Below are 72,089 nucleotides of genomic sequence, written 5' to 3'. Positions count from 1 at the left end.
ACGTCAGCTGTGGAACAGCTTGGGTGGTCTGAGGACATTAGCAGCTGTGTGAGAAGTGGACAGTGCAAGCAGGAACACTGCACCCAGGTAAATAGGTGACTCGGTGAAACACTGGCACGTATAGCATAATTAAAGGAGTTCAAGAAGCACTGGAATGTGAAGACACAGAAAATAGGAAAATAACAGCTATTTGTACTGTATCAGAAGGATGGAGATTGGGAAGGAGATTTTCTTCTAATTTCAGTACTCCACATAGAGATGTGCAATCTAGTGGCTGTCTGGTGAATATTGCTACACCTAAAACCACTCATCTCATATAGTTCCTGTACAATTTGAAAAAAAGTATCTCCTCAGTGAGTACAATAACAAAATATGTACTGGATCCCTCTACTTCCAGCTGGAACATAAGACACCTTGGTCCCCTCCTTCCTAAATACCCCTTCCTGAGCATCAGGCTCTTTAGGAGTGTGAAAAGAAAGCTGGCCTCCTCTGATGGTGCTGTGCCACCTCCCTTAGTGAATATTAGGAGAAGTGTATTAACAACATTTGGGCTCCAGCTCTTCGCAGCCTGAAAGAGTTATTAATGGCTGTCTCTGCTCACACGTTGCATATAGCAGTGCAAGCTTGGTGCACTTAATCACACACTTTGTTGTCTTCTTAGCCCTCTTTTTCATGCTATTAATAGGGCATTGCAAGTATATTTGTAACCGGGAAAGCTTTCCTTCTTTTCTCTCCACTTTCTAAGTCGCATCTTGTATTGCATGTGTGATACTCTTGGTGTTCCTTAGATAAGGAACAAAAAGCATGATTTTAAGGAAGATCCTCCCTTTAATTATTTTGCCAGTGACATAATTCCTGACTGAAAAATTCAGAGAAGTACTTACAGTATGAGAAACATTGGATTTCCTTTCTTTGACTTCCCAGGGACTTTAATAACTGCTTCTCCTTCACTCCTTTCTCCCCTTCCACCTAGAATTGTCCCCAACCAAGGGCTCTATCTATCTCCTTCATGAATTCTTCAGTGCAAGAGTACCACACAGGGCTACGGTAAGGGTAAGGTAAAATGCTGTCAAGTAACTGAACAAGTACTTAAGCCCTCTGGCTCAAGAGGCTGAAGGTTGTTCCAGCAATAAGTTACTGGCGGATCAAAGAGGAGGGAGGGGGGTGGCTGGAAGAGAAGGAGAAAACAAGCAACCAAAGTGCCCAAAATGTCTCACTACGGTTCTGGCTGTAGATTCAAGCTTTCTATTTTTTCTAACTGCTATTTCCCAGACATCAAATGAGCGAAGTGTATATGTATTATCACAAAATATTTAAATATATGCATATGAAATATATATACAGATATGCAGTTACGTAACTATGTATATGTATAGTTATTTGTTCTCTTGAATTATTCTTACCAGTTTCCTTTTTTTTTTTTCCCCTTGTGCTTTTCCCTCAACTGAGGTGGAGGCAGAAGAACGAGGGAAGATAATTATTTTAAATAAATAAATAAAGCAGAACTCCATGCTCCCTTATGTCTATTAGAATGAGTTATTCCAAATCTTCTAGGAGTTTACGAGTTACTTAATACATATAAACAGTAGCTGGTAAAAGTTTTTGTTCAGTTTAGAGCAGAAAATCTAGATTTGGGCTGATGAGGAAATGGATTTCCTTTCCCAGGAAAACTTGGCAGGAGTAGAAGTGTGTTTGTTTGTTTTCTGTTCAATGTTTTGATGAACTTAAGACCTATCAATTTGAATTTTTTTAAGGTTATTTGTTATATATGAAAATAATTAAAAGAAAACATCCTAATCCCCAAAGACCCCAGTGTTTGTATTACTTGGAGTCAAATCTTAACTCTTTAAATTAGAAAACAGAATGAGCCTGGATTGTCTATTTCAAAAAAAAAAAAAAGAAAAAGGCACCTTAAATTCTGCTCTACTTAAAGGGGATAAGGGTGTCACCTCCAAAATGTAACTTGACAGAGTATGCTACCACTACTACCTTGCCAAAAGATCTAACATCAGTTTTTGCTTGCTTGCTTGTTTGTTTGCTTGTTTTTAACAAAGCTGCTATGTTTCCATGAAAAGTTATGTCTCTAATAAATTGTCATTTCTGGAAGGAAAGGAAAAATAAAAAAAAAGAAGCTTCCAATTGGTTCAGGTCTGGATGAAAGAAAATGGAATAAAATTTCAAATATAAATCTGAATTTTCGGGTGTTTAACTGCACCTCTGAGCCTTTTGAGACATACTTATCAGTAAGTAAAAGACTGTCACTAATAAAAAGCAAAATAAATCAATAAATTGTTAAAAAAAACACAGCTGATTTCCTTTCTGGTTTCTCATAGGATATTTTTTCCCTAAACTAATAGTTATTTTATTTCTGCATTGCATTAATTTTGATAGCAAATTAGAACACCTTCCAGAAATGTAAATTAAAACCAGCAACATCATAAGAAATCACCCAGAGATTTACACTTAAAGCACAGTTTGACATAGGCAATATCGAAAATAAAGCTCATGCTAACACTTACATTTTATATTTCAGTTTCTAACCACACCGTCTTTTCTTATTTACGCTTTTGAGCTCTCTTTCTTTGTTACACATAAATATATATGAGTGGAATGAAGGCTAACATAATGAAAAAACAGCTTCTATTGGCACGTGCAGAGCTTACAAAGACTTGGTAGAAGTTAGGCTTCTAAATTCAATAGCAGTTTCTTGAAGTATTAAGCACCTGCAATTCCCCGCTGGCCTCATTTTTAGAGTTTGGATCACTTCTAGTGACATGATTAAACATGGGTTTATGAGAACCATTTCAAAGAAAATACTACTGGTTTGCCCTCCTTCCTGCCTTCTTCTTTTCCTCCATTTCTCCCTTTTTCCCTTCCTTCTATTCCTGCACACAGACACACAGACACACACATATTCACATGTATATACAAGGTTTCAAAAGCTCAATACAGTTCCAGTATGACTCAGCACTTTGTCCAATACTGTGAATTACATCTGGGATAGGTAGACCTAGATATCATTAGAATGAAATTCAAATTGGCCAAAGATAGAATAACTATTACAACAGAATAAAATTTAATGAATACTAATATTAATTTCTAACACTCTGGTTCTTTTCCTATCTATCTACCCTACCTAATGAATGATCAAGTTTTTAACAATGCCAGCCTGCTCGCTCTCTGAATGAGATGAACGAAGTCACAGATAATCAGCAAGAGATAATTTCTTGATAAGATAGTGCAGCCTTTCTGCCACAGTTTGCAAGACAGAGTCTGTGGGCTGACATTTTATGCCTGCTGTCTGCACAACAATTAGCAACACTGTAGAATAAAAACCAGTATTAAAGTCTAGTTTCTTTCCAGGACTGGGAGTTTAAAGAACATTACTCATAGATGGTAGATAAGAATAGTTATCTAGATAAGAAAAGTAAAAGAGTGAAGCCTGGTTTATAGATTAAAGCCTCAAGAAAAAAATGTGCTTTGGACATAATATGAAACCAAAGCTTGCTTACGTTCACCTTCCCTTCACTGAAAGGAAGCCATTCAGGAAAGTTTAAGCATTTTCTGCTGAACACTTACTTAATTTAATTCAGTAGAAAAACTCCAATTAACCTCAGGGCAACCTGATCTGACCTCTTGGCTGGCCACTATGCTGAGCTTGTTTGTTTATTAATCTGGCAGATTTAAGTTATTTCTGAATCCATTATATTAAGATAATTGTAATAGTCACTTATATTAGAGAAAAACAATTCTACTTTATTTGACGGATGTCACCATCCTTTCAGGCATTAGTAAGGAAGATTAAGCTTCTTCCTATACAGCTATTTGCATGGCTACCTGAGCATGGTACTTCCATTGTGTTCATATCGCACTTCTTAAGCTATTCATCTCTTTTTCCTGACTACAAATTCATTTAAAATGCACCTATCAGTATCAATAAATGAAAGGAAGCAGATGTTTGATGTGTCTCTCATTGCACTGACAGGCGCGACACTCAGTGCTAAGACCCCTACTGCTTTCTCCAGGAGCCCAGCTTTTGGGTGTCCGTAAACATAGTTTGATGGAAGGCCATACAAAAGAGCGGCGTGACCTTTGGCCTTTTTATGACGTGGCAGTTCTGGAAGGCTTTGTCTGAGATAAGCCATTGTACGACAGTCTCTTGAGTTAACTGGCACAAGCCTAATTTCCCTGACATCAATACAGGCTTCAGATAAATCTCTTCCAGTTAGGTTAAATTAAATAGAATATTATTAAGAAGAGGGTTTGGGGTTTTTTTTTTTGTTTTTGTATAGTCATCAAAACAAGGCATGTCAAACAGATTGTACCATTAGTTAGAGACTGACTAGAAATGGATTTGGAAGTTCTTGACACAGGGAGATGTACTTAGCAAGACTTGCTTTAAAAAAATAATTCCTAAGCATATATTTCTTAAATATACGTTCCTAAAAAAGATATTTCCTAAACACTGCCTCCATAATACTTTCTGAATTGTAGCAGCACACTCCTTTTATCTCTTTCTCTCCCCTACTTAGAAAATAAATGCAGTCATGCTGTGTCAGGCCAAGGATCATCTAACTCAGTATGCTTCCTCTAGTGATGGCCGTAAGCGAATACCTAAGCAGAAATATGAACAAACTAAGCATACTTGATACTTCCAGAATTTCCTCAGTCTGCAAACATTTTCAGTTCAGTGGATTTGCTGAACTGCCTCTGATTTCTATATAATTAGTAATTTTAAATGGCATTATCTTCCGCAGACTTGTTTCATCTCAAGTCTGTATAAGCCTTTCCTTTCAAGGACTCCATCAGACAACAAATTTCACAAGTCTCCTATTTTTTCTTCTTTTTGAGTCCAGATACTAATAACTTAATCAAAATTTAATTCTTCTCTTTTGGAAGAAGGAAAGATTTAACTTAATCTACCTTCTCCTTAACATTCATGATTTTGTAGATTTCTTTCATATTTCCCGTAAGTAATTTCTTTTCTGGGCTTGATAACTACTAGTTTATTCACTCATTTCTCATATGAAAACTAGTCCATATGCTAGCTAACTTTTCATTCTCTTTTAAAATTTCCCTCCAACTCTTTTCTTTTAGTCTTCCTGTTCAACTCCTGTCTTCCTACAATGACTCATGTCTCCATAATACCTCTTATTACACTTTTACTCCATATCTTTTCAGCTACCATTCTAAATTAAGCATACATTTCTTGCTCTAGTTTTTGTTACCTCTTTCTTTTCACAAGGACTCCCACTTTTCAGATTTTTCTCCCATTACACTGCTGGCACACCCCTTCATCACATACTCATCTCGCACTCCTACAAGCTGCCAGTACATTTCTTTCTACCTGCTGCTTCTAGAATTTCTCCACTGTCCAGGGAAGGAGAGATAGGAAATAGAAAACTCCATGAAATTCAGAAACTTCTTGACTGGAGCCATAGAAGCTGCAGCAACTGATACGTCTTCTCCCTGCCATAAACTTGAAAAGAATGCTGTGAGGATGAAAGCATAGGTGGGCTTAATTTCATCAGGCATTGAACATCTATGCAGACATCTACTACACTGAAGTAGTTATCTGGACTGATCATTTATAATCACTGGAGAGAAAATGTAGAAGGTCTACTTGAATATCTCTCATATGGACCATTGTTAAGATACACCCTACAGCATGTAAAATGAAGGAAACCCTAATTTTCCCCATTTTCTCTTTCACATCAGCAAAATTTACAAGCACTGCAACAGAAAAAATTATAACTTTTTCTTATCTTGCTCTGGTAGATTTCTGCATGTAGAAAATAACTTGTCGTTCAAGTGTCTATGACTCCTTGCTTGTCAGCCTTTACTGCACATATGCTACATCGAGAGTCCAGTCTATGACAAGAGATTCCATCTTCTAGCATGCTTGCCTTGGTAGCTATTAGTTATTATTATTAGAAACAAGAGAAGCAACAAAAAAAGATACAAAGTTTTCTAGTTGAGGAAGTATGAAACTTGCACAGAAATTATCACAACTGTTTATCTCAAGAGCAAAATCTGCTTTGTTTTCCACTGACCCCTTTTCTCTTTGCTTCCATGCTCTCTAATCACTAATTAATCACCACAGAAATTTTCAAAGTTATTTATTTCCCGAATGATGCAAAGGAAAATATTAAGGAGTTTCCAAAGAATTATACTGAAATTATGTTTTACTTTTTTTGTGTACTATACTATTAGCTGAGTGATTTGGGGCTTTGAGAGTTCAGAATCTTTTAGATAGGTAGTAGAAGTAGCCAGAATAAGATAGGTAATTCTCTAGGCTGGCTGAAATTACACTTTCCCTCCTATAATATTAACATAATTAGTAGGTAATTGTAATATTTCTTTCTAGTGGAGTGAACAAAGCAATGGTTCAAGTAGGACAGAGAAAGTGATTCTGCAGTTCAAATTATGCTGCTGTGTATTTCTGTACTAAAAATTCATTACCCATTCTTGCTAAAATGTTATTGCTTCATTAGCAGAAAAATCTTGAAATGTACGAGTAATGTTTGCTTTTTGAAATATGCATGCTCAAAAACAATTGCAATTAACTGGAACATGCAATCTGTCCAGTTATGTGATTACTGCTGAATATCTAGCTAATATTATGCACACTGTTACAAATAATTCAATAGATTTATTAATTTTAAGAATTTAAATTCATACTTTTGAAGGAGTGTGACTGTGTTGTAATGGTGTTAAGGCAGCCATGGGGGTCTTACTAATGAAGGGTTTTGTGTGCCCGAAGCTTTTCTGTGTTTTCCAATGTTATCAATTGATCTATTAAAAGATATTATTTTCCTCTAAAATCATAGAATCATAGAATCCTAGAATGGTTAGGGCTGGAAGGGACCTTCAAAGGTCATCTAGTCCAACCCCCCTGCAAGGAACAGGGATATCTCCAACTAGATCAGGTTGCTCAGGGCCTCGTCCAACCTGGCCTTGAACGTCTCCAGGGATGGAGCATCCACCACTTCTCTGGGCAACCTGTTCCAGTGTTCTACCACTCTCATGGTAAAATATTTTTTCCTAATATCCAACCTGAACCTACCTCCCTCTATTTTAAAACCGTTACCCCTTGTCCTATCACAACTGGCCCTCCTGAACAGCCTCTCCCCATCTTTCTTGTAGGCCCCCTTGAGGTACTGGAAGACCGCTATAAGGTCACCCCGGAGCCTCCTCTTCTCCAGGCTGAACAGCCCCAACTCTTTCAGCCTGTCCTCATAGGAAAGGTGCTCCAGCCCTCTTATCATCTTCGTGGCCCTCCTCTGGACCCTCTCCAACTGGTCCATGTCCTTCTTATGTTGGGGACTCCAGAACTGGACACAATACTCCAAGTGAGGTCTCACAAGGGCAGAGTAGAGGGGGAGAATCACCTCCCTCGACCTGCTGGCCACGCTCCTCTTGCTGCAGCCCAGGACGTGGTTGGCCTTCTGGGCCGCAAGAGCACATTGCCGGCTCATATTGAGCTTCTCGTCCACCAGTACTCCCAAGTCCTTCTCCTCAGGGCTGCTCTCGATCCATTCTCCGCCCAGTCTGTATTTCTGCTCTCTTTACGACTGTCCATAATATGCTGATTTCAGAAAAAGCATTTAGCTCACGCTAGTTACTCTCACAGTAATGTAATATCAAGGGGGTACATGATCCATCTGAGAGAAGGGTAGATTGCTGAGATATAAAACTAGGATCTTTCCCTTCAATTATAGATGTTAAAACTTCTGCAGTAGATCTTTTCCAGAGCTAAAAGGCGGTCCTGGTAGCTGTCATACTGAACATATTCTGCCACTCCAAAACACAACTTCTTAAAAAGTGGTGGCTATATTTTGGAAGCCTCTGCAGCTATAAATTGCTTCTACTCAGTAGTCACTGACAGCTCTGCTGAGATTCTGGGAGGAAAGCTGTATCTTTTTTCTGTGCTTACATCAAGATACAACTGAGATACTACTGTCTGTGTGGGAATGAAGGTGGAGAGAAAGAAAACAAAAATGCCAGTGAAGAGATAAGGTGGAAAACCCCTGCTGAGAAGCATGCCATGACAAACAAATGGAGTCAGACTGTGGAAAAAAGTAACAGAAAAGCATACACCCTGCATTGTTTGGTAGAACTGCATTTCAGAAAGTGCCAACGCTATAATTGCTTTCTCATCTAACAGAAGCTATTTCTGAAAGGCTAAGTAACTTATGTTATCTGGCCTCTCCTCTCTGTCCAGTGGAAGTAGGAGCAACCAGAACAACTTAAGAGCAGACTTTGAAAGTTATGGGATTCCTGATGTTCTTCCATGGAGGCGGTAGCAACCACATCAAAATTAGCAATTTTTTAACCTTGCAACTATGCATCACGTTGGTGCTGCTTTCCTGGAATAAACACCATGATAAGCAGACCCTGACACAGTTTTTCTCACTCTTTGCTCTTCTCATCTGAATTCCGAACTGTCATTCAAACATAAAACTACAAAAAGACTACCATAAGGCAATAGTTATTAATCTGAAGTTAAGTCAGGTAACAAAAAATTCAGCCCACAATCAATTAAAATGAATGCATAAATCCAAGTTAATCACATTACTACTGTAAGTTATATATTCATCTCATTCTCCATACTTCTTTCTCCTTGGATTCACCTGTTGTACTATGAGTTTATGTGGATCTATGTTCCTCGTCTGGGAACTGTGCTTTTTAAAAATCTAAATCACGTAATACATTTTGGCTATGTCCACAGTTGTTTGTAAATGTATGATCCTGAACCTATCAGTAATGCAATGTGTATAATGCAAAAGTCTTGGGGGCTTATAGTATTCAAACCACACGGATCTACAGTGAAGATTCATGCATTTAAGTGAATTGTCTTGCTAAGTTTCATAGTCAGTGGAGAGAAAAAGAAGCCTCTAATATACTGATCATTTGACCTGTTTAGAGTTATATGAATGGATAAAATGATTTGTGCTGTAGAAGGACCTGTTACTCTGCATTTAATTAAAGGAAGCCTAGATGATTAGCCCTGAATGTAGACATCTATAGACACCTAAAATTAGGTGGTCTGAACCCTACATCTTATGCTTTGCTGTTTGAGATTAATATAAATGTGCTGCAGCCTCATATGACAGAGAGCAGGCAACAGCATTAGGAGGCAGCCAGGAGTATCCCTTTGGTTCGGGCTGCTTCGAAGGCAGTGACACACCTCCTGGCCACAGATAATAAAGTCTGTGTTAAAGCACATGTTGTAGCTCGTAAGTCACACGCAGGAGACCTACCTGCCCCCAGCAATCTAGAAACTTAATTTTAACCATCAGTATGAACTAAACTCTTTGGGTGGCACAGAAACTTGAAATGAAATTTATGAAACCTCTTGCCATTTAAGTCAATCAGTGTATTTCTCTTAAATTCAGTCTCGACAGATTTTCATTCCATTCTCTTCTTTTTCTTACACTTCTTTCATACTTTTCGCTGATTGATGTTTCACTACTTTCACTATAGCAATATTCCGAAGTTGCCAACAATAAGAATAACCTCTCAGTATCACAATGAGAAGTATATGTCAGTAAAGTATGGCAGTTAATTGCTGTTTGAAATCTCAGACATCTGTTTTCTTACAATTGTTTTACAATACCATATGGGAACAAAAACCACAGGATGGAAATTATTTATTCAAAATGGCAGGTAAAGCTGCAGAATAGGGAGGCATGTCAAATACCTTTATTTTAAATGGAGGTAGGTCACATTCATGAAATTAAATGGAAAAAAAAAGCCTTTAGGTTCAAATCCCACAGCTGGCTGTACATTCATAGCCCATGAACCCCCATAGGTTGCAGTGCGGGAGCAGGGTCTGAGGTCATGTCATGCTGCCCTACATCAGTTTTACACCAAAAAAACCCCAATTTGCAACATTATATGTCTTTGAAACATTTCTAAGACAAAAGAGCTTGAAAGATAAGACGTCAGGGATGTGCAAATATCCACAATAAATTGCTGAAATAGCTACCATTAGGTTGAACATGGATTAAGAATATTTTCCATTCTGTTAACAGCATCCAAATCGTTTGATGCTGGGTAGATTCAAACAGCTTCCAATTTACATGATGCCTTTTCAAGGTATGTCAAAGCTTCTTACTGCCCTTAGAATTCTTCCTAAACAAATAACTGTAAACATAATCTGCCAGTACCTCTTATAAGCTTTATTTATGCCATCTAACCGTAGAGGAAAATATAGTCAGCAGGAATCCAGAATGAAGTATCTCTTAAACATACCCAGTGGAACCATTTTTCAAAAAAAAGGAAGAATATTTACTTCTAAATATACCTTTAAGTAAGGCAATTAATTTGATGACTCCTATTTTTTCTTAAATCAAGCAACCCTAGAAGCATAATTCTGATTTTAAGTATCCTTTATCTTGTTCCTGAGTAATAGATGTGTGTTAAAGCATATATAAGTGCATACTTCTCTTTAAAACTTGTCTATGCAAAATTTACAAGCATTGATTTTCAAGCATGTGTAATAATTATCTAAATTTTTTTCTACTCTTGCTGCACACCCAAGGCAGACCCAGTAAGAATTTTCATAGTTGGGAAAGCATCCGGCCTCAAATCACAAAATCTGCTTAGAATAATGGTCTCATAATACCATATGTCAGTACAAACTCACTCCTTTTGAGAACTTGGGGTAAGGGTAAATTGAGGAAGAATACTTGGGGAAAAAAAGTGATTGGTTTATAAAAGTGGTTTGGTTTGGATGCTGGATGCTGTTCTCATATATCTCGAGTGACACTAAGTCACTGCATACTCTTGACTTTGTAAGGTGGCAAGCACACTGCCAGGGCAGTAACAATTAATATTCTCACTCTGAAGGACTGTGTGACAATCTTTTATTAAAAATAATAAGAAAAAAATATCAGCTGAACAGACTTACTACACTATCTGTGTCTCAACTGTAAAAGTGAGGAAGAAGGTAAATGAACTTAAATTGAACTTTGACTTAAGAAACAACATAATCTTATCTAATAGTAATCACCTAATCCTGTCTGTTTTCAGACTCCCTAAATTGTTTGAAGGTTTATTACATACTGAATGAAGTTGGTATATTTGGGGCTAAATGAGCCTTGAATGAACCTCCGCAGGTTAGAATTTAGCCCTGTACATCCAGATGATCCTGCTATTTCTGCCAGAACCACAGAAGGGGAAAAACACATCTGAAAGCATTAGCTGTGTTCAGTCCAGCAGTCAGCCTAATTGAACTGAAGGGGCGGAAGGAGTTTGTTAGGAGCAATATGCCAATAATTCCAATTAACAGAACCACACAGTAAATTTTAGCTTTTCTTTAAAGAAATAAAAATAAAAAGAAACAATCATCACTTTTTAGTTGCATAAAAGAGAATATTCAAAACGTCGCAATCTTAAAGTACCTCTAAAAAAACCCCAGGCTTAGCCCCACAGCAGTTACTCTTTACTCTTGTGCTTACTGAAGTGACCAGTTATCTGAAAGGGAAGGAGAAAGCAGACAACCATTTCTTGCACAGATGGAAGGAACCATTGCACACAGAATGATATTACGTTTCTGGTTTGTCTTATATCTAATCCAACATAGGCTTTTTGGCTTCCTCAGTAGAAGGCAAATCACTCTGTGGAAAGATCTGTATCTTCCCATTTATTGTATAAGATACCTCTTCAGTTAGCCCAGATTTTACACCTAAACATCTCAGATGCTCAGTGTTACAAGGTTTGGTTGATCGTGAGGTTGACTTGTTGGTCTCTGCTTTCCGCAGTCATTCAGCTGGCTATCTGAGTTGTTAAAATATAAATTGCCATCATATACCTGAGCCTCAGAGAAAAGGGTGTGATAATGGGAGCAGCAGACAGTGAGAAAGTTATACGGGAACTGGCAGGCACAAGTAGATTTTTTTTAAAAATAAACAGCAGGACTAAAGCAAAAGGAAACCTTTTAGAAAACCAGATATTTTAATGTGTTCGAAATAAATACAGCTGCAACAAGGAGGCAAAGCTGTTTATGAAGTCTTCTCAGCACATTAAGTGTATGCTGAGAAATGTTAATATGCTAAATTTACACTCCTCTGGCTTCCTAGTAAAAAGTTCCATGTGATAATCTTTGATTATTTTGACCACTTCCTAGGTCTTTTGGTTAGATTTTAAATACAAGTTCCACAGGAGCTAGAGAGTTTCCTCCGTAAAGCCTCTGTAGCTGCTGAGTAAAGATCTCAGAATTTGCCTTGCAACACCATAGATATAATACTACTTGTAACGAAACAGGTTCTTGTTCAATAAAGAAGTGATACTATTTCCTTGTGGATTTTCAACAACCCTTTTCAAATACTTCTTGTTTTAATTTGTAAAGTTACTTTCATGCAAGGAGCTCGGTGGATAAGAAATATTTTATATGAATGCTCCAAGTAAGAAGGATGGGGCAAACATGGGATAAATTACTTTTCTCGACTCATTTGTGACAGAGAAGCAAGCCTTTAGGCTTTATCCTCCTCTGTCAGAAATAATCCTGCTTTGACTTCAGAGAGAGTCCTCGCTCCTCAGAGAGAGGATTTCTAGAAAAGCCAGAATCAGCTATACCAATCATGATAGGATATAGTATGCATACAACAGGAGATGATGAACTGTAGTTCAGCTATAGCATTATAACATCAGCCAAAACCACATAAAATTTAAATCAAATCCAGGGCAGAATTAAATTGTGCCCCATCCTTTTCCCATTTCTCTCGCAATTACTTTTTTTACACTGTAGAAACACAAAGATGACTGAATTCTCCAAAGAACCTCTGAAGTCTGAGGCAGAAATCCACAAGCGTCTTCTTCCTCCACTTTGTACTTTCTTAATATTCTGGTAGGATGCCTTGACCAGAGCTACTCTTGAGTAAATATATGAAACTGGAATACCAGCTGTAGTGAGTTTGCCTGGCAAGGTTTCAGTGGTGAGGGGGGCTACAGGAGTGGCTTCTGTGACAAGTTGCTAGAAGTTTCCTCTATGTCCAACAGAGCCAATGCCAGCCATCTCCAAGATGGACGCACCGCTGGCCAAAGCCAAGCCCATCAGCAGCAGTGGTGTGACTCTGTGATAACATATTAAGGGGGAGAAAAAAACTGTGCAAGAGTAAAATGTGGCCTGAGAGAAGAGTGAGAATATGTGACACTACACTATAACTATGTAGACACCAAGGTCAGTGAAAAAAAAAAGGGGGAGGAGATGCTTCAGGCACCAGAGCAGATATTCCACTGCACCCCATGGTGAAGACTATGGCGAGGAAGGTTGACCCCCTGCAGCCCATGGAGGTTAACAGTGGAGGACATATCCACCTGCAGCCCATGGAGGACCTCATGTCAGAGCTGATGGATGCCTGAAGGAGGCTGTGAACCTGTGGGAAACCCACACTGAAGCACGCTCCTGACAGGACCTGTGGACCTGTGGAGAGAGGAGCCCACTCTGGAGCAGGTTTGCTGGCAGGGCTTGTGCCCCTGTCGGGGACTCATGCTGGAGCAGCCTGTTCCTGAAGGACTGCACCTCATGAAAGGGATCCACAGTGGAGCAATTTGTGAAGAACTGTAGCCCATGGAAAGGACACACATTGAGGAAGTTCATCTCCTGTGGGAGGGACCCTATGCTAGAGCAGGGAAGGAGTATGAGGAGTCCTCCTCGTGAGGAGAAAGCTGCAGCAGAGACAACGTGTGATGAATTGACCACAACCCCCATTCCCGGTCCCCCTGCGCCACTGAGGTGGGAGGAAGTAGAGAAAAACAGGAGTGAAGTTGAGCCCAGGAAGATGGAGGGATGGGGGAAAGGTGTTTTAAGATTTAGTTTTATTTTCTCATTACTCTACTGTGATTTGATTGGTAATAATTTAAATTAATTTTCCCCAAGTCAAGTCTGTTTTGCCCATGACAGTAATTGGTGAGTGATCTATCCCTGTCTTTATCTCGACCCAGGAGCCTTTCACTATATTTTCTCTCCCCTGTTCAGCTGAGGAGAGGAGTGATAGAGCAGCTTTAGTGGCTATCTGGTGTCCAGCCAGGGTCAACCTTTCACACTAGCATGTGATAAATCAGATCTTCTGAAGTGAAATTTCTTGACATCAGCAAAGGATTAGTGACAGAAGTTGAGTTCTGTTCCAAAAGAAAAGAATAAAAAAAAAAAAAAGTGTCATGGACACAATCCACAGCAATGCTAATGACTATGGTGGCAGTGTTGGCAGCAATGTTTTAGGCAGATGGAGGATTAGCACTGCTGGAAAGTGAAAGTGACCTTGGCAAATAGAGATTTGGTAAAACCAAGTACCTTGGATAAGTAAGGTGATGACTGTGGCCAGTCAATCTGTGACAAATGGATCATTAGCTATCATATTGGCACCTCCAAATACACTGTGGACACAACCTGTTGAATCAAGGCACTGAGCATATATGCCAAATAAGCTACATGGTCATTTAGGAATGCCTATGGTTTTTTCCCATTGCCTCTTGCTGTATATTTTATATCTACCATTACGTCAAGACACACTTCATCTACAGACTATTATCTTGAGATTTTGAAAGGAAGAAGACTACAGCAAACTAATAAAATGTAGTAAAAAGAAGAAAACAATAAATTTCCGTGACACCAATCCACAGACTGAGGTTTCCCACACATGTTATTAGCACTAGTATTTACTCATTGCAACTGTGGTATGTGTGCGTTTATGCCAATTACAGAGTTACTAGCAAAAAACTAACTTGCTCTTAATTCCTCCAGAGTGAGTACAGGCTACATTTTTAACTATTATTAGGCCTAAAACAAAATAAGATTACTTAGGCCTAAAATACAGATGGAGTGTGCATGAAGAGGAGCCCAGTTCTATGGAACATCAAGGCACTACTTGTGAGGAACAATCTGGACTTCTGGAGCTTTCCCCAGTAACTGTTTACACATTTTATACCTCTTAAGTTAAAACAGATTGTCAAGATCAGAATTTTGAAATGGTCCTGTGTTCTACCTAAGTACTGTCTACCCTGCTAAGTAATGTTGCTGCTTTTAATCTAGTATACACAATCACTACAGTATGTACATAATCTTTCTTAACTTGTTGGAATAACACACAAAACATTTGATTTTTATTCTACTGGTATTTGATACCTCTTTGGCAGCTGCTACAGCTCAGAAAAAAAAGTTTGCTTTTTCTTATTTAGTCAGGCTTTTAAGACCTTCAAGATATGGATCCAGCTTTAGAATCAAGTGCTGTTCTGACCTGGATTTGAGAAACAGGTCAAACTTCCTCCATCTTTTCTACCATACTGGAAAAGATGACTGCCTCTATCTTGCATTCCTTCATTACTTCAAAAACAGGCTTTAACAATACGAACATATTTAGGGGTTGTTTTGTGGTTGGACACTTGTGCCAACAATATATTATAGTATTTTTAAGTATCAGTTATAGAGAAGTGACTTTTCAGGAGTCTCAGACTTAATATGTTGATTTAAATATTGCTAAATTAAGGTCTAAATTCTTTAAAAGAGTTTTTTTCATATTACATTTGCCCACTTCATAAATATAGCATAACACAAAAAATCTTTAGAGAGAAAAAATGTGAATGACATAAAAAGGAGTAATTTAATATCATGTTAACTCATTCTATATGATACCAGTTAATACTGCATCATGACAAAGACACGGTGTAAAGTATTCCCATATGATTTTATAACCATTAATACAAGAATTCCGTATTTTATAACATCAACAAACCAGATGAACCTCATCCACTCAAACTATGGAACAGTGAAAAGAACAAATGTCTTGTGAGGAGTGGAAATAAGAACAATGTGTCTGAGTTTAAACAGTGGAAATAAGTTGCGGACATCGTGCATGAAGTAATTATTTCTGCAGTGGGGTTCTGCTGTTTCTGCATTTAGTTTATAAGCATGTCAGGGCACACAATCCAGGCATTTCAGAAAAAATACCCAATTTATTTGACTTGTAGAGAAAGTCAGATTTGGACACAAAGAATCCTTTTAAAAAAGCCTTTTGAAAATAGAGGATTTATTAGGAGAATAAAAGAGAGAAATATATTTCATTTAAAATATATAGTGTTTCTAGTCTGAATATATTTTGCCTGTGAGCCTCAGATGGCTTTCTCAAAACAGTGTGATATCTGAAACATAATCAAGGGCATACCAAACCTTTTGAGAACAAATAATTGTGCCAATACCCCAAATATTCTCCATATGTCACTAATGGTTTTTTTTCCACATAAATATCTATCTAAAATTGGCATTTGAACAGAAAGGCAAAAAGCTACTCAGAGTATGCTGGGATGGAAATGAAAATAAATAAACCCATGCTAAATAAGAACACAAGTAGAGTGCAAACATGCCTGTATCAAAGACAGAAATCAGGACCCTGATAAAAACACCAGGAATATTGCAGAGCTAGGGGCTCACACTCTGTTCCAGACTCTGGTCTTTTTTTAAGTCTCAGTCAAGATTTTACTAAAGTTCAGAGAAAAATGAGTTAAGGACTGTATATTTAGAAGCTGAATGTAAACCACAAAAAGACAAAAGATATTTCTCTTCAATTAGTTAAAATTTTTAACTAATGATTTCTTGTATTTGATAAGATCTAAAATTTTGACATCTCTAAGCTTTATTCTGCCATTCTCTTTAGCACACCTTATTTTGTGTCTTGGCCTGAGTTTTCAGGTAGATGTCTCAAGCTTTATCAGAACAAATGTATTCAGGTACCTAAGACAGGACACTGGCAAACTGTTATTAGTTTCCCACCCTCATTCCTTTCTAGACTAACTCTTGTGAGTTAAGGTGTCTTCAGAGACATGCTGCAAAGCACTGCATGTTTGATTTTAGATTTTTCCAGTTATCTTCAGCCCTGTTTCTATCCTTTTGAGTCAACCTATAGCTCTTGTCACAGGCTGATGAAGATCCAGATAATAGGTGTTCCTCTTCCTAAATTTCCTGTAAGCTGTCAATCTAAATGAGAAATTCCCAGACCAAATCCAACACAGATCTGTAGGAACCATCTTAGCAAAATGAATCTGCTTTCTGAGTTCATTTTGTTTATAAAGCAAGGCCTGAGGAGGTTTTTACCTCGTGCTTGGAGCCGCTACCAAGAAAGCCTGCAATTTAAGACTCTTTGTATTGCATGTCCGCTTTATATCGAACAGCCTTTGGACGAAAGAGGGAAATAGAGCGGTCACCAGAATCTGTTATGCTGCAGACTGGTATTACTTTTTTCTTGTTCTCCTTCTTTCACTATAATAGCATGCTGTTGGCCCTGAACAGAACAGATCCAACAAGATAGGTTGAGAGTGTGCCCTTCTTGCTGGCTGACCAGGCATGTATTTAAACCTACACTGGTGATGAGGGCACTCAGCTAAGGTTGGGAGGACAGCTACAGATTTCTGGATGGCCACACCGCTAATACATAATGATCAGCCTCTTTGATTGTGTGAGGATTAAATGGAAATTTCCTTGAAGCTCAGAGCTACAAAATATTGAAGGTTACTAAATGTATAAGAATTGCCTCTGGATCAGTAAGTCCCTGAGCCACAAATGATTGGATGCTTGAACAGAATAGGCAGAAAATATCACTATTTCATTTATTCTTACACTTTCTGCTATGTATTCACTTCTGGTCAGCATCAGATGCAGAATATAATGTGAACTGGATGATTTGTTTGATCTTTCTTGTAGTATGATATAACACAGGCAAAAAAGGCATTACAGTTCTCCCACAAAATAATTCACAGGTGTGAGACAACAAATCCTGCTCATTCTGCTGCTCTCCCAGTGGGGCTGCAATTGTCATAAAACTGTCATAAAAGTTGTGTTGTGTTCGCCTTGTTACCTCTTGTAACTGTTTTATCAGTTAACTGGAGATGTACCCAAGTTCAGCATGGAACTGCTCTTGAGCATCTTGCAAACACGTAGTCACCCCTGCACTGGTTGAAATATACAGTTGGTGGCAGCACTACCACCGAACATGCTTTAAGAGAAGAGATAGCCCTCAGAAGCATGACTGGAGTTGTGTATTATGGAACAGAGGTGTGTAGGTCCTGAAATGCCCAAGCTCTACAGGGCATAAAGGTTCAGACATGTAATGCCAGGTACAGCTCAAAGCATGTGAAACCCCACCGAGACTGCTGAGATCCTCTTACGGGTGGTGGGAGTGTTGGCATTGAGCAGCGCTTCACCTGAGTGCCTAACAAGCAGGTATTTTGGCAACTTAAATTGTAGGTGGTGATGTTCTTTGTGATAACAAATCTCTTTGCAAAACCGGGACCTTTAAGTCACGATTTCAGTAACACTTAACTCCTTGACATCATCAGGCATACTGCAAAATTAAAGGTCTTAAAGGACAGCAACCCAGGATAAGTAGACAGTCTCATAATGAAGGCTTTTGTGAGCAGGACCATCCTAGAGAGTGCAGAATTAGTGGTGAAATAATGCTGGATTCACATTGGTTTGATGTGCACACAGCTAACTGTCCTTAATGAGGGGCTCTGCTACACTGAACCTGGATTTTAGCTGGATTTCTCCACACTGTGTTCTCCTGTTCCCTGGGAATATATCAATTGTGGTTTGGTGACTTGCATGGCAGGGACATACTTCTAGAAAACCATTCATATTATAAAGTGGAAAAGTAATCTCATTCTGAAACTCATCTCTCAAATAGGCACACAGAAGGATGAAACGCGCATACATGTACTTCAGAGATATTTAGATACAGAAAACTGAGTTTTGACCCAGTTCAAATTAAAATGAGATTAATATTTGCAGAAGCATTACTGTCCAAATAACTGCCTGGAGCTAATGAGCTCATTGACCAGAACTGACTCCCTTATGAGAAACAAGTGTTCTTTTTGCAAGAGCAGCTAGTACAAATGCATGTGAAAGAGATATACAGAGTACCAAAGTTCTAGTTCTGGAAACACTTCGAACAGGTTCCAGAGCCTGAATGTCTCTTTATTTCGTGAGGGAGGGTGATATTTTTTTTTTTCCCAGCTGAGTAGAAGTAATTTATTTGTCTCTACATCGCAACTTTTATATAATTATATTTATATAATTATTTACTGGCTGTAACAGTCACCCAGAAAAAGGAAGCACTTAGTTCACTCCTCTTTACCATTTCAGATGCTTCAAACTCAAGCATATATCTCTTTCTGCTCTACCTTCCAGATTATACTCCCCAAGAGAATATCACTATCCCTATATTTCTTCTGAAATTGTACTACTGCAAAGCCAAACTGAGTAAAATTAATGAGATTAACAAAAGAACAGGTATCTGGAGGTCAGTACATTGTTAGGAGAGTTGTTCCCTCACCCAGCTGTAAAGGAGCAAAGAAAACCAAAGATCTCTTCGTCAGGGTCACAGACCAGTATAGATGTCTTCTACTAAGTAGTATTAAATTAAATACAAAAATAAAAATAAGAAGTCTCCAAAACAGGGACTTCTAAATGATAGGAAGCTCTTAAGCAGCTATGATAGAGTTCAGATGGGTGCGCTATTTGACAGCAGCTCATTTATTTATTTTTTTTTAATCACTGTTTCAGCTTAAAGCATGTACATTCCTCCCAAGCCCTTCGTTTTAGAAGGCCAGCTCTTTATTCCTTCAACACTACTTTTGCTATGTCTTTATTACAGTTAACTAAACATGCTTGGGACCTTTTTTCTGGCATAGAAGCCACTGATAATGACTAGTGTTCATACTGTTAAATTCTCCTTGTTTTTCTTCTTTTATTATTTTTCTCTTTTTTTTTTTTTTTCAACTTTAATACAGTTATTCCAAAAATGTGCAGGAATTATGTGGGAGCATGCACATTCAGAAGCGTGTTGGGAACTCTAACAATCTAACAATTGAACAACGCTGGTGCTTGACTGTTGAAGCCTATGGAAAGTCCTCAGAAGTGTTTAAATCGCTAATGTAGCTTCCATAACCAGAAATATGTTACAGTTGAGAAAATAGCTTTCATATATTGGCAGCAACAACACAAATTATCTCACTCTGCTGCATTAAGAAGCTTTAAATGAGATGGAGTATAACCTGAAACATGTTAGTGCATTTCCATTTGAGAGGCACTGTGTATAGCATCGGTCGTCTTGAAGATGTCACCTTTCTTTGGATGTGAAGGTATCCCAGTGGAGATCCCAACTTTAACGAAGAGGTATGACTTTTTCTCTCTGCTTACTTTGGGACATATTGCTAAGTTCCTATCTAAATATTGGCAAATTTTTTCAACTGTTTAGAGGTTCATCCAGTTCTGATTTACCTCCAGTTCCCACAGCAATGTAGGAATTATCCCTCAGAAGCTTTACACTTCTTTTTTCTCAAAAACCTTCATTCCCCTTACTTCTTTTCCTAGCCTCAAAGCCTGGCAGCCTGCCCTCATTGTCTTACCTGAGTAGAAGTGTATTGCCTGCTTCCCATTACACTATGACTGGGCTTTACACTATCATTGGTTGCATACATCTGGATTTTTGATTAGGCTTTCCCACAGTGAAGAAAATTCTCACCAGTCAGGTCAAGCTAGTTGATGACTAAACATCTCAAGTTACTGACCTGACCTGATGCTAACCTTCAGAAAAAACAGTTTTCCTCTCATTCTCAAAAACCTCAATAAGGGTGTAGATTGTTTATTTAAAGAGATAAGTAAATGTATGAGTTAACATCATTCAACTTGTATTCATTTAATACATTCTTCTGGTACATTATGAAGAAAGTAGTAATGAAACAATTTTCACACTGGAAATAAATAATAATTTAATGTGTCTTCTACACAAATAAATACTAGGACCTTCTTGTAAAAACTGACACTTGATCCTTTAGCTGCAATGCTTAGTAAAGAAAAAAAATAATATAACTAAGTTCAGGGTACGGTGCCAAGCTTAATCGGGAATGCTTTAACTTTTGTTGTTTAATGTGTTACTTTTTTAACATGTCTGTGAATTGCTTGGGACAAACCTATAGTCCCAGTAGGCTTCAGAGCTATATGTATTTCACAACAAATATGAAAGTAAATGAATATATATAGTTTGACTATTAAAAAAGAGAATTCCCTTTATAAGAGAGGGAAAGGATTTTTCCAACTGAGTCTAGGAATAAAACTAACTATATGGTAATATCCATATTTTTCCCATAGACAACATTAGATCCATCAGCCAAACCAATTTCTTTTTTAAAGGGAAAGACAAAACTATATTCTGCAATTTGTTGTATGCTGCATTTAAGCTGTTTTTTTATTGCTGATAATGTGAAAACTTGGAATAATATATATAAATTGGATACTTATGAACATAATGGTTGTGGGTAAAAAAAAATATTTTATATTTGTGACTAATCAGTATCCTCTTTTCAGCATTTCACCATTGCACTGGGGAATGAGGGATTGCTTTCCAAGACAACCATTACACAAGCACTCTGTTTTTTCAACTTGAAGTACAATATACTGTTTTGTTTTCATAAGACAAGTTAACACACTCCTAAAAAGAAAATAAAGCACACAAAATAACAAGTCTCAATCTTTCCTCTTTGGAAATAAAATCTTCCATTGTACCATTTTATGGTGATTAGAATAACAAGCAGGCAGTAGTTTGATGATACAAACATACCATTTTCCATTGTTCATACCAGAGTTCTCATTTAGTGTGAGTTTTAGTGTCATTTAAATATTAAAGTGCTACTGAATCCAAGGCCAGAGAGTCTATTAAGTGAACTGCTCTAACCTCCTCTGCAAACCATTAAACAAAACCCAAAGCCTTCTGTATTGACACCTGAAAATGAAAACATTACAGTCCTGAGAAAACTAAGCTTTTGTCTTACTCTGAATTTAATTCCACTAACCACTTTTGTGCTAATTGCTGGTATGTTCTACAGTCTGAAAAACACCAAAAGTTATACAATGTCCCATCAGTGAATAATAATACAGAAAAGTCTCTTTTCAATTATTGTTTTAGTATTTCAATCATAGGATTTCCCTCTAAACAACCTGTATGTGCTTTTGAAACAGCATACACAGACATGACCCAGCTTCTTGTAAAACACAAAGGCAAACTGCCACTGCATGGCCAGCCATGAGAGCACCCTTTCTATAATGGCCTGCTGTTCAGATATCTCTCTAGGTTTTGGTTTGAAAATGTTCAGCTCCATATTTCTAGTTCCCCGAGCTACTAGGTTATAGGCTACTCTGGACACAGATGTTCCCCTAAATCACTATGCTGTAACGCACTCAAAACTCATGGATCTACTGAGAAGGACCACAAAAGAGTAAGCATAGCTGTATGGACAAGGATAGTTAGGAAATGTGGTTTGAATCTACAAACCCAGAGGAAGGTTTCCCACTTCATATATAACTGCTTTGATCAGTAGTAAATCTTTCCTTTTAAAGGGAACTCATTATACATTCAATTTCTGAAGCAAGTTTGCAAATGTCTGCCTTAAGGAAGGATTTTAGTCCATACAATCAGACTGAACAGAGGTATGGAAGATGACCTGGAAGTGGCTGTGTATTCTCAAGTCCTTTGTATATAAAGCTTAACTCTTCTTGGAGTCTTCTTTCGAAGCTAATCTAATAAAGCAATGAATTGCAAAGTGTAACTGAAACTTGAATGTGCTTCAGATTGGAAAAAAAACACTTCACTGTCGAACACAAACAGTCCTTACCTGAAAATCCCTGAACATTTTATAAATCATAATTCTAATTTGTTGAGCTTTTTTCTGCAATACTCCTCCCCACACAAAAATTGTAAAAAACTTAAATAATATTTTATCAGGGCAATGTGTCTATATTACTAGATCAGAAGTGTGCCTGAGTTCTTAGGTCAGGTTGTACATCATGTCCTGAGACATAGCTTGGACAATGTGAAATCAGTTCCTTTATGAATTCTTCATCCTCTGACCTGCTTTCACTACTTCTATTTTTCCATCCCTACATCCAGCAGAGGGAACATAAGTATCTACATGAGCTAGCTACATGATATATCTACTTGATAATCACGTACATATCTACATGAGCACATATGACCACAATCTCAAACTAGACAGCTGAGGCGCAAGAGGAAACTCTGAGGACTGCCCTCACAAGGACGATGATTGTCTTTTGACAGACCATCAAAAGGAACATTATGTTTGAGAAAACTATATTTTGGACATATTCCCCTCAAGTATTCACATTTTAAGTTAATTTCTACTGTTAATAGCAAAATGTAAAGTTCTTGTTGTATGGTTGTTTTATGCTGCTGATGCATGCATCAGTGATGCTACTCACTAAGGTAGAATTATTCTCCATTTTCGCAGCTCCAGGCACTAAATTTTAGAGTTTTGCAAGCTGTTCCTGGACAATTCATTAGTAGGAACAATGGTAATATGTGTGTTGAATAAATTGTTTGCTGTGACTTATTTGTCCAGTCCTCATTTTAAGCCTAACTACAGTATATTGTCAGCACTCTAGTAATAAATAGCTTCCCCGAATAAAAGGCTTTTGTTGGAGTTTCACCTGCTCTTGTTGCATATGCACACCTGGTAAGCTTCTAGACAAATACCCTGAATATTAAAAAAGAGAATATGAAGTTCAGGTCAGCTGAATGAAAAAGCTGTAAAAAGTCACTTCTTAACAAAACTATGTGTTAAAATATGAAATACTCTGCAACCCAAATATGAATTAGCGTTCAGATAAACTTAACTGGAATCTCTCCTTTCAATAGTCAGAATTAACACATACGTTTTAACTTAAGAGTGAATGTGCTTTCTCTCTCTTATTTTTGGGTCTAGAATTGCAGACCTGAAGTTTTGTTTCTGAATTTGTTCTCATAACAAAACATCTGCCACTAAAGGTTTTCATCTTGCCAGTGCAGGAAGCAACTGTCTGGGCTGTGATCCTGAATTTCATTTTGTCCATTTTCTTACTTTAAAGCAAAATATTTTGACTTCCCATGCCACATGCAGAGTTTTTAGTGCGTATCTAACTGTCTCCAAATATCTTTCCCACACACAGAACAAGCTGCATCCTTTCTTCTCCAGGTTGGGTGTATCTCAGTGCGAACTGGTTCCACTGCTTTACCTTTTCTGCAGGTAAGGGGAATACCCAGAATGGGGAAAATTTGGTTAACAAGCTCTTACCACTCCCCTCCACCAAAACAAACACTAGCTAAACTAAAACTCCCTGGCATAAAAGTGAATTTGTATCTTTATCAACATATATATGGTCTGGTATATAAGAATAGATGTTTTACACCATTTATAATAACTTCATTTGATCAGTCTTGCTGTAGCCTATTTGCTCTTTATTGATGTTGTCTCATATATAATAACCAGTGCTCAAATGATATCTGATTTTTGTTTCTTTTCCTAAGATATATTAGCAATTTATCCACATTGAGAAGTAATTTATAAAATTTAATTTTAACAAAAGTATGCTTTTAAAAGTGTTACTAAATGAAATACTAAGGATGGGTTTTATGTATATCAGGAATACTTAAATAAAAGACTTTGTACTTTTTTTTTCCCTATGCCTTCTATATCTGCAGAATATAGGTAATTACAGAGCTGAGATTTTGTAATATCAAACAGTGGTCAGAACTCATTGTGCAGCATTATGCATAAATGTCTTGAAAAATATTTTCTGTGAGAGAAAAGATGATTATTTGGCAGAAAGAAATTTCTCAAAGAAAAATAGTGCAGGCAAAATGTTAGAACAAAGGAACTTTGCTGAAGATCTAAATGGAAATTCTGGTCAAAATTAACAAGAGAATCAGGGAAGTAAGAAGTTTTACTCTCCTATTTCTCAGATGAGGATTGTCTGAAGAGACCAGACAAAAATAGTGTTGAAACCTTGAGAATGTCAGTAAGACCAAGGGGTTTCTCAATCATGATTAGTTAACGACTGTAGTTATCAGGTCAATAAACTTATATGATTGAGGCTATTTCTGTTGGGAATCTTTCAGATAACATTCTTATTCCGTTGAGATTCAATAATAACAATATTTGACAATGACTCTCACTACTCTAAGTGGTGCATTGGAAATAATTCTTCTAACAGTAAATTAAACTTGCCAAATGTAGAGCTTTACCTCCTTATCCGAATCACACACCCTATCATATGCGTTTTGTGTCAAGAAATTAAAAAGCAATAATGACAAAGAGCTGTGGTTTGCTTATTTTCTTTGGGAGGATTATCATGAAAGCGAGCACTGTTTTATGAAATTCTCAGTCAGGCAGGAATTAAATTTTACATCAACCGGAGACTTGCCAGCATAAGACTTGTAGGATACGGTCCAAAGAGTTTTTTCCAGAGCAATATGCAATACATTAGATTAATCTGGCTTCAGCCTTGCCAACAGTTACTCCTGTGACTACCTTCACGCACTTGATTTCAGTAGGACTCTTCACAGGTGTTAAGTTAAGCATGTGTAACACAGTTTGCAGGGTCAGTGACCACATAGCTCTGGAAAATACATAGCAATGTAGCTATATATAGGTTGAGGAAAATTTAAAGATGTATTTAAAAATGAAATTATACTTAAAAATACACTAAAATATGTTTCGTGTCTTGTTTTATTTCCTGTTATTACTTTAAAAAGTATTAGTTTTTATCTCTATTGACTACTTAAGACTTGTTCTAAAGCTAATATTACCATTTAAGATATGAATGCAAATTAAATGTATATACATTCATAACATCTATATTTTCCTTAATTTGATTAAGATCAAAATAAAAATTTTTTACTTCTGTGTTGCTAGTCTACAGCTTCTTCTCTGACTTTCAATCTGTCAACTCGGTAATGCATGCGTCTTAAAAAGAAATACACATATGTTTTTCATACACTTTACAGTCTCCACACTTACTTAAAATAAATAGCTTATGAAATAAATGCAGATAACCTTTTTCTTTCCTCAGTATTTATTGTTATTTTGCCAGCTTCAAAGCAGGAACTGCAGATACTTTAGTAAATGTAGCAAGAACAAATGTCTGAACTCACTATGTTTTCTATATGTTTTGGTTTCTTTTGCTGAACTGCCTGTTTTGTAACTGCTCACTGTGTGCTCTCCAAATGAATAACAGTCCAGCATCTCTTACAGCAACTGAGTACTCTGTCTCTTTGTTTTTTAAGCAAAAACATCCTCCAAATATCAAAGCCACATTCACTGAAGGTACTAGGTTTTTTCTACAACTATACGCATAACATATGGGAAAATACTGAGTGTAATATACTCCTTGGCAGGACACTATGTGAAGGAGGCTGTATCTTTGCTCCTGCACTGAGAACCTTTATAGGTTGCCCCAAATTCCTTCTCCCCTGATTGTACAGATCAAGGACTTATTTGGATGATATGGCAGATCCTCCCTTGATCCATATATCTAGATTTCCTTACCATGAAATCCACAAAGGGCTGGTAATCACCCAAGATTTGTCCCAGTATGAAAGTGGGATGCAGCCAGAAGGTGCATCTGGACCCAGCCCTCCTGTGTTCTGTCATCAAGACGTGACTAAGTCATTTAGTGTGGTCTGTGCCGGATAGACTACCATATGCTTCAGTTCCCTTGAACACATCTTTTTTTTTTAAAGCCTGGAACATATATCCAGAGGGAATGCAAAGATTTTTGACATTTGTTCAGGATTTCTGGATGTCTGGCAACCTAATCAGAGCAGTAGTGGAGAAAATCTGGACATATCCACTCCACATGCGCGTATCAACTTTACAGTGCATTTGCAATGAGGCCAACCGATCCACTATGCATGTGCTGCACAGATGGCCTGTGTGTACACAGTAAATATGATGTAAAAATTACTGAGAAACACATGCATAGTTAGTCTGTAGCTTCCTGGAAGCCTCAGGCTCATTGCATTTACCCTCAATATGTAAATGCATAACAAACTTGTTTGGGAAACCCTCCTCAGCATGATAGACAGATATCCAGGAGTGGCTGGAAGATGGAAGTGAGCAGCAGGGTTACATCTTTACATTGGATCCTGGAAATGGCGCAGAACTTTGTGCGAGTAAGGGATACCTGCACGTACAGGTGCCTCCCTGATTACCACATGGCACCACAATGTCTCTCAGCTTTTGAAGGAGCTCAAAAGAAGCCGCTGGCCCATATGTCTTGCTATGCTAAAACAGGCTACTCAAGCAGTGTGCAAGCATGACCAAGCCCAGACTACCCTACGGGCAATTTAACTCAGAGTGTTCTGCAAGTCGCACCGAAACCAGCTTCCTCGTCAGCGAGCTTGCGCCATCGTGCATGAGAGCAAAAATAAATGTCGACAAATGTTAAAAATACTTAACAACCAGGAATGGGGAAACTGCCATCTGGAAGAGATCAGAGGCAAAATCATCACTCTCTTTTCACACGCAGCAGATAAACAAGCACCCACAGTGAACAGTTTGGGGAAAACAGGTAACGTCAAAAAGAGGAGCTCTTAGGGAATGGGCTGCAGCTCAAGGCTGCGAGTCAGAGGTACCGGAAAGAGGAAGTTGGGGAGGAAGGAAGGAGGAGTTAAACCAAAAGCTCAAGAGTGCCCTGTTCTGTAAATAGGCTGAAAACTGCTTCAAAGAGATCAGAAATATTCTATGACGCAGTAGTACTATGTAATCGTTAAATGGTCAATTGGGAGTAATGTTATAGCCTCACAGGAGGACAAGCTGTGTTAATCACAGGCTATTAGCTAGACTGTAATCAGGTCTAAAATAAGCTCAAAAGTCAAGAAAGCCCAACTCACAAGATATTATTTAGCACTTCAAGTGCATCAGGAAAAAAATGTTCACCTTTCCCATAGTCAAGCTCAGGTTTACTAGTGTCCAATTTTTCACTGAAAATCCTGAGAAAATGGATTTTTTTGTTTCTTCGTTTTCCTTACCGCCAAGAATCAGATTCTTGTGTGAAGATTTCAACTTTCTTCTTTTTTTTTTTCTCCCTCGACTTTTGAATTTCTAACCAATATCATCATACAGAAAAGTATGAACCAGTCCTAAATCCTAAAACTTTAAAAACAAAAAAGCAAAGGAGGATTCTTTTTTCTTTAAAAAAAAAAACAAACAAACAAACAAACAAAAACCAACTGATTTTCTTGACTTTATTTTAGTTATATTCTGAGGTTGTTTAAAGTCATTTAAATTATCAGGACTGGCAATACTGCAAACCATGTCATCTTATATGATCTAGGGAAGATAAAATAAAGAAGATTCATGTTTAAAAAAGGCACAGAAGAACAAAACGCTTCCTAAAGTCTACAATGAAATACAACTGCAGGTCAAGAAAAGGCAGCAATTTCTCAAATTTGAGTGTTTTCAGCTGTAATGTCCTTTGAGGTTTTGTCATGTTGTGTAAAGGATATAAAAATCTAGACGTTAACAGAGAACAATCAGCTTTTATATGATTTTCCCTTCTTAAACTCAGGATGACTTGCACAGTATAGAAGGAAACGCAATGGGCACATACCTTACTCTAATGAAAGGCTCTCAGCTGAAAAAACTGTTGGTACAATGGCAATATTCTGTTGGACCCTTCTAGGAATTAGAATAATTTTCATGTAATCAAAACCAAAATACACTTAGCAAGAGATGTAACAACAAAAGATGTCATTCTTCATTACAGAAATCAAATACATTGTTCTAAATACACTCTGCATTAGTGTATATATATACATGTACATGTATATTCAGAAGTCTCTATGTCCAAATTATTTGTTGTTTAAATACATTACTTGAAAAAGAAATTGAATCACATGGGATTATTTTGTCACTACTTATATTTAATGTTGTCTTTCTTATTTCTCTTCTGGCTAAAAACCCAGTACACAGATTGTGACAATTGGATGATTTTATTTTGTTTTACTTCTTTTTTTTTTTTTTTAATGCAGCAGAGAATTTGGGACTAATTTTCTGATATTTTTGCCAAAACTGTATCTGGAAAGAAGATGCATGCCAGGATTGTGATCCTATATTGGCAAAATAACACTGGAACTCATAGAGCAGGTAAGTGCCAATGCAAACTTATAATTATCTGTTTAATTAATCTCCACATTTTCACAGAGATATAACCATGAAGCAATATTCCATTATTTTTAGGAGCTGTGGATTATATTACAAAATCTCTTGTTTTAAGACCCACATGAATTAAAGATTCTCTGCTAGCTGCTAAGACCTAGTTTTTCCTCTTCTTTCCTTTTCCACCACTGTCCTGAGCCAGAATACCCTCAGATCCACATAAAATATCTCAAAACATAGTGGGAGATGGCTAAACATCAAAAGGTTTGCCAGTTGTGTTTAATTATGATTCTAATAGTTCAGTTGCTTTTCCAAACATGATGAGGACATAGCCAAAGATCTTTTATATTGGTAAGCCTACAGTAACAAGCCTTTTGCAAGATTTCCAACAGTTACTTTAGAAACAGGGCTAAATCCAAGTCAGTGAAATCTGGTGCCTGTATTGCACAGATTGGATTAAATTCTTATGCTCTTGCTCTGTCCAGGGTAAAAAAAAAAAGAAAATAAAACAAAAAAGGAAAGAAAGTCAATTATCATAGCTTTACATTTTTATATCTCTCCTCCTGGTGCTGGTCAATATAATCAAAACTAAAGGCATGCAACACTTTTTTTATTAGTCTAGCTTGGACACAAGCAAAGTACATTTTAGGCTAGATTTTTTAAAAAAAATAAATGAAATCACTTGCACTATCTCCAGTAAAGAAATAAGTACTGGAACCTAAAAAATGTGATGTGATCAATTCAGAATTTCTGTGCAGTTTTGTGGAAATTAATTAACCTCTCTGTAGCCTGGTTTCTCCTCAATTTAAATAAGAGTACTATCTTATCTACCTTTAAAGAAGACAGAGAAACAATTCATATTGTAAAACAATGATGAAAGATGACAGCCATTTAAATATTAAAATTCTTGTTAAATATCTATGTTCTATTGATCTAAGTAGAGGGGACTTAAAACCAGCATACATTTACAGTATCATGATCTACAGTGTAATAAAATGTAGAATTACTGATTATGAAACTTACTTTTATTCTTCTTGATGAGGGAGAGAACAGAATCTTGTTTTTAAGTTTTTGTTAAAACCAAAGGAAATTCACTAAGAAAAAAAAAAAAAAGAAAGCAAAACAAAACAACAACTTTCAAAGAATAGTTCCATTTCAACTTGAGCTAATACAAACAAGGAAATTTGCAATTGCAGTTGACTTCCAATATCTGTGCCCAACAGGGTGCCTCCTGAACCACTTCCTTAATGTGCCCCTATTGTGTCTTGGAGGGCAGCTGGCCTGTGAATTTCCTTATTATTAGTTTATGTCCCACTGTTAATTCTCTTATTCTATTATGACAATTTTAGCTATTGCATTTAATTTCCTCTTTTCATGGTGCAGATATGACCCCAGAAGGATAAACTACCCCCCACCACGTAGACACACTGAGACTCAGCTATCTTCTGAGGAGCTAATGTGGCATTGGTCTATTGACAGTTAACATGGAAAAGACAGATTCATTACAGCTCAGCTTTTATTTACTGACCCTTTCAAACCTTTTGAAGAAAAAGAATCTGAAAGATCTGAAGTTTCTCACCCTCAGCAAGACTCTTGAAAAAAAGAATCACTTGGTCTTTTTTTGGCATACTCCAAGTATTTACTGTCAAATACAAAAATGTTCAGTCATGTACCTTTTATAAAAATATTCCACTTGTTTTGCATTAAAATCCTGAGCTTACTACCTTTGCTTTAAAAATTTCTTCACAGTTAAGTCTTTAGTCTATATTTACTAAACACTTTAACAGTGACCCATGTTTTAGATGAATTGACTGGATGACTGAGTGGCCAGAGCCTCAGTGGCCTCCTTGACTCTGCTTCTATGCACCTTGCAGTGAACCAAAGATTAGGGTGCTCATTTAGTCCTCTGTCATTACCATATCCAAGCTTCTCAAGGGATTATCCCAGATACTGGGTCAACTTGTCATTAACAAAAGTGAATTGCATCAGTAGTTAGACCTACATGGTGGAGCAAAGTCCATGCCTTGAGGCAAAGGGACACACAAACCTGAGCTAGAACACAATGTGGTCTCCCTGCACACCTTCCTGTGAAGGACAACGTTGTTTCTGCTCAGATAGGCCTGACTCTTTTCTCGATACGATGCTTCCTTGCTCTTTATTGAAGTTCAGTGCTCAATAGGAAAAGTCTGGTAAGTAACACAAGATCGAGAGTGCCTTTGAATGATTTTGAAGCTTTCCTAAGCAGTCAGTTCTTTCAACACTCCAGTTGCTTGAAGAGAACTACGTACATGTGTACCTGAAGTTGGGAAACCCATAGATCAAAAAGAGTGTTCAGGTAATATAGCTGAGACGATGCAGGATTTGGCTTAGACTTGACTGGCTTGGACTGGGTAGTGACAGAAGAATAGATAAAGCATTCGGAAGTGCTTGAAACTGAACTAAGAAATTATCTTTGCCCATGCTGTGGCATTGCCATCCATAATAATCATGGATTCATAATAGTAATGATGCGAGCTTATCTTCCAGCCTAAAAGAGCTTGCCCAGCTTGCCCAGCTTGCACTACCACCTGAAATACCATAAGCATTTGAGCCTAGTAATCCCACCTCACAGACAAAGTGGATTGGTTTTGCTTTGCCTTGCTGTTTTATTTCAATAAGTTATTTAAATATACAGTGCAAAGAAGCAATGTGGGAGAGTGAGTTTTTGTAGTTAGTTTTTTCAGACAGGGTCTGGGCATTGGTCCAATTAATATTTGATTTATTTTCTGCAAAGCATAAGCTTTTAGCAGAAGAGTGTGAAAGAGACCTTCTCTATATAGCCATTAGCTTAAGGGGGTTAAAGCATCTTACTGTCAAATGAGATACTGAGATAGAAATCCTAATTCAGCCAGAGGAATAGAAATTTCAACATGAATATCTTTCATCCTGGATCTCATAATTACTGAAGGACTAGCAGAGTTCGAGAGACTCCATTAATGTCTCCATTTTTCTTTCACAAAAAAAGAAGGCCGCACCGAATTATGCAAAGACACTTCTATGCGTATGTTAAATGGCACCCAGCTGTAGATCAAGTTTTCTGAATTTCCCATCAGCTACTCTAGGTCACTTCATATTTCACTATGGATTTTATGATTCAGGTTCTCAGGAACTTGATTTGTAACATATCCTGTGTATGGAGCAAGATATAATTCCAGTAGGTAGCAGAATATCTAAGAATTAGGAATTTTAATATCAAAATCCTTTCATGAGTGTAGCCCAAAGGATTATTCTTATATTTAAGAGTTATAGACTCATGAAAGACAGATCCAGCTGAATATCTTAAAGGATTTAAATAACTACTGTTTATAAAAGTGGGCAAAATGAATCCAAATTTCGTCGATTTCTGCTAACTTCTCAATGTGCCAAGGAAGTGTATTTTTGTGTTATGCAAATGTCAAAGCCAAGATCTTTTTCTGGAATCTGTATTTGCTTACAGCTTTATATAGCATACATAAGAAGCAATGCTGTGATGAGGTACTTTATGGCAGGGGAAGGGGAAGACACACATTTTTAGCAGAATACTTACAGAGAGCATGATATGTCTAGTAGGGGAAAGATCCATATGAAATAAGTTAGCTGTGATGAATTTTAATCTCAATGAGATTAAATTAGTAATCTTTTCTACAATATTCAATAACATTTTGCTCACTTGAGACCTACATGTGGCCTAAACTCTTCTTTCCCAACTCTAGTATAGTATTGCTAACTAACATTCTCTTTCAGTCTTTGTCTGACTAACCTAACATACTTTATAAGGATTCCTTCATATTGGCTTCCTTTCAGATTGAAAGCTGCCATTTCTCCTTTATAAAACTATTTTAATGTACATACAGTATCTTTCATCCAGTAATACCAATGACTTTGGAAGGAAACTTTACACATGGCTACAACTGTAGTTTAACATTACATTGATGCATCTTCTAGCCCTATAGAAAATTAATCTACTCTGTGTTTACAATGTTGTTAGAGAATCATAGAATCATAGAATGGTTTGGGTTGGAAGGAACCTGAAAGACCATCTAGTTCCAATCCAACTGTCATGGACAGGGACACCTTCCCCTAGATCACGTTGCTCAAAGCCCCATCCAACCTGGCTTTGAACACTTCCAGGGATGGGGCATCCACAACTTCTCTGGGTAATCTGTTCCACTGCCTCACCACTCTCAAAGTGAAGCATTTCTTTCTTAGCTCAAATCAAAATCTATATTTCAGTTTAAAACCATTACTCCTCTGCCTATCACTACACACCCTTGTAAAAAGTCTCTCTCCTGCTTCCTTGTAGGCCCCCTTTAGGTACTGGAGGCTGCTAGAAGGTCTCCCCCCGAGCCTTCTCTTCTCCAGACTGAACAGCCCCAACTCTCTCAGCTTCTCTTCATAGCAGAAGTGCTCCAGCCCTCAGACCATTTTCATGGTGCTCCTCTGGACTCATTCCAGCAGGTCCATGTCCTTCTTATGTTGGGATCCCCAGAGCTGAATGCAGTATTCCAGGTGAGGTCTCATGAGGGCAGAGGGGCAAAATCACCTCCCTCGACCTGCTAGCCACGCTGCTTTGGATGCAGCCCAGTTAAAGTACAACGTGAAATACAGGGACAGGATTCACTGCAGAGGCATCAATAGAGAGTTAATCTGTTCTACAAACTATCTGCCTGCACAGAGGATCAGAATTCACTGATATAGTCTCTTTTCCTCATATTCTCCTGTCCAAACTCCTTGATCTTAGCATTTCCTATCTTTCTTTTCTCAAAAAACAACCTTCCAAAAAAGCATCAAACAGCAATAACAAAAAGGAAACCAAACTCCCACCTAAAATAAGTGATGTGTGAAAAGGACTGTCCGTTCCAGTGTTGTGCATGAATAAACATTTTTGAAGATCTATTTTCTGTTTACAGGCCCCACTATACAATATTCTTTTGTGGTGTGATCATGAAAAGCTTGTGAAACAGCATCTCTGTAACACTTCAAAGAGCCAGAATCTGTGTGGCCCATTTCTACCTTTCGTCACATTACTGGCTGTGGATTTGCTGGTATGTACTACCAGCCAGAATTTGGCCTCAAGTCTAAAGCATCGCTTTAGTATGTAACCTATATAGTTACATGGGACTCTGAGTGTTAATGTGCCAGCCACAGGGGAGAACACTTAGAGATCCTCAGGAGCACTTATTCAGAGACCTCTTACTTCTGTGGATTTAAGCATGAATTAATACATTTTCAAAATGAAAAGGAAAAAAAACAAAAAAGCAACAAAAAATTCTCCAAATCCTTCATCATATGAACATGATAGGAAGCAAGATATGAAGAAGGGCTTGAACAAAAGTATTATCATGGAATTGTATATTTACACATGAAAAAATCATAGCACAGCAAGCCAGAAATTTTACTTGTTAATTCAGATGAAACCTGACAGCTCAGTGAAAACCTGAAGATGAATAAATACTCCAAGATCAATACCTAAATCCATTACAGAGACTTCACAGAACTGACACTCAGCAGAGAGCTTTCTGCGTTCCCACTTCTGCACAGCTTCTCATCTCATGGATCATGCCAGCTTCGAGATTGACTGCCTGTTCCTCTTCAGGAAACACCCTCCCTTTCACTAAAATGCACCATAGGAACACCACAAAGTCTAGCCTCCACTTGCTGCAAAAAGAAGGGATCTGTCCTCTTACTGTGTCTGCTCCCTTCATCACAAATTGAAAAAAGTAGTCTGAAAAGACTTTGCTCATGTGCATGTTTTAGCAACTTTCCAGAGCAGAGCAAGTTTACTAAATGGAGTAAGTTTATACAAGGAATGCCTTGGCAAAAGGACATCCTGAGGAGACATCTATGGAGTGGTGCAGAGAAATGCATCTGCTCTACTTGTACCGAGACCTGGTCACACACACAGCTATGCTATGTGGCACTGGAGAGTGCATTGCTCTGGCTTTTGGGAATGGAAGGAGAAAAGCCATGTGAAAGTCCCGGAGACTCCATGGTAAATCTGTATCTCTGCGTGGTGCTTGAGGTACCTGGAGTCTGCTAGACCTTGTCAGCTCACACTCAGTGTCGTCCTAATGCTCTTACGAGGACCTCTGTGCATCACAGAGAGTGGGGAGGCTCAGGGTGTGCAACAAATCTGTGTGTGAAATTTCCAATCTGTGGAGGTGTGCCCTGAACTTTTCTCCCAGTTGTTTCATCTTAACTGCACTTTGATGCAGAAGTAACAATGAATCCGTTAAAAAAAAAAATATATATATTCCTGCACTTTGGGAATGTTTTGATTTACATCCAGAATTTATACCCTGAAGCAGATCATTTGTGCTATTCTTCAACAGCCTCAGGTGATCAGATCAGTGTTTCTTCTGATCCAGACTTGCAAACATAAATGTTTATGGTTCAAATTTACTGGGTGTGGAACTTGCATGCAAACAAATCCTATCTACATATTGATTCATCAAAAACTCAAACTTTTTCCTTTGGAAATAATCCAGCTTCATGTAAGGCATAATGCAAGGGATAAACAGCACCAAAAAACCAACCAAACCAAAAAACAAAACACCACCACCACCAAAAAAAAAAAAAAAGAAAAAAAAGCAGGCTATTCTAATACTTTGCTGTCCTAAAAGAAAACAGCTTAGACATTTTCGAAATGGGTTACCAGACCTTCAGCACAACAGTGCAGTGGGCAAATACCAGACCCACGCTAAAAAATCCTAAATGAAACCAGTCTGTGAGTAACCTGACAAAGTCCATAATACACTTCTCACAAGTAGAATTCACTTTTTTTCACACCTGGGGAAAAAAAAAAATCCATAGTTATGTTCAGAAAAGCTAAACTGTAAATTGTTATTATGCTTCCTTTTCTTTTTCTTTGTTTTTAGTTCCTCAATTACATTCATAACCACAGAAGATCATAGAATCACAGAATGGCATAGGCTGGAAGGGACCTCAGAGATCATCTAATCCAACCTCCCTGTCATGGGCAGGGACGCCTCTCAACTAGATCATAGAATCATAGAATCATAGAATGGTTAGGGCTGGAAGGGACCTTCAAAGGTCATCTAGTCCAACCCCCCTGCAAGGAACAGGGATATCTCCAACTAGATCAGGTTGCTCAGGGCCTTGTCCAACCTGGCCTTGAACGTCTCCAGGGATGGAGCATCCACCACCTCTCTGGGCAACCTGTTCCAGTGTTCGACCACTCTCATAGTAAAAAATTTTTTCCTAATATCCAACCTGAACCTACCTCCCTCTATTTTAAAACCATTACCCCTTGTCCTATCATAACTGGCCCTCCTGAACAGCCTCTCCCCATCTTTCCTGTAGGCCCCCTTGAGGTACTGGAAGACCGCTATAAGGTCACCCCGGAGCCTCCTCTTCTCCAGGCTGAACAGCCCCAACTCTTTCAGCCTGTCCTCATAGGAAAGGTGCTCCAGCCCTCTTATCATCTTCGTGGCCCTCCTCTGGACCCTCTCCAACTGGTCCATGTCCTTCTTATGTTGCGGACTCCAGAACTGGACGCAGTACTCCAAGTGAGGTCTCACGAGGGCAGAGTAGAGGGGGAGAATCACCTCCCTCGACCTGCTGGCCACGCTCCTCTTGATGCAGCCCAGGACGCGGTTGGCCTTCTGGGCCGCAAGAGCACATTGCCGGCTCATATTGAGCTTCTCGTCCACCATCAGGCTACTCAAGGCTCCGTCTAACCTGGCCTTGAACACCTCCAGGGAGGGGGCATCCACAATCTCTCTGGGCAATCTATTCCAAAGTCTCACCACCCTCATACTGAAGAATTTCTTCCTAATGATGATACAATGTAATAAACTGATGGTTTGAAACTCAGGATTCCCCTTCGGAAGGGACTTTGCTTTGCAGATAGAAACTACACCCAGTTATTTGTAGTTCACATTACATTCCAGTGACCAGAATCAGTGTCCTAGAAATATATAAACTCAGTAATCACCATGGACTTTCTTCTTAGGGATCTTGAGTGGATGCAGAGCTTTTTATGTTCTCTGCAGTGTTGCACTGGGCCTACTGTAGCCTCAAAATAGACCTGGAACATACCAGCAGACAAAAGGTAGACAAGGATAACACTATATGCCATGATGTGTGTACATATACTTTATAGAACTCTTAACCACCTGTCGTGGGTTAGGCCGATCTGGCAACTAAACCCCGCGCAGCTCTCCCACCCCAGTAAAATGGAGAGGAGAAAAATGTAATAAAAGAGGTGAGGATCGAGACAGGAACAGAGGAGCACCCACCAACCACGGTCCCGGGCAAAAGAGGCTGTTTTCTTAAAGCAAAACTATTTATTAACAGCTACCTAGAAAGAGAAAAGCACACAAAAGAACGGTTACTTGAGGGGATTACAGGAAAACAAGGCCAGGTCTTAAAAACACCACCACTCCCCCCCCCGCCTCTTCTTCCCGGCTCTACCTCCTCCCCCCAGCGGCACAGGGGGGCAGGGAATGGGGGAGTGCAGGTCAGTTCGTTCCATGTTGTTACTGCCGCTTCTCTTAAAGGAAAAGGAGTCCTTACACCATTGTTCCTTGATCCAGTGGATCCCCTACTCATGGCGAAAGCGTGAATCCTACCCGCTGGGGGGCAAATCCTTACCCCATTGGATTTGCCCCAAGTGCGGGCTTTACCAGTCCTGGGCTTTTAAGGAGCCGTAGCCACTCGCTCTGGTGTGGGTCATCATACAGACTTTAAATGCGCTCTGGCGTGGGTTGTCATGTCGACCTTAAATGCGCCTCCGTACAGACTTAGATTCGTAAATGCAAAATGCGTAAATGCGCCTCGACCTGTGCCTATGATTCACAATAGTCTCAGGCTCAGGCATCTCCTGTAACGCAACACCTCCCCATCGGCGAGGGGCATCCCACGGACTCTAGATGCGTACCGTACTCAGGCTCTGGCATCTCTTCTCGACGTGGGTCCTCCACGGGCTGCTAGTGGGTCTCTGCTTGCTCCACCGAGGACTAGTTACAAGGGGCCGCTGGCAAGGAGGACTCAGCCGCGGCACACGTTGTTCCGTTCCATCTTCACTGACCTCTTATCTGTGTGGCCGTTTCTCAGATCTCAGTCCTTTCTGGGTGAACTCGGCCCGGTGGGCGCCCCGGGAGCGGGGCTCTCCCCGAGTTCCCCAAGCGGCTCCGCCGCCACCATACTCGACGGGGCGGGCACCAGCACGGAGCGGGCACCACCCCGGCACGGAGCGGGCACCGGCCCGGCCCGGCCCAGGCCGCCGGCCCGGCCGGGAGCCGGGAGCGGGGGCCGTGCCCCTCTCCCGTCTCCTTGCTCCTGGGCAAAGGCACATCTTTCCGGTTCCTTTGTCCAACGTAAATAGGGCAATTCGCAGAGGCGCCGATTGGCTCAAGCCCCGAGGGGGATGGGAGTCCGGTGTGATGGGCAGCTTCTGCCACCCGGACACCCCCCCCCCACTTCAAACCATAACACCACCAAATAGATATTCAAACAAAAAGGGTAGAGATCAACATAAGGACTTAACTGTGTGGTGAATGTCTGAACTAATGGAAGGTATGATCTCAAGTCCTAACATTTACCATCAGAAGTCTGTTCAGCTTGCCAAGAGTTCAGAAGCTTCCGAGACTTTTCCCCTTCAGAGACGTTATTATGTCCTATGGCATCGGTGGAAGCAGCCAGTAAACCTTGGCACATATATAAACTTTAAGAGGGCTGGGTCCTGGGACCACAGCTCTAAGCCTTGTCATACTATGCTGTGGCAGTATTGTCATCTGGCTGGTGTCCAACTGGACCGGCTGCCTTTGCTATGAATGCGCCAGTTGGCAATGCACGGGTGCAAGTTAATCTAAGCACACTTAGCAGCTGTATGTCTTAAGGTGCCTGGTTCTTTTGGACATCAAAGGTAGTAGTGCTAATTGGGCCTAGGAATAAAACATACATGAAAGAGTTCAGTAATATTCTTTGCACATTTACATTTTGTGGGGGAATTTGGTGTTCTCTAATTGCACTCTGAATTCAGTCTCCTGGAGAAAGGCAAGAATGTTAAAACTGAGGTCTGCCTAACTCACCAGTCACGCTATTTTTTTGTGCTCTTGGAACACAAAGATCCAGTTCCGATCTTTCTGTGCTGACTTCAACAAGAATAGAAGTAAGGTCTAGGGTCACGATTTCCTTGTTGACTTTTTCCTCATTTTTTACATTTGAATTCAATTTAAGATAAACTTTGCCCTCTGGGGAAGCAATTACAGATAATACTAAAATCAACATAAATTAAAACCTGATCATATTTACAATGCCATCAGTTTGTGAATTACACTCCCTGTGTGAAATGGTTTTTTCTGCTTAGTTTCGGAAGGGTCACTGCTATGTATATGCTTATATGTATAAACAGAAATACTGATACATCAAACAGAATCATTCTTCTTTGTAGAGTGATTTTTTATCTATACAGTTCTGGTAATGAATAACCTCAATCAGGAAATAAGTTTTCTTGGCACCCAATTTCCCTCAATCTTTGGATCCATTAGTGAAAAGTTATTATGTGCATCCCAGCTTTTTTTCTTTAGGAAAGCACAAAATCATTTTTATATCCTTAGTAATGTTTATGCTTTGGAATAAATCTGCAAAGCAAGACAAAAAGAAAAACCACACATTCAGGAACTACCATTTCAAGATCTGAAGAAATTAATACATGAAGCAAATAAACAGATCTTATTTACATGGATGAAATTACTTTTCTTTTACAGTGAACAAAAGAGATGAAGAAAAAAAGAAGAAAAAAGAAAAAGAAAAATGTATGGCAGAAATGCTTCATTTGACTTCACTTTTAAAAGAAATGTTTGCCTGTACTTGACAAACTGGGACAGTGACCATGGGAAATCGAAGAATAGTGGAAAGCAGATATACGAAAGACCTGGAGGTCATTCTTAGCCATCTCAAACGCAAGATAGTTCCCTACAGTATGCTCCTGAGAGTTTGGTCCAGTCTGAATCAGCTGATACCATTTTTACAACCTCTCTAAGGAGACTATTCCTCTGTCAGATAAATAATGCTTGTGGGTCTCAGAAACAGAAGTTATTCAGGGATTAAAATCAAAATTAGAGTCAAAGAGAAAATAAACCAAATAAAATGTTATGTATAGTTTTCGTTTGTCATCCAGATTCGATTAGAGTTAACAAAACATAATGAATGTGCATGCAAGATCTCATCAGGATGCCTGGCAAGACCTAATAGAGGATTTGGGGCTGAGGCAAAATAGTCTTGTCAAGGACAGTAGGTTTTGAAAAGAAGTGGATTTGTATGTAGAAATTTCTGAAAACAATTTCGTATACTCAGACATCTCTTGTCCCAAAAGACGAAGAGCAAGCATGACTGTAGTTCCTCTCTCCTACAGAAGTCCGGAGACTTTTTAATTTTTCCTCTACTAGAAAAATAAAGATGTGCCTTTCCTTTGGGTTAAGTAACATGTAATGTCTAATCTCTATCATATGAAATCAAATCCTAATTAAGGTTAATTGTTTGGTAGCTTTAAGACAAATTTATTGTGTACAGTAAATTCTAGCTTCCATACTAGCTCTGAGCCATAGCTTGTTGCCCTAATGAATGAAAGCCCTAGACTTTTCCAGTGTTTTATTCAAGCTCGTCCAAGAGAATACACCTTTTTTCTAAAGGAGTGAATACAAAATCTGTAGCTCCAGGGATATAAACAGCAATAGCTGAATGCCCACTACATCTCTTACACCAGCCTGGGTAGGGACTGTGCCTCAGGGTGTTCCCACTTGCCATGACTGTGGGTTTGTGGTGGCAAAGGAATAACCTGATCACAGCAGGCGTGACACTCACCTAACTGGAGGGGCTGAGGTGATCAGGAAATCATGGGCAAATTTGTGGGTAAGCACCACACATCTGACTCCTCAGGGGCAGGGGGTTGGGCAGAAGGCCATTGTGAGGTCTAGACTTACTGGGCTGCGTGCCTCACCTGCCTGTGTGGAGCACATGTGGGACAGCAGAAGCTTTCCAGATGCTTTAGATGGGTTAGGCATCCCAAATACTTGCCAGCTGGCAGTCTCAGACTAAAATTCTGCAAAGAAAAGACCAAAAAGAGGGAGAGGAGAGGCCACAGACAGTTCCTCCTGTCAGGGAGCTACCAGGATGATGTTGTCCCATGGGCAGGGTCAAGCGTGAACCCCTCAGCTTAGAGCTTCCAAAAAGAAGAGTGGGAAATCACTGCTAGGACTCTCTCAGCTTTCACTCCCATGCTGGCCGAGGCTTCTGACACTGCTTTCTCCTATCTTAAGCTGGCCCTGAGCAGCCAGCTAAAATCCCACCCCTCTGACTGTGGGTCACCCCCTCAGAACAGCCTCCTCCTACACCCATACCTAACAAAAAGGCTACAGAGAAAAATTCAGCATCTTGAAGCTGTTTTCTCCTGTTCTGGAGGAATCCTCCATCAGCTTCTTTGGACAATATAATAATTGTCTGCAGCATAGTTGTAAGGCTAAAAATCTGGCCCGAAATATCAGTTTATTTTGTCTTTAGCACGTTTCTAATTTGTCAGTGCTGACTGGTCTTACTCACAAGAGGGGAAAGCTATTTTTGTGCTGTTGCCAAGATACTACTGGCACTAGCAGACTGATCAGATAGCAGCTGTCAATAGCTGTGACAAACTAACACGATGATTCAAAGAAGAGAATTTAAATGATGTGTAACTAACAGTGGTAGGGAGCCTGCCTGACATATCTCCCACATGCAAATCTTCTGCTCCTGCCTGGAAGGTTGGGTAAGTCAGTCTCTTTTCTTTGCAAAGCTCTCTGTGACACTGAACATCATGAGAGGAACAACCTAGAGTTATCATTCATACGATGTACCAGTACAAGTTGGGGACTGAACTGTTGGGGAACAGCACAGAGGAAAGAGACCTGGGGGTCCTGGTGGACAGCAGGATGACCATGAGCCAGCAATGTGCCCTTGTGGCCAAGAAGGCCAACGGCACCCTGGGCTGTATTAGAAGGGGTGTGGTTAGTAGGTCGAGAGAGGTTCTCCTCCCCCTCTACTCTGCCCTGGTGAGGGCGCATCTGGAATATTGTGTCCAGTTCTGGGCCCCTCAGTTCAAGAAGGACAAGGAACTGCTTGAGAGAGTCCAGCGCAGGGCCACAAAGATGGTTAAGGGTGTGGAGCATCTCCCTTATGAGGAAAGGCTGAGGGAGCTGGATCTCTTTAGCTTGGAGAAGAGGAGACTGAGGGGGGACCTCATTAATGTTTATAAATATGTAAAGAGGGACTGTCAGGAGCCAGGCTCTTCTCAGTGGCATCCAATGATAGGACAAGGGGAAATGGATATAAGCTGGAACATAGGAGGTTCCGCTTAAACATGAGGAAGAATTTCTTCCCAGTAAGGGTAACAGAACACTGGAACAGGCTGCCCGGAGAGGTTGTGGAGTCTCCTTCTCTGGAGATGTTCAAAACCCGCCTGGACGTGTTCTTGTGTGATCTAATCTAGGTGGTCCTGCTCTGGCAGGGGGATTGGACTAGATGATTCTTTGAGGTCCCTTCCAATCCCTAACATTCTGTCATTCTGTGATTCTGTGATCATTCACAAACCCCATTGTGGAACCTGTACATCATACATAACATAGATTCCCTTAGAAGTGTACAATATAGCTTGAAGGTTACTATGAACATGGCTCTGAGGAGCACTGTACTACCAGAAAGAATGATGGTACAAAAAGCTACGACTGAAAGGCTTTCAGAGCATAAGTGAATGCAGAAGCACAGAAGGGGTAGTCATACCTAATGCCAACTAGATACTTTTAGGAAAGCTTAACAAACACAAGCCAGAAGCATTTCACAAAAGTGAGATTCTTTACCTTTAGTGCCATCTCTTCAATAGTAAAATCTAATAATGCCTTATGCTTTCTTCGAATTTCTTCCAGAATAGCAATTTTCAGTATAAAAAGCTGCACTTAAGAATATGTCCAATTTAACAAAGACATAGTGGGAAAAGGAGTCTGGATTTGCTTGATCTTTGGACATAAACTGAAGAATAAGCATTGACAAAAATAATGCCATTTACATTCAGTAATGAAAATGTTTTTAACAGAATGTGTACACACTTTGCATTTATATGTCTGTAGCTTGGCATATACAATGTAAAGAAATAATTTAACAATGATACTAGCTGTTACATTAGGGATTTTGTGCCTACATAAAAATGTAAAATGTATATTCTGATTGCAGGCTGTACGCGCTTAAAATGGAAAATCTCTGTCCAATAAAAATGCTTCAAAGTCACCTTGCAAAATGAAATGTACAAAATAATACTAAATGCTACATGAATAGATTTTTAAACAGAAACTTTCTATCTAGGTATAATTAGTTTAATATTTTTAAAATATAAGTTAAAGAAAGGAATTCTGTTTTTCCATGTGCATGTATACGAGCCTGTGTGTATACAAATATATGTATGTATGCATACATATACAGACACACAAATCTATAGAATCATATAATAGACAACATTAGGATCCGTATGACACTATTTCTGAAATTTGTATCTTTTGCCTTCCTGCAAGGCTATAGATAACAGTAAACCAGATATGATTCCTGTACTTTGTATCTTTTTAATGTCAAGGGAATGGTTAAAGTATAAGAGAACACAGAGTTTTGCTGACAAAGCAGCACTATAAAATGCCGTCAAATGAGATAAAGAAGAATCCTGAACGTCTCTGGGATCACAGTGAAATTTTACTCAAGTACTACAGTTGAGAAACTCCTTTCCACCAAATGGAAATTCTCTTAGGCAAGTCTAGATTTGGAAGGTTCTGAAGTTGCCAGAGAGTTCAAAACTCTTCAGCTGCTACTTCAGTATGTTTCTAGAAAATGATGATTTTTGCCTCTATTTCCACGTCAGCCTTAAAGACAGGCCAGAATCCTCAGGCAGCAATGTTAAATAATTGATTAGTGCAGTTTTCCTTTAGTACAGCTTTTCAGCTATATCATCTCTTCCAGCTAGTAAAACAAGGGTAAAGATGTGTTGTTGTATTGAGTTTTCTGACAAGATTTTGGTCACCGGGGGGCTGCAGAGGTGGAACCCACAAAGGAGCAGGCTTTCTTACAGGACCTGTGAACCTGGGGAGGATCCACGCTGCAACAGTCTCTTCCTGAAGGACTGAAGCCCATGCAAATGACCCACACTGGAGCAGTTCTTGAAGAACTGCAGCCTGTGGTAAAGACCCACTTTGGAGAAGTTAATGAAGGGCCGTATGCCATGGGAAGACTTCATGCCGGAACAGGGGAAGGTGTTTTAAGTTTTTGTTCTTATTTCTTGCTATCCTACTCTGTTACAATTATTTGGAAATTAATTTAATTTATTCCCCACAATTCGTGTCTGTTTTGCCGGTGATTGCAATTAGTAAATGCTGCCCCTGTCATTGTCTCAACTCCCAAGCTTTTTATCACATTTTATCCCCTGTCCTGTTGAGAAGGGGGAGTGATAGAATGGATTGGTGGGCACCTGGCAGCCAGCCAAGGTCAACCCACCACGGTTATTAAATTTGCTAAAATTTCACAGATTTCAAAATATAAGGACAAAATTTGCACCAATTCCATACTGCAGGTAGAACAACAAACAGTTACTGAATTATATGATTCCTGGAGCATTTTGGGTTTTTTCATTGCTTTACTGCTCTGCACAAATGCCTAACAAAATGCTGTAAAGGAATCTCCAATGAAATCAACACCTAACACAGTGGAAACTTTTGCATTTGGATTGATTCCTAAGCAAACAGGAAACTTCTGATGATGCCTCCTCAGAGAGTATTTCAAAGAGCGAGGAACAAAATAAAAGATCATTTAGACAACCATGGGATCAGAAGTGACAGATTGTCTCTCCTAGCACTCATCCTGCAAAACAGTTATTTTTGCATTCAGTTTTAAACATGAAAAGTGTGTGATTGCTTATCATCTTAAGTTAATCATAAACTTGGTTTTACAAACTTATTTAGCAGCAAACAGCAATGAATGCCAATTCTTAATATCTCATTACTCTTGTTAACAAGCATCAAGAACAAGCAGAATTAGCAATATAAAGCATCACAGGACAACAAAAGTTGAATGTTATTTCTTAAAAACTAAAAGCATTCAAATAAAACCAGAAATCCTTATTCATGTTATTTTGAATTGGTTCTTTTAAAGTTAAATTCCCTTTTTAAAATAGAAACTACCTTAGCAGAGGGTGTTTGCTAAGAAACAATGATCAGCCAAAGGATTCTCAAATGGCCATTAATCTCCAAGACATTCTCTCCAATCTTTGTTATATTCCTTGCTCGTAACTATGCCAGCATAGAATCTTCTTTTGGAAGATACCGATGTGAAAATAGTGGAGAAGGTAAGACAAAAGACCTCCAAGATAAAGTCATAAGATCAAACAGATCAAAATGCCTTGGTTTTCTGTAGGAGTTTAGAATATGACATTCCAAAATTCTGATTCATGCCCACATGTTTCAGGTGTGCCAGAAACCATCCTTGCCTTCAGTTTCCCACTAGGAAAAGGTAACAATAATATTTACTCGTCTTATATGGCTGTCAGAAGGAAATCTCAAATATTAAGTGTCAAGAATCAAGGCCAGTGTCATAACTTTCAGCTTCTAAAACCAGAGACCCAGAGTCCAGGTAGATTTAGAATTTTAGAAGACTAAGTGACATGGGAAGAAATAACACTATGAGTCCTAAATAACTCCTAGGGGAAAATAAAAACAAAAGTAATTTTGTAACCTAAATGCATACAGACAGTCTCTCTGAACCTGTGGAGAAGTGTACTTGAATATTAAGCTTGAACGTTGCAGAAAGAAACTGGAGAGAAGGAAGAACTGCATTTCGGGAGCAGTGTAAAGGCTCTGACTCGCAAATTCAGGCAAAGTAGCAAAAGAGATATAAAGTGAGAGAAAGAGAGAGAGAACAAGTGCCACTCTGGAAGTATCCATAGCCAGTGGCTAGGTCATGTACCTGTGATGTTGGTGACCTGGAGTAAAGTAGGTGCTCTGCCTTATCTGAAACAAAGCCCTGCTGTTGGACCTCTCGGATCTGAGTGTCTTCACTAGTTTACTTCTCTATAATCTCCTTTCCTAACGCATTGTCTGGTTTTGAGCAGATAGTATATCCTGAAATCCCTCAGATTCACATCTAAACAACGGCCTTGGTCATGATAAACTAAGCTTTTTACATTCATGATAAAAAAACTACAAATATTGTACGTACTAGGGAACAAGGTGTCTGCACAAAGAGTTACATAATTGACCAACCTTCCCTTTGCGATTATGTTCTTCCTATCCTGATGTTTCCTCCACCTGTTGTTCTAGCTCTCTATTGTTGTGCCATATCTGTCACCGGATTCAAAACCTTCTGAGTGCAGAATACATCTGTCTACATGCCTAGCGTATTTTGGATAATGCCACAGCATACACAGTACACTAATAGTGATAATAGCTTCACCATATCTATATCGTAAACTTTTGCAAGCTGCATGATTGCATGGTGGTATTTGGTTAATTCCCATTAATTGAACCCACTGTTTTCACAAGCACAGGTAGTTAGTGCTCTTGCCAAAATACCTTAGCTTTTGTTGGTGCTGTAATATTCTCTACCCTTGTTCTTGTATCACACCCTGTAACGTCTTTTTGTTTTGAAGGGCGAGGGTTTATTTCCACTGAAACAAGCCATCCTCTGACGTCAATAGACTGAAGTTTGGGATAACAAAAAATAAATTGCCTAATAGTAGCAGGAGAAAAAAAAAAAAAAAGAAATGAGAGACTTATGAATTACATCTTCCTACAGAAGAGGAAAAGATAAAGACCTGAAATAATAATAACCAGATGACTACTCATTAACTGCCCTGTCAGCAGTTTAAGACTTTCCAAGTCTTTCTATCAACAGATGGACAATTACACTGGTCGTTTTCCTCCATACACTCTTTGAAGTTCTGTTTAACTCCTTATATATGCTTTAACATGCTAGATGTTTTCAGTTGTGAAGCAAGACAGATTTTATCCCTCAGACCTTCTGCTGAAGGATCAGCCATGTAAATTGGTAATTCCCACAAAAATTCCTACAAAAATTTCTATAAAAATTGTGTTTGTGTTTTACCAAATCACTAGCATAGACCTCACAGTTGGACTATGCTGTTGCACCCAAGAGCCAGCTATTCACCTGATATGGGACAATATATGTGAGGGCATGGATGGTGATTCTCATCCACAGACTGACAGTAGCTAAGATGTTTTGGAGAATTTTAGAGGAAATACAATTTTTTTCGCTATAGTTCTCAGGGAAACATAATCTGTCTGCTATTTCCATTGCCACATACATCTTTGTCTGTGGTTCATCACCCAGATGAGCATCTTCCTCTTCTCTCTCTGCTTCCCAAGTAACAGAAGTTTAGCAAGCTTCGCACAGATGGGAGCTGGATCCTCAAATTAGTAAAACAAATATTCATAAATACACATGCAGTCAGATTCTTAGAGAGAGTTAGTCACAAACCATTTGAGCTAATGAGAATTAAGTATATCCATGACCTTCCACTGGGAAGTAGAAGACTAAGGATGCTATACTTTGAATTGACAGGAAAGTCTGTAATATATAGAATCATAGAATCGTAGAATGGTTTGGGTTGGAAGGGACCATAAAGATCATCTAGTTCCAACGCCCCTGTCATGGGCAGGGACACCTTCTGCTAGATCAAGACTGTATATATATGATCAACATAATTTTATTAAAAAAAAAAACAACTGTAAATGCATTTATTAACACAACTTCATCATCTTCAGAGGAGAGGCTATATTGTAAATGTACAAATCACTAACCCCTGTATACTGATCAGGCTGAACAATATAGAAATATGTATGAAGGATGATGAGGAAGGTTATTGATTTCTCATGTTCCTGAAACAGTTACCAAAGTAGTCAATTAGAGTCTTTATTTTCATCCATGGACTTTTAACAGATTAAGGAAAAGATAAGAGGAAGACATTAAAACTGCTTAATTAAGAGAGTGGCAGTTTTAAATATTAGACTCTTAGAACACATTACATTTCCCTGTCCCAAAAAAGGATAAAGAAATGTAATCTCAGTTGGAGTCAATTGTCTTCTTTTTGGATTTTGGGCATTTTTTCTAACTTTAATCTTTAGCTTTTATGTATGGAATATAGACCAAGAGACTAGATTTCAGGAAAGGAAACAATTTAGAGCACTTAATCTTACTTATTTAGCAGGGTAAATCATTTATCATCTACTTTATAAACTCTTAGTTATCTCAGTGATAAGTGCTGTGGAAATTATAATGGTCTTTTACCATCTCTCTCACTCCTTCTCCAGTGAAATGGAGAGGAGAAATATGTAATAAAAGGACTGAGGGTCAAGACAAGAACAGAGAGGGAGCACCCACCAACCATGGTCCCGGGCAAAACAGACTCGGCTTTCTTAAAGCAAAACAATTTATTAACAGTTGCTTAAAAAGGACAAAGGGAAACAAAACCGGTTACTTGAGAGGATAAAGAGAAAACCAGGCCAGATCTTAAAAAACAACACCTCCCCACCCTCCTTTCCTTTTGTTCCCGACTCTACCTCCCCCCCAGCGGCACAGGGGTACAGGGAATGGGGGAGTGCAGGTCAGTTCATCCATGCTGTTACTGCCGCTCCTTTCTTAAAGGAAGAGGAGTCCTTACACCATTTTTCCCTTGCTCCAGTGGATCCCCTACTTACGAGGAAAAATCCACAAACTTCTCCAGCATGAGTCCTACCTGCAGGACGCAATCCTTCCCCATCGTATTGCTCCAGTTCGGGCTTTACCACAGTCTCGGATTCTTAGGGAGTTGTTGCCACTCGCTTCGGCGTGGGTCATCCCATGGACTTGTCATGCATCCCATGCTCCATTATTAACAGTTACTCGTCGTGCATCCCATGCTCCACGACCTCTCTCAGGCTCAGGCATCTCTTCCCCGACGTGGGCTTCTCCACGGGCTGCGAGCGGATCCCTGCTCCACCGAGTCCATTCCTGGCTGCAGGGGGGCCGCCTGCTGTCTCGCCACCAGTTGCAGGGGAAACTCAGCTCCAGTACACCTCCTCCCGCTCCATCTTCACTGACCTGGTGTCAGTGTGGCCGTCTCTCAGGTCTTATTCCTCTCTAGGTGAACTCGGCCCAGCGGGCGCCCCAGGAGCGAGGTGCTCCCCGAGTTCCCCAAGCATCTCCATCGTCGCCATCTTGAGCGGGTGGCACCGGCCCGATGCAGGCAGCCTCTCAGCAGGGGGCCAGGGAGCAGGGGCAGCGCCCTTCTCCTCTCTCCTCGCTCCTGGGCAAAGACATACCTTTTCGGTTCCTTTGTCCCAACTTAAATAGAGCAATTCGCAGAGGCGCCGACTAGCTCAAACCTCGAGGGGGATGGGAGTCCGATCTGATGGCCAGCTCCTACCACCAGAACCACCCCCCCCATCAAATCATCACACATCCATAGGTCTGTGTAAAGACCATAAAGATCACAGATAACATTCATGCTATCACATGAGTTCCACTCTCAACTTTCTAGATTTCTAAGTCAAAGCAAATCATGAGCAGAGAAAACAGTGGGGCCCAGCAGAGGATGTGCCACAGGTTTTTAATTCTTCAATTCCAAAACATCTAATAAATTACAATGGAAGGTTTTTTTTTCCTCTTGATTTATGGATTTAGAAATATGTTTAGAAAAAAAATAGCTCTAATCATTATAGGTGCATAAAGGACCAAGTCTTGGTCCTTTTCCTTATTCATTCTTATATATATATATGGTTTTTTAGAGGTTATAATTTTTGAGGTCATTTTTCCTATGCCCCACTTTTTTTTAGTGAGCAGACACAGAGGGTAAACAACATGACAGCTGTGGACACCTGGACTTGGCCAGCTCTGGGCAAAAGCACTCTAAGCTCTTCCTGATAGATATTCTATTAGATGACCAACATAGGAAATTCTGCTTTTTGCTACATTTGACATCTCTCACCACAGCACCTATCTTCCATTTTACCCTTAGTACAGAGTCAAACAGGAAGCAGTCACTCTGAAAAACTACTCCACTGGGTCTGCATGAACAGGCAGCTTTCTGCTTTTTTAGAATCCTCCAGTGGTCATTTATGGTCCAAATTCAACTCCTTGTCTTATTGGAGGCAAAGGTCAGTATAAATATTGAAGACCTGGACATTTTGAAAAGTGTATAAACTATTTAAAAATATATTTTGAGGGTAATAAAAACTGTTAAGGTTTTGGTTTTGAAAACCAGAACTACTCCTGAGTGAAAATATTAACTCTTTTATCACTGAATTAGAGAACAGCTGATATTAGAAGAGACCTCTGGAGGTCTTCTGGTCCAAACTCACTCAAGTAGGGCCACCTAGACCCAGTTGGCCAGGACCATGTCAGATGGCTTTTGAGTATCTCCAAAGACAGAGACACCATAGCCTCCCTGGGCAACCTATGCCAGTGCTTGGTCTTCCTCACAGAGAAAAAGTGCTTCCTGATGTTCAGACAGAACTTCCTGTGTTTCAGTTTGTTCTCATTGCCACTGGTCCTCTCAGTGGGCACCTCTCAAAAGAGCCTGGCTCACTTCTATTTGCACCTTCCCTTCAGGTATTTATACACATTGATAAGATCTTCCTGAGACTTCTCCAAGCTGAACAGTCCCAGTTCTCACAGCCTTCCCTCATGGGAAAGGTGCTCTAGTCACTCAGTCATCTTCATGGCTCTTCATTGGACTTTGTCCGGTATGTCCATGTGTCCCTTGCACTAGGAAGCCCAGAACTGGATGCTACACTCCAGTTGTGGCCTCACGAGTGCTGAATAAAGGAGAAAGATCACCGCCTTCAACCTGATGTCATTGATCTGCTTAATGAAGCCCAGGCGGGTGTCAGCCACCTTTGCCACAAGGGCACATTACTGGCTGATTTTCAACTGGTGTCCTCCAGGACCCCCAGAGCCTTTTCTGCCAAGTGGTTTTCCAGCTGGGTGGTCCCCAGCATGTACTGGTGCACAGAGTTGTTACTCCTCAGGTGCAGGACTTTGCACTCCCCTTTCTTGAACTTCATGAGGTTCGTGACAGCCAATTTCACCAGCCTGTCAAGGTTCCTTCACATGGCAGCACAGCTACCCACAACAAGCCCACACAATCACTGTGGTACCAACACAAAGTTCTCATTTTACAGTACAAGACCACCATTTGTCAAATATTGTTAGGAAAAGCTGTTACTAAAATTTCTAGCCAACAAATGAGGAAAGGAGATAAGTAGGAATCTAGTTCATCAAAGAAAGCTTCTTTTTCACATCAGTAAATCACATTTTCTCTGAACTATTATCAATGAAGAAAAACAGCAATGTTTCACAGTAAGGCAATTTAGTAGGAATTTATGAATGTTGGGAAGTGGCAAATTAGAGTAGATACTATCTTGTTCAGCCTGACTAGTTATACTGCCAGCTGAATATGACTATATTAATTATGGGTATTTTACTTTTTTTAACATAGTGTTTCATGCCTTTATGCAACATAAACTGTAGTAATGGATTAAATGCAGCCTTGAAACCATGACTGCACAGGGTCTCATCTTGCCTTTTAACATAAGAAGGATGCCATCAACTCAATGAAAAGGCCTTAGCTCAATGAAAAGGCCTCTCTTAACATAGGAGGTTAATTTGGAATTTATGATTGACTTCTTGTGTAGATGCCCATATTCTCAATTCTGAAGTGTGTAATTTGGAATAAAAACCCTTATTTTAGAGTCAGAGGATGTGATTCATCTCATTTAGCTTCAGACATCTACAGCTGAGATGTTTATAATCAAACGAGTCATCTTTATAGTCAAATAGAAAGATAGAGATGCCCGGAGGATGTGATTTATATGCCATATTTTAGAATTCTACCTTCAGAATTAGATGACTCATATACTAGAAATGAAATTGATTATTAAAGGAAGTCTAAATAAGTGATTCAGTCTGAAAATCTAAAGTTCTGTAGGATTAACCTGCTCAGAAGGTCAAAACCAGTTAATTTGCAATCACTGTTTTATATCCTACCTCAGCCTGAGTTAATTTTCTATGAAGATAAGACATAAATGAATCAATGTCAACTGCCATATCACTGCTTCCACTTTCTATTACCTCAGTTTCTAAAAAAACTTCCCATATAAGTGCTGACAAATCCTAATCTTACCAAACATTCGATGAGACCATTATCTTCAGTGATACAGTTGCAAAGTTTTCACATACGGCATGTAGACTTCTGCTTGCACGTCATTCTAGAACATGCTTATTTCTCACACAGATCACACCCTTCAATGACCAGGTTTTTCTAAGTAAAGAGTTCATACCATATTTCAGCTAGCCTAGATGAAAAATGGTTATTTTCCAGAAAACTTCTACAAAATGTGTATTTGCAGAAATCATTCTCTGATGCACAACATTATCCCCTTGTTTTTCATTACAGTTTATCTCACAGCTTGTCCCACTGATATTATATTGAACACTAAAGCTGATAATATCTAACTGTACCTCACGCTCGATTTCTTTAGTGTAAGCACAATTTGCAGTAAAGTATTTTACTGAATAGTAAAAAGGAAGTTTATCATATAGCTCCTTGCACATAGATACTGGGTTGTGTCCTGAAAACCTGAGATGGGAAGGATGATACAAAGCCTAGACTATTGAACAGCCTATTTCAGGTAATTCAGCAAACTGGCAACTCACACCCAGGAGAGAACTTTTCAGGCAACAAAGGGAATTTGGTTGCAGGCATGATTTTGAAGATTAGCAGGCAGATGGCTGAACAGAGTCAATATCCAGTGTGGTTTGCCTGGGGCTCATGAGGGGAGCTCCTCCAGACTGTGTCACGACATGATTGCATTCCAGAAGGGAGATTTTTAGATTGGGTGGTACATTCAGGAGAGACTACTATTCAAAATGAATTGCTAATAAATCTGTGTGTTTGCTTGATTTCTTGTGAAACAAGGAGAAGCCATGCACACAGTTGTGAGATATTGCTATAAAGATCTCATCCTAACAAACTGGAGGGCTAACACCTCACTGACGGAGCCTCCTAATTTCTGAAGAAAGTCTGTTATGAAAATGAGTCCCCCATGACTTATCTCCAAATCACATAGTCTATCAGCCTATCAGGTTTCATTGGTGAAATATAATGCTGAAGTTAAATTGGACAAGCCTTGGTGATGTTCTATTCTGTGCCCCATTAGCTAGCAAATTTGCAATTTAAAGGAGAAAGCATCAAGTAGAATTTTTATATTTCTACAAAGTCAATGTACAAAAAAGCCAGGTTTTAGCTCGTTATATACTTGTGTTCTCACTGCCGAAAACAACAAAAACTATTACACATTTACTTAGAAAAACGAATATGAAATAATTCTTAGCTCCATAAGAATTGAAATCTAAATTGCATTTTCAGAAGACTGTCTTCCATTCAAGCTTTTGAAAATTTTACCTTAAGCTATTCCTAGACTCTTCTTGACTGTTTTTCTGCTAAAGAAATAGTTACATATAACTACATATAATGTAACCATACTAAAAAGGACATAATCATTTTACAGAGGTAGGTTTTAAAAGGGACTAACCATGTGAAACACTGAGTGGTTTTGAGTTTAGGAGAGTAAAGCCAAAATGTCAGCAAAAATTTAATTTAGATTGAGTAATTGTGACTTTCTTCACAGTCACAGAAAAGTTTATGCATCCCTTGTCTTCTGCTGTACAGAACTAGCTGTTAGCCTATATCCACTAATAAGGCACACGCCCATGTGCAAAGTTTCAGGGTCTGCTTGACTCAGGTATCACAAATCATTCTATGGACATAATACCAGCAATATGTTAGTTCTGTTAAATAGAAAGTAAATCTAGATATTGGGCATTTTGGTTAACGAAGATGGAATGAGGTTCAACAATGTTTCAGTTTTGAAAGATCACTTTTTTTGTGATACTGTCCAAATTCAGTCTACAAATTCTTATCAAGAGCTTGTGGAATTTTCATCTGAGAGAGATTTTTTAAAAATTATTCACTCTAATGATAAAATAAAGAAATTAAAAAAAATCAGAACCAATAAAAATAAAAGAAATGTTTTCAATATTGCATCATAAATTTCACCACTGAAGAGGCCTTGAAATAGTCATACTGGGAAAGAGTAGCATCCACTATCATTTAAATATATAATAGTTAATGAAAATTAAGCTTTTTCTTTCAAAGTTTAATCTCATATGAAATTACTAGAAATTAAAATATGTTCATGGAAATAAAGTGTAATGCATTTGTCTAGTGTAGTTTCTCATATTTCCGTGAATCCAGGCGTTGCCTTTGGTTCTCAGTGAACCACAGGTCTGAGACAGCACAATTCCCACAACAAAGCTCAACCTTTTACTGTATCGCTTGCTTAACAGCCAGTGCTTGTGATTTCAGCATGAATCACACATTACACGGTGTTTTTCCTTAAAATTTAGCTTCTGAAGCTTAGAAATTGCCTGAAAATCTCAGGCAGTCAGCTAAGAGGTCTGAAATTTTACTGCAAAGATGTTTTTAAACTTGCAGGTTTTCCACCTCTGGAGTACACAAAGCGATCTATTAAGAGCAATGACTTTGAGACTGTAATGGTAATTTGCATCCTGGTTTGCTGGTTTCTTGAACTTCCTATTAATTCTGAAGGCTCTCTGGCTTCCCATTCAATAAACACTCAGGTGCTTTGACTGCCAGGTTGCTGAGAGCAAATCTCCTTGGCTGACTGCTTTTCTGGATTATTTGCTACCTGAGTACTCATCTTTCCTCAATGGCAAGCCTTAAAGCTGAACTGGCAGAGGAGGGCCTGACGCTATTAAATGCAAGAGAATAGACACTTAGAGGGGTCTAGCTCCAAAATTCCCCTGTCAGGGAACGAAGCCGTACAGTGGTGAAGGCAATCAGACAAGCTGGCAGAAAGCCAGGGTATTTTTTTCCCCATCAGAAATCTGCCGAGTTTTGACAAATGTTTTCTTGATATCAACATGTTTCGATTCAGTGAATCTGAGCTTCCTGACTTAAAAAGTGTCCCACCAGAAAATGTCCAATCATTTCAGGAAGGAAGATAGTAATTTAACTCATTAACAGAATTTAAGCTTTGTGGATTTAATTTTAAAACCAATCCACTCTTCTACAAAAATAAATTATTTATGAGTCATAACAGTTGTACTTAGCTTCAGTTGTCAGGGAAGGGTGACTGAACTCAGTAGTGCTCTTCTAATTCATTGCCTGGCAGTACTGTGAACTCCTCTCAACTACAAGTATATTCCTTTAAGATATATTCCCATATGAGATTTTCCTATCTGTTGGAGAACCGTGCAATAGCTTCGTGTGTCTTAAACATCTTGCACTCCTTAAGTGGTAATGAGAGTCTTCCCTCATTTAGCAGCATTTCTGCTTTTCCAGGTTGTTTGGGGATTTTTCGCGGGATGGGGAGGGGGGTGTTTGTTTTGATTTGGGTTTTTCATTTATTTGTTTTGATGGTATTAATGGCTGCAGCACTTTCTCTAAATTTGTGAAAGAGGACATTTTGGGGGAAGAGAGTTTTTCAGAAGGTTTATGCATGTTTTAGTTTTTATTGATAAAGGAGAACACCAAAAGAATTTGTTGGAAATGTTTGCTGTCAGCTTTCATGCTGTTACTACACACCTGTTTACACTGGGACCTGAAGTTATCCATACCACTGCAGGCTGTGATCTTCGCAGATCACAAAAGCTAAGTAGGATCAGAGCTACCCAGTGTTTAACTGAAAGAAGTCCAAGGAAAACCCCAGGTATTGGAAGTGGGAGGAGGCATCTTTCCCTCTGATTCAGAGGGGAGCCAGTCTGCTGCCAGAGGCAGCAGGTATCAACAACATCGGGCCAAATGCTTCTGTGTGATTAAGCCTCACTCAGTGCAGAAGCAGAAGATCTAAGGTAAAAACATTCCTAGACGAAGCTATACAAACAGTCTGTTTTCCCAATTGGTTTTGTTATTCCATTTATCTGCTTTTCTACCTTCTGTAAAACTAGTCCCATATGACTGATCCAAAGCTCCTGTGATCTATGCATACCCTCTGTTTTCTGTTGGGATATTTTTGTAATTACATTTGCCAGTGTATAATGTGAGCAAATTCTTTTGAATCCTCTGCACAGCCATTCCACTCTCTTGCACGGATTTCAGTTTCTTTCACTGCTACTCAACACAGAGAAATCTGATATACCCCCACAGGTTTAAGTACAATCCAAATTAAGCTCGATTATATCTCACAAGCTCTTCATTATTCTTGAAGAAATCTCTCATATACCAATACAGCAGCTGTTCTAATCATGTTTTAATGCCTTCTATCAACGTTTTTGTAAAACCTTTCCCCTGATATTTTCTACTCGCTGTTCTGCCTTACAACTGTGGACCTCTGCGAGTATGAGTAGTTTGAGACATCAACTATATTGGACATTTACTTCATTTTTTTTATTAGTTTTCAATACTGATCAATCAAAATAATTGCCCTTATCAAAAACTTTTATGTTCTTGATATGGTCCAGTATGAAGTGAAATTCCTTGAAATGCAACTCAAATGCTTGTACCTACATGTAATTCTTCATCCTGAATATGTTATTGCATGTTAACATGATTTTACCATAGCTTTAATTGAGCCGTCGCAAAAAGCAATTCTTATGTCATATTGTGATGATGAAAAAGCATGTTTCTTTCTACTAAACTCTAAGGAGGGTTATCTAAATACTGTTAAAGAACGAGTATATTCCATTAATACCTCAGGAATTCTTGAAATAAGCTGAAATGAAACTTGCTTAAACTCTAATAAAAATTGAGATTTTTCTCACTGTACAAAAAGTCCATTTAATGTGTAAACACCCTAGTTGCAGAGAAGTTGTAGCTTTCATCTTGTCTGTAAAGGCTGATAGCTAGGTCACTAATATAATTCCTGCAGTACACATTTTCTTCCCTTTACCACTGAACGTTTGCCATGGATCAGATTTATTTCACATCCTTACTCCACCAAAGGAGTAGCTTTCCAGACCCTTTGTAAGCATACACTTAGTAAGAAGTATCTAGACAGCGTGTCACAAGAATCACTTTTAACAGCTCATAATAGCCAACCAGGAATTTTATTTTACCCGGTATAGTTTCCTTCTCCACAACCAAATCCATCAACAATGGCCCTTACCTATACATAGCCTGAAAACACTGTCTGGTCTAGCAGCTATTTAAAAGCTGGACGGCTTCATCTACTAAGCCATTGGCAAATAACTTACAGCAACTTTCCCCATTTTTAACACTTTTCACAGCTGCATTGTATAGGTGGCTCACAGTCCTGTGAAAGAATCAGAATTTTCTTGATATGTTGACAAATAATTTGCAATTCATAGTAAAAATACTTTTATCACTCCCAGGATATCTGAACATGTACTTTTTGAGCTATAAAATGCATTCTATTACTCCATTCATCAAGGATATATACTATTTCTGTTGTTCATGATGCCTCTGAACTTTGTGTCATGGCCAAATTTCATTAACACTGTTCCATGAATTAAGATGTTTCAGAATACTGGTCCTCTGGTTCATCCTGGAAGAATGTCCCTCCCTCTTAGATTTTCCTTTTCATCATAATCTATTGTTACTATCTCTATAGTAAGATCCATACTTACCTTAAAGTTGCCTTACAGACTTCGTCCTTTCCGTCTTCTGTAAGTGGGACTTATTAAACACTTCACTAAAGTCTCTGAGCAGCCCAATCTAAACCAAACTATCTGGATATGGACCAGAAGATGCCAGAGGCCCTTTACATCCCCAATCATTCTGTGCTTCTATGGCTTTTTGGTCTAGGTTGGCAAGACCCCCTATATTTCTCAACATGAAGCTCAACATGAGTCACCAATGTGCACTTGCAGCCCAGAAAGCCAACTGTATCCTGAGCTGAATGGAAAGAAGTGTGGCCAGCAGGTCGAGGGAGGTGATTCTGCCCCTCTACTCTGCCCTCATGAGACCCCACCTGGAGTATTGCATTCAGTTCTGGAGTTCGCAACACAACGACATGGAGCTGTTGGAGTGAGTCCAGAGGAGGGCCACAAAGATGATCCAAGAGATGGAGCACCTCTGCTATGAAGACAAGCTGAGAGAGTTGGGGCTGTTCAGCCTGGAGAAGAGAAGGCTCCGGCGTGATCTTATTGCAGCCTTCCAGTACATGAAGGGGGCCTACAAGAAAGCTGGAGAGAGACTTTTTACAAGGATATATAGTAATAAGGGGCAATGGCTTTAAATTGAAAGAGGGGAGATTTAGATTAGATATAAGGAAGAAATTTTTTACATTGAGGATGGTGAGGCAGTGGAACAGGTTGCCCAGAGAAGCTGTAGATGCCCCATCCCTGGAAGTGTTCAAGGATGAGGCTTTGAGCAACCTGGTGTAGTGGAGGGTGTCCTTGCCCATGGCAAGGGGGTTGGAACTAAATGATCTCTGAGGTCTCTTCCAAGCCAAACCATTCTATGATTCTATGACTCTATGATTCTATGATTCTCCTCTCTAAAAGAATAAACAAGTTATTTAGTACACTAAGTTAACCTAACATGGTCTGTTTTGTTAAACAAGTTGCCATTTTATTCCATTTTTGTTCATCTCCATGTTTTGCCTTGAAAATCTGACATGCAGCCTGGTACATATGTGGTCAGACAGCATACCTTTGATAGTTGTTTTATCTGTTTTATGCTATGTTGCACCCCATGAACTAAGCTTGAGTTAAACACATTCTCCTTCCAGGGTTAAATTGAAAGCTAAAGAAGCTAACTAAAAAAAAAAAATACATTATTTCCCATCATACTTTCACTTAATAGTCATTCATCTTTATAAGTTTCGTCTTATTCATCTCTATTAGTTTGTGTTGCCTTTTTTTGTTTCTAATAAAGTGTTACTTTAGTTTGGATTCACTAGTCTTTATCTTTGAGATTTAATTTCTTTTCAGTCTGTTAAGCTGAAGATCTCTTTAACATGTGGCATTTTCTTGATAGGAAGATAGCAGTAAACAAGACACAAGTCATGTGTTCCTTTTCTTTTTATTCACTTACTCATGTTGAATTCTTTCCACTGTTTTCAGGCTTTTATCCCCGAAATTATATCTGTATTCTTTGCATTATTCAAATTCATTTCAAATGGGGAAATAAGAGGTAAAAGCAGTGTTTGATTGATCAATGGCATATTCAGAGATCTACAAAAGTTTTATTACTTGGCTGAATTCCCATTAAAGCTTATGTCTAAAGGGTACCGTCACTGTTCTGTTTCTCAACTTTACTTTTTCAACAGTACCACTTGCCCTTCAACAGATTTACAAATTCCTGCATGTTCCTATTTTTCATCGTATAAACGAGGAGTAAGTCAAGTGAGATTCAAACAACTCTCTCATGAAAGGATAACTACTTAATAAGACAAGGTAAAATTAATTTTAAAAGTACATTCCTCACATATTGTAGGTTGACTGGCCCATTGAACAATTATCTTTTCAGTGGTTTCTCTTAGGACAGTAATTTCAGTCCTAAGTACTGAAAACGATGGGCAATGCCAATAAGCCTTAATATGAGAGGGAATTTTCCCTGCCTCAGGTTCTGATCGGAATGCAAGATATTTTCGCAGTGACAGCTATACATTTACTGCACATGTTTCAAATGAGTGGCTGGAAGCAGAGCAACCAGTTTTGTCTGCTCTTTGCAAACATTTCAGCTTACTGACATAGCTTCTGTCTGAAAACAATCTTCTGCAATAAATTCATGTGTACATGCACTACAATCAATATTTTCTTAAAACTGGGAAAAATTAACACTGTTGCGGCATGCAAGCTATATCTCTTATCTAAATTTAGTATTAAGCTTTATTTATGTCACTTTAGCCTTGAGTTTTCTTGCTGTTATTAGTTATCAGTATCTTGCAATTAACAGTTAAAACATTGATACCATGAGTGTTATTGTATCTTGATAAAGACAGGTTATTGTTCATCCTTTTTAGCCCTCCTTCATAGAAATTCTCTATTTAGAGGCAGTTCTTGACACAGTTCAGACAGAGCCTATGTGCTCTGTATTTCTAGATAAGACTGGTGTTTTACTAAAAAAAGTTTTCACCTACAAGGTTGGCTTGTGGCATTTTTGTCCAGAGGACCTTCCAATCCCATTATTTTCCATTTCACTCCTCTTGCTTACTTTAATTTCACACTCAAAAAAAAAAACAAATACAGAAAAATACCTAATAAATACCTAGTGAATGTAGTTCACTAAACCATTATTAATCCGGTCATGTAATACAAAAACTAACAGGTTTTTGTAGTCTAACCTCCACAAATAATTTTGATATTTGTGTAGGTTTTAGACTTATATTGCTGTAAGCAGAAGCGGAGTTTTTTTTTCATCCAAGATACTGTTTTATAATGGAGTTTCATCTTTTAGGACCTTCTTTCATAAGCAAACTTTTGCAATAATTTCACTCAGATGGTGAAAAAGCACAGGTCCGTTAACAAGATATATTTGTCCAGTAACACAAGGGCAAGAAGGAGGATCCAGGAACTACAGATGACAAATTAGCATTAACTCAGTCCCTGGGAAAGTTATGGAGCAAATATTCCTGGAAACTATCTCCAAACACATGGAAGACAAGTAGGTAACTTGGAACAGTCAAAAAGACTTTATGAAGGGTTAATTATGCCTGACCAACCCGGCTGCCTTCTACAATGAGTTGATTAGCACTTTGGACAGGGAAAGAGCAGTGAATGTTGCATGTCTCAATGTAGTAAAGTCTTTCTTTGACGCTGTGTCCCACAGCATGTCTATGGCCAGATTGGTATTATCTGGACTCAGTAAGTGGACGAATAAAGTGGACAGAAAATTCACTGGACCACCAGACTCTAGGGCTTGTGATCAGTGACATAAGGTCCAGTAGGTATCTGGTTACTAAGGACATCTTTTAGAGGTCAATACTAGAGGCAATTCTATCTAATATCTTTACTAACAATCTGGACAACAGGATGGAGTGCACACCCAGCATGCTCCCAAACGATAACAAACAGAGAGTAGTCAAGGGCTGGAATAGCTGCGCTGGCCTCCAACTTCACCAAAGGCAAATGCAAAGTCCCACACCTGGGATGGAGTAACCCATACAACAGCATAAACTGGGAACAGACTGGCTGGGGAGAAACTGCTGCAAGGGACCTGGGGATTCTGCTGGACAACAAGCTGAGCATGGGTCAGCAGTGCAACTGCAGCAAAGATAGCCAAGAGCCTACTGGGCTGCATTTACAGTTCACAGTCAGGAGGCTGAGGGAAATTATTCTTCCCTTCTACATTTGTGAATTTCTACTCTAAGTACTCTGTCCAGTTCCAGGCTCCCCAGCAGAAAAAAGGCATTAGTAGAAGACAGTATATCTGGTAGTGCGCTAACAAGTTTGTTGAGGGCTGAAGCACATGGCAGACATGGAGAGACTGAGAGAACAGAATTTGGTCAGCCTGGCGAAGGTAATGTTAAAGTTATTGTTATCTACAACTACCTGATGAGACAACAGAGAGAAGACAAAGCGAGACTCAAAGGAGCACAGATGAAGAGCAGAAGGTAACAGACCCAAGCTGAAGCACAGGAAATTCCAGTTACATACCACAGAAAATGTTTTCACTATGAGGGTGATCAAACACTGGACCAGGTTGCTCAAAGAGGTAGTGGAATTCCTATTCTTAGAGATATTCCAAACTCGACTGAACAGTCTCTGAGCTATCTGAGCTGATTGGACTTGCCTTGAGAAGAGACTTGAATTCAACCTCCAAAAGTCTCTTCCTTCCTAAATTATGCAATGATTCTATGATTCCATGAGATGCTCAATTATTTCCACTTAGTTGGTCTAATGAACAACTTTCTTTTTAGGCCACCAGTTTAGTAGAACTATCAGTCAAATATGTCTAAAGGAATCAGAGTTCTGTAAAAAAATATTGTCCAAATATAACACATGTGAATATCAAGTCTTAAGATATATTTTGCAAAATTCAAAAATCATTACAAAGATGCCATTCTATATTAAAAAAATGAGGTAGTGAGCACATCCTTTCATTAATATTTGCATGTGGTTAAAATACTGGAAGCTGCATAAACATTTCAATAGTAAACTATTCAAATGTATGTAAAACTCCTCATTTAAACCTGATTTTTGACAATTATTTTCATTATCATTGCAGATATCAGAAATACTTTCCAGTCAACTTTCTGCCTCTTACATAGATAGATGTTTTGCTGATATGATTGACCTCCAGGCCCTCTTAATGCAGCTAGATGGTGAAAACCAATTTGATCCTTCGCCTTGCAGGGCAAAGCTTAACCTGATAAAAATCTCTACAATTACAGGATTCATCAGAAATAAAGTCCACACAAAAATTCAGTAATGGATTACACTTTAAAAAGATACAGATTAATAAATTGATTCACCTATTAAAGATATTTCTTCAAAACCCTTCTTTCTTAAGTAATACTTCGCATTTTACTCTATTTGGTTTCGAAGTATACCCTGAAGCACTTGAATTTCTTTTCTGCAGACAGGCAGTGCTTGGGTTCAATTTAGCCTGGTGCAAATGAATACTTTGACTCATGTAAGGAGATTTACACCACTCTATCAGTCAGTGGAAAATGAAGAATCCCTGTGATATTTGTGATGATTTTCTATTAACTACAGAATTTCCAAAAGACATCAGGGTTTAGAATTCTTTCCTTCCTTATTTACTACAAGATCATTAGTGTCTTGAATGAAAATATAATCTGCTTGCTGGATTACTTATCTCATATTCGGTGTTCATAGTGAACTCATTTGGTAATCACATATGAGAATAATTATACAAACTGATCATTTCTGCAGGGAAAAAAAATGCCTGGAATATTTATTCCACTCTTCTTCCTTATGTGAGCATGTTTATACCACCCTCAGAGAGCTTTCAAATCAATTAGCTTTCTAAGTTTCAGAACTAGTCCATGCTAATCACACACTCTCCCAGTGTGTAATAACTTTGGGTTTACAAAAGAGCTATCATGCATTGCTTCACTGGTTATTTCACAATAGCATCCCCCTCTAGACAAGTATTATGATTTTGCTAGCTTTTTGTTTTTTGAGTAGCAACCAATATGCTTTGAAGTAATTATTCAATAGTATGTTTTCTCTGCGCAGTTTGATGTGACCAAGATTCCTCTGAGCATCGTCTTTTAGTTGAAAATTCAAATTCCTAATAATATCAAAGACTGGAGCTTTTGCTAGTGATTTTTACACTTGCTTTGATTCCCAAAGGTACTGTAAATACTAAAAAAAAATTACTAACAGTTTTGTTTCAAAAATAGTAAGATGTGAAAGAAAAACAGGTTCACAACTGATTACCATTTGAATCTAGTCAATAATAAACCTCTCTGTAACATGACCATGTATGGTAGATATAAATTGCAATATTGAAAACATTTCTATTTAGCATTTCTATTTAGCATTTCTATTTATTTATTGAAAACATTTCTATTTAGTAAAACGTAATGATTAAAGTACAATACAAGTATTCAAGAGCATTTAATACCAGTGTTCTCAAAAGGACATGTTTTAGAAATTTTGATCATACTGCAATCTGCTCAAAGCTGTTAAAGTATGGATAATTTTGTTCAATTTTCCAGTAGGTTTCTGCCTTGAATAAGTAAATAGTGGGTAATGGTTTGTGTCAAAGTCCTTGTAACACTCCATTAAACATAAAGCATGACAATCTGATCAGATGTCTCTTTTATAGTCAGAAACTGACTTGTGACTTTGGGAGTTACTCAGCTGCATCAGGTCACATCAGAAGCCTAGTCTTTTCATCTTCTAAAAATCCCTTATGGCTTTACATCTGACAAATTTTGAATCATAGCATCATGACCTCACTTTTAAAACTGCATTTGATATAGTCCAAGCACTGTTACTGAATGGAAAGTAGAACACTCTTCTGCTGGGGACTGTATAAAAGGAAAACCTCTCTCTTTTTAATGCTTTAGATTTGAATCATATTCTTAAGCTTCAAGGATTTCATTTACATGAAAAGAAATTAGACTACAGAATTGTCAAGAGTCTAACTTAAAATGCACACAAAACCAAGGGAATCCAGAGTTGGAAGAGAATCATTTGTTCATTCAAACATTAGTATTTCATGAGGACAAAGTTTAAAAATAAACAAGCCCTCATTTAAATAACTTAAAATAGGGATTCCAGATAAATATAGAAACAGAGATTCTCTGTGTTGTGCAGAGATATCAGTAGAGTCTGTCTATATAAAGTCTTTGTAACGCTGTACATTTAATGTAATGTTCAAAACCTAAAACATGATTACTCCCCACCTGAAACAGGGTCATATACATTTCAGAAACTATTTGCCAATTTCTTTCTTTCCTGCAGGGTAATCTCACTTAAGTTCCACAGAAAAGAAAACGTTAGGACATGGTAAGAGAGGGAAAGAATAAAGACTCAAAGGGTAGAAGACAGGAGAACATTAAGGAACGATGGACAAAAAAAACCCAGCTTGTTCCCAACATTCAGCAGAGCAGGAGATCAATGGGATCTCTTTAATGGCCAAGGATCAGTCTCAGAGAATTGTGAAGAGAATCATTGGCAAAGACAGATGTAATAAAACAGACACTTTATGCCCTCAAATTCATGGCTTTGCACTTTCGGCTTGATGAAGGTTTTTGAATCATATTTTTTACAGTTTGTAGCCAAACCTTTGGTTTTTCCCTGTGATGGCGAGAGACTTAAACTATGCCCCTTCCAGGCTAGTATTATAGAAGACATGGTCTATCATTCCTGGAAAGTTAAAACTGTGAAAACAATTCAATGGTATTATAAACAGCATTTCTATAAATCTATTAACATTTTAGATGTCTAGTTTTATACAAGAATATATGACTGCTCTGTGTCAGCTCATCTAATATAATATGTCAGCTCTCACTCAAAGTCATTCCTTCTTGCATTCTTGGAACAGTGCAGCTACAGAAGCAGAAAAGGAAGAATATGGAAAAGAGGCAATGTCTAGCTATTGGCATAATCTTACAGTGCATTAGATGACAGTCTTTCATAAAGAAAGACCCTGATTCTAGTATTAGTTTTATACAGGGGTTTATTTGTGTAGACTTATTAGTGAAATCACAATTAGTTTCCTATAATTCCCTAGATTTGTGATGGATTTTTTGGACAATATTCTCAAAAGGGTTTGTTGCTGAAGCATTATTTTAGTGTCACCGCTGGTCTCTTTCTGCAATGGCAAGTGTAGATTATATTTCAATACTGTGTTTAATTTGAAACTACAACTTCCAAGCAGTTTCTAAGTTATTCTGTCTTATTCCATAAAGTCTTTATTTCTGGAATACCATCTGCAGGAAAGTGCTTTACCTTACCTCTGCCTCATGCAGCTGGAGGTACCATAGAAAATAGAGCATTGGTATAATACAAGAAGGCTTTTTAACCAATTAGAAAGAATAATAATACTTCCAGTTAATCCAAATTAGCTTCTTAAATCCCCTCCATAGAAGAAGAACCATTAGCAATATTAAACTTCATTAAGGAAAACCCTACCTTTTTTCTTGGTGGAATGGGAAAATCTAGTTAAAACATGGCTCATGCTCCTGACTTAAGGTTCTGATATGAACTAAAAAATTAAAGGAAATTTAGTCTAAATTAGAGCCTTTTAAAACATCCACAAAATAGTAACCTATTGTTCTCATGGGATTTCAAACTCTTATGCTTAATATCCAAGAGATTGCAAAGCCAAATTGTAGACCAAATATTTGGTGTAACTTGAGTTTTGCCCATTATACTTTCTTCTTGCTAGCTGAAAAAAAAACTTGATGTAATTGTACCCTGGAGAAAAACAGTTTCTTACAAAGCACAAAGCCAGGTGCAGGAAAGTTTTTATTACAAACAAACATCTTTAAACTGAGGCCTGTGACCTGTTTAGGACTGTTTAGGACTTATGCAGTCGTAAAATAGATACCAAAACACTGAGATATCTAGTATGTTTAATATTCAATGAATTGTTCTAATGAGCATAAAGAAAGAGATTTTATATAATTCTCAATGACTTTTTGTTAGTAAAATCATTAAGAAAGTATAGAGAAGCAAATGAAAAAAAAAGGAAAATAATATTTTACAGTACAGAAATAAAATATTTATGAATGTTTTGGGACAAACACTTTTGATATGAAATAGCACAAGTAACTCTTAGGCAATATATGTTCTTATTACAATCATATTGGAAGGGGAGTTGTCTTAGGAAGTTTATTTACATTTTGTTTAGCAAGGAAGAAGTGGGTTTTTTCCTCGGAATTCAGCATACTTCTTGAATTAAATCAATATAAATGCAAACAGGTTGGAAGAAAAGATCTGAAAAGGGAAATTCTAAACACTTCAGGTATTTAATACTGATTTATCACTAAAAAGAGTCTTTGACCCCTCTTCAGAAGTGAGTGAGAGAGCTGTTCCATACCATAGTCCGCATTATGTTCCATGATGCCTCACTTGCTCAGGAATGAATGTCATCCTTTACACCTTGAAATCAAGAAGAAAGTTCATGAATCATGCCCTATATTTATTTTCATGACCTTCAATCATCATAATAGGATGGTCAGAAAACAAAATATGTTCTAATCCATGAAAAAAAAAACTAGCTTAGTCAAATAGTCACAGAAAATTAACAACTAAATTTCATTATTAACAATTTTCTTAGCAGTTAAATTTTCTTTCCATTGCCAGCTTTTAGACCTTTACCATAAATTAACATTCTTTTACTATAGCTCTGTCACATGTTCAGCATTCCTCTTACTCTCCCTATTATGTATAAATGGATTCATTACAGGCCATAATTACATTTGAGTTTAATAAAACTGTTGTATTGGATGCAGGTAGAAAGGTTTTGGTAGTGGGGGCTGGAGATGTGGATTCGGTAAGATGACAACAGTAGGACGGAGTCAGCTTCAGCTAGCTCCAGGACTTACCCACCACCGACTAAAGCTGAGCCCATGATAACATATTTAAAAAAGGGTAAAAAACATAGCACAGCAGCTGCGAGAGGAGTGAGAACATGTGAGAGAAACAGCCCTACAGACACCAAGGTCAGGGAAGAAGGAGGGGGAGGAGGTGCTCCAGGTGCTGTAACAGAGGATCCCCTACAGCCTGTGGGAAGACCACAGTGAAGTGAGTTGTCCCTCTGTAGCACATGGAGGACCATGGTGGAACAGATGTCAACACTGAGGCCTGCGGAGGATCCCACACCGAAGCAGGTAGATGTGCCCTGAAAGAAGCTGCAGCCCATGGAGATCCCATGCTGAAGCAGGCTCCTGTCAGGAACTGGGGCCTGTGGAAAGGAGCCCACATAGGAGCAGGTGTTCTGGCAGGACCTGTGACCCCATGGGGGACCCACATTGGAGCAGTCCATTCCTGAAGAACTGTACTCTGTGAAAGGACTCATGCCAAGGCAGTTCTTGAAGAACTGCAGCCTACCGAAAAGACCCACTTTGGAGAACTCCTTGAAGGACTGTATCCCATGGGACGATCCCACACTGGAACAGGGGAATGGCATGAGGAGGAGGAGTAGCAGACGAAGTGTTGTGAACTGACCACAACCCCCCTTCCCCATCCTCCTCCTCCACTTGTGGAGAGGAGGTAGAAGAGATAGGAGTGAAAATGAGCCTGGGGGTGGTGGGAAAGAAGAAGGGGGTGGTGGGAAAGTGTTTTTAGTTTTGATCTTATTTCTAACTATTCTCATCTGGAATAAATTAAACTAAGTTCCCCAAGTCAGGCCTGTTTTGTAACTGGCGAGTGATCTCTTTGTCCTTATCTCAACCCATGAGCTTATTCATTGTATTTTATTCTCCTATCCTGCTGAGGAGGATGCGTGAGAGAGCGACTGGGTGGGCATCTGGTGGCCATCCAGGGTTAACACATCACAGTCCTTTGTGGTGCCCAGTGTTGGCCAACCAGGCCCAATACAACCACGAAAATAAAAGATAAGCAATTTCACAGGGCTGTATTACCTAAAGTTCATTGATACCTAGTAGGATGATCAATTTCTAGTCACATTACACAGAAGTGATAAATGCGTGAATGGTGTAGTCTTAACAGAGAGCTTACAGGAAAAAGGAGAAACCTGTGCCATTTCACTTATAAAAGCTTGATGCACATCAGAACAGCCATAGGAGGCCATTCTTTATGTAAGACTCTACTTCTCTCAAATGCTGATAAAATGCCTTTATGGAGAAGAGTTTCTACACATGAAGAAAAATTAAATTCTACTGTGTTTGGCTTATCATCAGGTTGTGAAATATTTTGCTGCAATCCTGGGTTCTGCAGCAAAAGGCATTTGAGAATCACCTGCCAGGTCAGGGCAAACAGAAGAGTATGATGGTCGAGAGAAAGGAAGACCAAGGACACGGAAGCGGCATGGATGCAGTAGTCATTATCTGGCAACCTGCTTCTTGAATCTCTGGGGTGCTTGCGTACTTGAAGCTGGAGAACAGGAAGGTCTGAAAATGGGCTGGAAAGAGGTCAGACTCAACCTCTTCATGATTTCGTGATTATTTTTTTTCTCTCTCCAAGGCTTTCCACCTGTGGAAGGAAAAGGAAGGAGAGAAAGAGAAAGGGGGTACTGGACTCATACTGACCACGTAATTAAAGGCCTATCATAACATACACACACACAAAGAAGCAGTCCCTAAAACTCAAAAAGGCATCAGCAGATGGAACACAAAAATAGGGTGAAAGAGTCAAGACCAACACGCAGCACCCTAGCAAAACTCCTTTGGAATAAGACTGATACATACTACACAGACTAAAACAAACCTGAGCCAAAAAGATCTTTTTCTGGGATTTAAAAACCAGATGAATCATGTTCATGTAGGTCATATCTACAAATTTCTTTATTATCTACTGATCTACAAGGCTGCAGAGCATTAATTTAAAAATTACCATTCCAGTATATCCACTTGCGGAGTTAGAGTAGATATATTCTAACTTTTATATTTATTTGGAGGAAAGAACGGTCATTTTTAGAATCATATCCCAACTTTACAACTTAACAGAATTCAGTATAGCAATATGTTTCTAAGTATCTAGACTTGGATAGGTTACTAAATCTGGTTGATTGTCAGGTTTTTTTAGTAGCATTCTCTGGGTCTTTGCTGAAGAGAAAACGTTCTGATCTACAAGATTCAGTTTTCAATTTACTATTACATTTTAATACATGTAAGGCTGGCTCAGTCATGCTTTGCTTGTAAACATCTTCAACTGACTTAAAATAAGGAAATGGAAGAAGTAAAGTGACCTGAAATGACTGAATTATAGAACGGAATAACACACACTTCAAAGACAGTATATAAGCACTTCAAAATTTAGAAATAAAGCAAATAATTTATGCTTACCTCAGTCCTTCATCCAATATAAAAGATGTTTATCAGTTGAATATTCTATCATTTAGTATATGTATCGCCAAATTTCTTTTCAATAATTGTTTACCAAGATCTATCTAGCATAGTAATTTAGTCTTTAGTTAGGCTTACTGTCTATTTGCTTCAATATTTATCTCATTTAGAATAATAATCAATAGAACAAAGCTGTTTCCTGAGACTATGTCCCCATGCCAATAGCATGCAAAATTATCTAGTAAATGAAAATAACCTACAAGAACTGTCAAGCTCCATAGTGTCATTTCAAATTAATCTCTGTAAGAAAAGTCAGGCTTTATATTAATGACAGTAGCTGTAATACATATTTTTCCTTTTCTTTTTCCTTAGAAAATGTAGAAGTGACAGCACATGATCTGAAATGCCAATTAATACAGACAGCAGGAAAAATCTTTTGAGAGAAAGATAAAACAGCTTTCTATTGCTTAATTGTGATGTACTGTAAGAGCAATACAGTAGCTAATGTACATACCCATTATATTGTCTAAGACACAAATGTGTGGTCAGTAGCAGGAAATCCCTGCCCAACTGATAAGAAAGGAGGACTACTCTACACTATTTAAAAATATTGTTGATGAGGTTAAAATTGGATTACTATTCAGCTTGTTTTAGTTTTAAAAAGTCTATTTTATTTTTAACCCTCAAAGAAAAAATTTCAGGCAGATTTGACTTTTAGAATGAACAACCTTTTCTATATTCTAAGCAGCAGTGTCCTGTTTAAAAGCTTATTATTAGAAAAGAGGATAGTTCATTTATTTGTTCTGAAACATCTATTTCTGAACTATTTAAAACAATTCCATATATACATATTTTTATAAAAATAATTATAATGAAAAATATTGTTATTAATCCTCTGGAAACAAATAGAACAAATCAGTAAAGTTAATAAAGTCAGATCAATGATAAGTTCATATTAATGGACTCTTAGGTTTGGGATATATTTCATTTAATGAAATTGCCACTATGCTTGTCAGAAGTAAATAAATTATAAATAAAAGATATATTCCCTATGCGGCCTGGTATTTGGAATTCGGCTCCAAGGATCAGATCAAATTAATTTGATACTGTTATTTCAATATAAAGCAATACTCTACAACACAAAATCAACACACACATAGTGTGAAAAACCTTTGCCATGTGCTAAAGAATGCCAGAAATCAGAAAGACAAGGGGCAGATTTATTTGCTGTCTTCAGCAAAGCCAGAGAAATACTGAAATAATATAAATTAGACCTCAAAACAGTTTACGAGCTGAAAAGAAGGGAAAGTGGGAATATAAGTGTAAATCACACATGGAATTGTTGGTGGAATTAATGAAGTACGGCAATTGGATTTTACAGTTACAACTTTTAGAGTTCCTCATTTTGCAGTTTGTACTGATTTAGAATCCACAGACAGTGTCAGAATGGAAGAAAGTTACTCTATAGGATTGCTTCTGAGTGGAAAAGTGTCTAAATTAAATTGAACTTGATATTGGGTGTATGCAATGTGGTTTTGGAAAGAATGAGTCATACAGAAGAAGAGATAAAACACAGTGTTTGGGATTTTTTTTGGTAGGTGTACAGGTGATAAAACGTATAATTCCTCTTATTTGCAGTATTTTATCAGTACAGAAGAATTTTTGTAATGATATGTAATCTAATCAGACAGAGTAACCAGGGTAAATGCTAAGTGATCCCTTCATTCCCCACCTATGCGCCTAATTTTATATATTATTTGCTTTTGGAATAACATCTACAGCTACATGCACAACTAGTAACTCGTGAGCCATATGGGGCATTGCAAAGAGTTTAAGCATGTGGCCAGAGAGGTTGAATCAGTAGAGACTTCTAAGATTAATACTGTCACAACATCCCTGGATCCAACTACCTATCTATTCATCTGTCCATCCTAGAATGAAAGGATAAAAGCCTTTGGGGAAGCATCGCCACTTACTGCCTCTGAGTTATTTCTAGACCTGTTTTTCCTCTCCACTCACTAAAGTATTTAGCATGTGCCTTTAACCTTATAAGGATTTTAATGGCCTGTGATGACACAGGCTCAGGAAGATTATTCATTCCTTGACTAGTAGCATCAAAAAAGCACCAGTGTTCAAGTTCAAAGTGGCATTTTTTAAAGTGCCATAGTATACTAAAAAGCTTTTTCTTCGTAGATATGGGGGGGTGGGGAGGGGGGACTGAGCAGAAGTTTGATTCAGTGAAGGTTCCTAGCTCACTTAGCACCTTTAAAAATACAGTGCAAATAACCAAAAATTGCTGACAAGGAACAATGGATGCAAACACTATATTTAGTATGAAAAACAGCATTCATACTATGCTTTCAGCTCATGCTTTATAAAAAACAACAGAGGTGATTTTGAGGAGGAATGCTGGACAATAATTCAATACAATGTGCCAACTTTACCTTAGATAGACCCAAGACCTGTTAAGTGGTTCACAGGATTTGTGCTGTGCTTTTTAAAGCATCCTGCTCCATTACAGGAACTTCATGGGCTTGGGAGAGTTTTGGCCTTAAGGATCACACCTAGGAGCCAGTATGTTCAATGACCTCAGTGATGAGGAAGTTTCCACATAATTCTTGGATA

This window comes from Tauraco erythrolophus, chromosome 1 (genome assembly GCF_009769465.1).
Source record: "Tauraco erythrolophus isolate bTauEry1 chromosome 1, bTauEry1.pri, whole genome shotgun sequence".
In the NCBI taxonomy this organism is placed as follows: Eukaryota; Metazoa; Chordata; class Aves; order Musophagiformes; family Musophagidae; genus Tauraco; species Tauraco erythrolophus.
This window is presented reverse-complemented; position numbering follows the sequence as displayed.